The 72089-nt window shown below is 38.3% G+C and overlaps 1 protein-coding gene and 1 pseudogene across 1 annotated transcript; both read left to right on the top strand.

Moving 5' to 3' along the window:
• Positions 1-14505: 14505 nt before the first annotated feature.
• LOC149788568 (betaine--homocysteine S-methyltransferase 1-like) lies at positions 14506-41537 on the top strand. Its single transcript, XM_089975730.1, has 7 exons — positions 14506-14664; positions 18956-19146; positions 20411-20605; positions 21052-21163; positions 38839-39017; positions 39973-40054; positions 41001-41537. Exons 1-7 carry the CDS (start codon positions 14652-14654, stop codon positions 41276-41278), a joined length of 1050 nt encoding a protein of 349 aa, XP_089831856.1. The 5' UTR covers positions 14506-14651; the 3' UTR covers positions 41279-41537.
• A 5413-nt stretch (positions 41538-46950) lies between these two features.
• Positions 46951-55135, top strand: LOC149788567 (S-methylmethionine--homocysteine S-methyltransferase BHMT2-like; annotated as a pseudogene).
• Positions 55136-72089: the final 16954 nt, after the last annotated feature.

Genomic DNA, 72089 nt, shown 5'->3' with positions numbered 1-72089 from the left:
TCCCAAATGAAAATAACGAATTAATTGCTCTTCTACGGCGAACATGTTCAGTCCTACGTGTTATGAACAAAATCGTCTGACACATGTTCAACAGCCAAAACGAGCTTCCCAGCAATTGCGATTGTGCACCAATTGTGAACATCTCTTTCGAACCATTAACTATATTACACAAGTTTGTCCAGGAAGAAAAGATGCAATTTTGTAACCAAATCGTGGACTTTGAGCATTAATCTTACATCCAAATATACGACAATGAACTGGAGGAAGACCAGGACGAAAGAAAACAAACAAGTGGATTGTTTGTATTTTTTTTTATTTTGAATGTGCATAAGAGACTGGCATTCATGTCCACAATTACTACGTACCTCATTGGGCTTACGAGAGGTGCAATAACCCATCTTTTTCATTGTTCCATTTGTACTAGGAATCCTGGATGACTTGATAAACATTTTCGTGGACCGTGCACTAGTCCTTTTTTTTTTTGCTGAATGGATGTTAGACCATAATGACGTCACTTGGAGTCATCCAGCGTTACGGGGATTGCTATCGCTATGCTACAGTGATGCCTCACAATTTCTCGGGATACGAATAACGATTTTGTTTCTGAATTATTATTCAAAACAAGGCATCGAATGCTCCAAAGTGATCATGGACGGAACCATGAAAGTTGAACAAGTACAAATGAAAGATTCCATGAGTTGTTTAGCCATACCTTTGAGTCGAATGCCTTAAACATTTGGAATGACAGAAATAGCTAATGAGTATATTCCACACTTGTTCAATACCGAAGTGAATCGTTTATCCGACGTTCACCAATTCGACTCTGACAACATGCACACAGAACAATAAGAATCTCTATATGTTTGGTGCCAAGCTCACGGTTCCAACCCCTTAAAATTTCATGAAGAAATGTCAAAGTGTTGTCGATACGGCGTGGACAATTTTACGACGTTCCTGTGGAAAATTTCGACAATTATTTCTCGATCATTATTGAGGTTTCTATCTTTTGAAGGAAGCCAATACCATGATCGCTAAAGGGTGCGGATTAGTGCATCGAAAGAAACTGATACCCGAGAACAAACTAACAATCATATCCCATCAACCTTACATCTCCGTCAACCATAGATACCCCGCCAAAGCTCTGCGTTGGTTGCATTACTTGTGCGAAAGGGAAGACAAATGGATCCAACACGCTAGATAAAGGGAAGCAACAAATTGGAAGTTTTTCATGAGAAGGCTGGGAGTTAGAAGACCCGAACATCGTCTACGAATTTCATGGAAGCCCCGCCCCTAGTGTTTCCCTCAACGACACCTGAAACGCACCTTCTCAGAGTCACCCTTGAAGTATTGCGCTTGGTAACGATTAAGGTTAGAAAAACAAGGATTCCGAGTGGTAGAAATGTGAGAGCACGAGTACGATCGACGTCTCAAAATCGATCCCGAGTTTAGATACATTGCCTAAATTTACGCCGTTGTTAACATAAGCTTTTGAACCTTCGAGACAGTTTTTTTTGAAGATCAACTAATGCCACTCGCTTGCTGTACAACGAACACGAATCTCGTGGAGAAGAAATCAAATACATCGCTGTGTGTTCGTTACATCCATGGAGTGTAAATATTGTCGATTCCCTACTGGACACCCCAAATACTGACAGAAAACATCGACGTTGGAACACATTCATCAATACATTGGTCTCATTAAATGCAAAGTCTCACGTCCCACCGACTTGTATCATTCTGTCTTACCACACCATTGCCAAGGAAAACTGATGCTTCCTGTATACCTTACGGATGCCGAAACATGTAGGAAAGACCAAACTTGCAATCACCCCGAGGAAGAACGAGCTTTGAAAGGAACGTGGGCCTGCATCGAATATTTTCATGTTCTGGATATTGAATACCCGTTATTAAAAATTTACAAAATATGGCACTTTCAAAACACAGTACTGTACCAAAATGACGACTACTCCAAAAAGGTAATTTTCTAGGGATACGTTGACGAATTTTTCATATTGAAGCAAGAAACCATTTGCTATCTCTTCTTGTGTTAGCCTCCAGAAGGACAAGATAAAACGAAGGAAGATGCTCGTTTGTCGCCTTTAGTTGTTTGTGGAAATTAGCGTACGATCTTACTCAAGATCCGAGAAGCTACTTTCAGCTTTGGATGACAAGGGAAAATTGATAAAAACACGTGGACGCCGTTCGTGATGATTTAATCTTAGTCAATTACGAAGAAGCGACAGAGTTTGCACCGCAAGACACATTTGGAAATGGCATCATTGCCGCGTACGTTTCTGAAAATGTTCGCTTAAAATTGTGTATAGTCTTAGTCCTTTTAGGAGAGTGAACTCGTTCATGCCTGTGCAAACTACTTCCGGTATACCACAACTGCCTCATCGAAATGAACCCGCCAAATAATTCACGTTCCCAAACAATTAGCCAGAGCTGGATTTGTCTACTTGGGAGAAGGCGATAAAGTCAGATGTTTATATATAGTGAATCACTTCACTAATGCGATTGTAAAGACTCTTCCTACGTGAAATATGCCAGACGGTCTCCCTACTATCACTAGCTTCCTTTGGTAGGACTGAAGTAATATAATTTTTGACGGATACGATAAAAGAGAACATTCTTTATTTGCCTCTGGAGCTAAGAGAACGCATTGACAGAGAGACTATCGAGATACAAAAGAACAATTACGTTTTTTGCAACACTGCTTTTTAATCAGTGGTTCCCAAATTATATATGACGGTTGATTGTTTTGATGGTACTCAGATTGTTAGACATTGAACAACTATCCACAGATCAGAAGGTTTTCGATGCGACTACGTCTACATATATTGTGTTTCTGGTACACAGAATTCCAAAGGACACACCAACATTTGGATAGTATAGAAAACCATTAAGAGAGGTGTCACCTCAAGAGGAGATTTCCTTGGGTCTTCTGGTGTGTGAATTGGTAATTTGATCTGGCTCTGCGTCGTTTACCAATCAACACCGGATGGCAACATTGCATCATTTTCTTCCAGAAATAGGACGTTGGCGTAAATGACGTACATTCAGAATCTGCCTGATATGGACCTAAAAGCTTACCATGCTACGACCTTTTTATGTAGTGTCGCAACAAATTCCGTGGAAGGAAGTCAATGACTGTATTTAGACCCTGGATGATTACTAAACTTTTTATGCATTTGAATTTGGGACAACATGTAGTTTACATGTTAGTGACTACGTTTCCACGTTTCATTTACATGCATATTCATTGTGGACTGTTTATGAACTGTACCTTTAAAGATATCATGGTCACATCAACTTTAAATATGCAAGTTTACTAATTATGTTAAAAGTGCTACGATTTCTGATCGATATCTTTTTGTGAAGAAAATATTCGTGGCGCGTTATCGCCAATACATGCTTACGATGCAGTGTGTGTAACTTGTGACGTTACACGAACACTGGAATGATGTTCGTCGCTAGAAACGTTTTCGCTTCGATGCTTGGAAGCAAGAAGTGGTTAACTATGCCAATGATTTATGACATGGATCCAAGAAAATACGTTGACTGAAAATCAGTGACAGAAGAGAACCTGACATTCAAGCCCATGTTAGAAACACCGATAGAAGGACCCAACCTAGAGAAAGGCATATTTCAGGACAGTACTATCGTCAACATCGAAAGAAATGAAAGACCATTCTTAGAAGAAACATTATATACAGCGAATGATGTAGAGACTAAACATGAGAGCATGTTCCTATATTTCATGGGACACCCTTCCATAAAAAATGGTGTACACTGATTGGATAATTTGCAACGTTAGCCATTTTAATTTGTGTATTATTGATGTACGTAGTCTTTTTTCTTCTATCTGTTTACGTATCTCAATATATGTAAAGCTGTTTGAATACAAATTAAATACGTATCCATTGTATTACATATCCTGTGTTATCGATGTTATTATCAGAATTCTTAACACACTGTATATGGCTTCATCTTCCTTATTTTCCTTATCTTCCTCTGCTCTAAAAATGCTTGACTAAACGTTAGAGGGACCGTACCGTCGCCATCCCTTTAACATGTTGATTGCTGAACCGAGTGGGAACCGAGTGGTACAGAGAAATCCGAATTTGTCAAACGTGTCATCACATACAAAGCCTATTTGCTTGATCATCCATTACAACGTATCATGTGGTGTTATCGGTTTACACCTACTTCAAGAATGTCATGGAGAATATTATGAATTTATCGAAGGTATTCCTCACGAAGATAATGGGATGATGTCTGTGTGTGAGTGTGATTTGGATTTGTAACGTAGCTTTAACAATTTTTTCAGTCATATGGCTACGATGTCTGCAGTGTGACAGTTTATAGTGATGTCTAGCACTGGGGCATCATGCCGCAGATATGTAGCATGATGTCCCACCCAGTCACATAATCCTGACACCAGGACGACTAGTCCTAAAACTAACCTCTTAATTCTACCGCCAAGCGAGGCAACTGTTAGTACCCTTTTTATAAGTCTTTGGTATGACTCGACCAGGGATCGAACCCACGACCTTCCGCATCTGAGGCGGACGCTCTAACCACTATGCCACTTTGGGCTGTGATCATGTCTGACTTGAGTCAAACATATCTGGTAATCTTCGATGACACGTTAGGGGAAGACGAAGAATAAATGAAACTTAAGTTTACACGCAAAGGGCATCATCGTAATGCCAGTTTAATTTACATTACATAAAATCTGTTTCAAACAAAGTAAAGCACATAGTACAATCAACCTCAATAACCGTTACGTGGTCATATTTAAAAGCCCCAGAAGTAAATCTCAAGTGCAAATTTTAGCCAAACAATAAGGAACTCCATAGCTGAAGTTATGCGTACGACGCTGCCAAAAAAAAACACATCATGCCTATTTACTCGTCGATTTAAAACCAACCACTGACGGTTATTTGAGATTTCGTTCTCATCTGTTTCACCACTGGTGCCAACAAGGAGGGCCCGTCATTTATACGTCCCCATCGACATGAAAATATATATAAAAACACCTTACACATCCTTTCTGTTCAAGAATCGTCGGCATGGCTTCCTTTCAATCTCATCTTTTAGTCTAATTGGTTCGTGCCCTGTACGGCATCAGTCGCGGTATAAATGCTCAGGGTGGTGCCCAATTGTTATAAGCCAGCCTCAAAGAAGTCTTTCGATGATTTACTTTGACAGCCCGTCAGTTGCATCAAGGCATCATACACGTCGATTATAAATCAAACGATCTTTTGATAAACATAAAGTGACCATGTCACTACTGACAGTTCCGAGAATCGATCCTCAAACTTAAAATCAAACCATTTTGAAACCTGGTTGTTGCCGTTATCCATGGCAATGTCATCATTCTTTCCCTCTTAAAATGGGGTCCTAATGAGATATTTGCCACCTCGAAAGAAAAAATACATGCCTCAAAATACGTCTAAAGAAGAAGATGGGTGTTACCACACGGGCACTCAAAACAAGGAAAAATAAAGGAATGCCTCCTTGTTTAGCCGAACATTTGGATGTGTTATAAGTAATGACAAAATTCAATCAATATATGCTTAAACAAATTATTTAACATGCACATAAATATATCATCGATACTACGTGAGACTGTTGTTTCAATGTTTTGAAGGTAACGGTACCTTTATCCAAGCTACAGATAAAACTCTCAAAAAAATATCGGAACGTTCTTCGCCAAATGGTCAGAAAGAAAAGACTTGTCAGTCAATTGAAAAAATATGTTAGTTCGACGCAGGATTTTTATCCTTGCTGATAGGACCCTTGCGCAAAGTGGTCACTCCTTTGTTAGGATTGATTGTGGAACGACTTGAGAAGATATAAAGTACCCATTTTCTGGAAAGGCTTCATACATGTAATTTGTAATAAGGACGAAAGCTTAGTCCCTGCAAACGACGGATGGAATTCTATCGTTTTTACAAATACCGGACACCTCAGTAACCTTTGAGACCTAATCTCACCGATATGTAACATTTACAGCAAGAATTATAATTCTTGAAGAATCGTACCGATTTGTCAGAAACGAAAAAATCGCAACGATATGGCCGAGTCCTGCAACGTCATTAACCGTTTCACCAGAAAGCTTTAGACAAAATAGCTAAACCGACTTTTAGAGATTTGAATGCGCTTATGAAAAGCGAGTTTAAAGATGTGAAGTAAGACGCAGCTACAAGGATGCAAGAAAAAGAAGACACACGATGTTATCCTTATTTACAACATCGCTTACTTCCACACGAGAAGAAATAAAAGCACGGGTTAAAAAGATTATGTCAATAACTTTTTCGGCGGTAGAATAAAAGAAAGAAGTAAAGATAAAATTAACAAAGAGATTGAGAAAAAGTGACCCCATTACAACCACCATCGGTTCCTATTCATGTAACTTGGTGGACACATCAAGCTACCTTCTCCAAACCACACGAATCGAAGAGTAGCATCGGTGAACAGTGGGTGATTAATGAGGAACATTTACTGCAGTCCTGTTCACGCTGAGTGTAATCGATGAGTTCAAATATTCCATAGAGATGCTAAAACAAAACTTGAAAGTGCACGTTTACTCGAGTTGCGACGATGGTTAAAAGAACAAGCGAAGTACACGTTCAACAAGCCCAATAGATGAAACGTTTCGCAATAAAATAAAACCCTAGACCAGCTGATCAGGCTAGAAGGTAACATACAACTGACATTCAATGCAAAGAGCAACTAAGTCGCGGTTTTCCTTGATCGAGGGAAGGCCCACGATCTGATATTGACTAAGGGCCTAATTTTGAAACTAAACCAGTATGGTCTTAACAGGCAATATGCATGCATTCATCAAACTTTCTATCAGGTCAAAAATCCAGAACGAGGGTAGGAGATCATTTCTCAGATATACATTAACTGGAGAATGGAACCCGACATGGAAGTGTATTAAGTTCCACCTTGTTAAATAATATCGCAAACGACCTGAAACAATCGGTAGACCAGTCTCGAATAGACTTATCAAAATTCGCAGACAAAAGAGAAATCTCGAAAGCGGGAAACCCTTCCAGTTATACTGTGATGGGCGAGCTCCAAGCGGGTGTGAATAGGATTGGTCTATGGGCAGAGAAATGGGGCTTTGAGCTAGCTCCTGGAAAACCTGCAGGGGTGCTATTTTCACATAACAAAACTACACATAAAGAACACCCATCACTCTTCCTCAACAACAATAAAATTAAATTTAAAACAGTACCCAAAATCCTGGGAATGCTCTTTGATGAGCGCCTTACATGACATAAGCATATAGATGTGTTATTCAGAAAATGTAAAATAAAAAGATTTAAATCTTTAAGAAACCGATTGGGGAGTAGATCAGGACACACTTCTCATTCTATATCGAACTCTAGTTCGAACCAAAATAGACCTAAGATGACATGTGTATATGTAACAGAGCCTCTCTGGTGAAGAGTTATATCTTAGTAGGAAAACCATCACTTAAACGTGAACGAGGGGATCTCCTCCTTATATACGCGACAAAAATATCAATTCACGATATGTCGCAGATCTAGCTGCAAAGTACCGTTCAGAAACAAATTGGTTCCGAACATCGGGGTGGGGGGGGGGGGGGGAGGGGAGGAGGAAGAATCCATGAACTTGTCAAAAACGTAGGGATCAGGAATTTCCAGGCAGAGCAAAGTTCCCTGGAGCTGTCCCATAGACATGTAAAAAAAATTAAACTTAAATGCATTCAAATATGAAACCAAACACGAAGAACCTCTTTCAATAAGGGCAAAAATATTATCAGATACAGACGAAAAACACAGAAGATTTACCAAATTATATACCGATGGATCGAAGTCCTCTAACCCGGCTCGCACTGCTGCTGCGGTAGTGATTCTAGAGGATGTGACTACGCTGAGGGGCAAGATTCCTTGATAAGTGCTCTTTATGTACTGTAAAAATATAGACAATTAATAAAACCCTAAAACGGATTCATAACTCCAAATACAAAAACGCAGTTGTAATTAGCGACTCAACTAGCGTTTCGCGTTCCCTTGAAAACCTACTGAAACAAGCAAATCACTCTCTCAAAAACTTTGAATTAAAATAATTGTACTGAAGAGTTCGTGAGGGTTCCTTCCCACACAAACATTCCTGAAAAAGAAAGGGTCAACAAAACAGCTAAAAATAAAACCTAATGAGCCCAACATCCTGCAAATGGATTATAACGTTCATGAAATATACATTATAATTAGGACAATAATGACAAAAATGGCAAAGGAAATGGTTAACATCCCAAAAGGTCTTACACTGTACAATAAGCAAAATCAAGTAGGCAAAAACATCAAAGCCCCAAATTTGGTAAACTCCAAGTATGCTACAGTAATCACATGATTAAAAACTGGGATCTACAGATGAATTAAGCCCTTAAATTGGTCCTAAATTTAACAGTGTAGGAGGGATCCATGAATTCCAAAGAGAACTTAGCATAAAGAAATTACAGTCAGAAATAGTCAAATTCCCCGCCCTGTCCCATGGACCCGTAAAACCCCAAATCTAAAACTTTATGCTTTAGAATATTAATCCAAAAAGACCAACCACTAGATATAAGGGCTGAAATTGTTACATTGATAGACAGCAATTACCAGGGATGCACAGTTGTCTATACAGACGGTTCCAAACCCCGGAAACTGATAACTGCTCCATTTATAAAGAAGAGTTTTCGGCTATCAATCAAACCATTAAATAGATCCAAAAATGCAAAACAGTAATAATCAGCGATTCCCCCAGTGTGCTGCGCTCAGTCGAGTCTAGTAACTCGTCTAGTTACTCTTAAGACAGGCCCCAAGAATATGGATAGCTTCTATTTATGGTGATATGACACCTCAGTGGAATAGCCCTCTGCTATCAACATATCTCATCTCCTGCCTCTTTCTAATATTAGCAAATGTATACCTCCAGCTGTCAATGCCCTTACAAAACGCAATGTCCCTGCAATTAACTTAATAAACCGGGCAAATTTCAAGTGAATGCGATTGATTCAGCGTGCCACACCCATAATGTCGCGTATAAAAATATAAGTCTGCAATAACGACATACCACTGATGTCAAGTTTATTCATACCTTGAAGACGATATAAAATGAGAATCGCTCGCTCGCTGGCTACCTGGTAGATAAGATCGGCTATGAATGGTACATTAGTCGTGGGCGCAGGCAATTAATTTTTCTATATTTTATAATAATGGAGTCGATTTATTATAGTCCAAGTGAATACTGGAAAGGTACAGCAGCGATTAGCAAACTCACCGATTCCGCTGACGTCTCACGTGTTGTTGCCGCAGAGTGGTTGTCCCGACAGGCAAAATGGCAAATGTATCTGCCGCCGCCCAAAACGATTAAGCATGGACGGTTTGGTGTCTGCAAGCCCATCGAAGTTCACCAGGCACATATCTTGTTTTTACCACATGACACTATCACTGACACACCATGCAGATGGCATATTCTTACACACGAATACGCGTTGACTGTCATCGATGTTGCAAACAGATAAAAGGAAGTGGAACCGCTATCGACTAAAACAACAACTCGTTTTAAAAAATGAATTTATTCCGTGGCGGCCTGTGATGGTTGCCATTGTAGCAATTGCTACAGGTTGATCATGGCAAAAGAATTCTTGGCGCAGTAACATAGCTGATGCAACAACATAATGCTGAAATCATAGCGGACACATTGCGTTACAGCGTAATCAGACACTGGTTGAATTATTTGATCGAACACTTGCTGAGCGATGTTTTGGACATCAGTAAGCCCAGGAATTACTGAGCAAAGACAGATTCTACGAATGGGTCGCGAAACTGCTGAACCTGATAGCCGCATTAAACAACGAAATCACTCGCAAAATTGCTATGAAAATCGTTGATGTAATCGCGAAGAAACAGATCCGGTTAAGCGAATCCACAACATGACAGTAAGGTATTTATTAGAACTTCGTGAACTTGAAGGCGGTAACAAAATGAGCAACCGATCTCACTGGGAGCGTAGCCACACATAAAATTCCCAGCGTGGTAAGATCTACGGGTAGGTCCGCATTCTGCAGACTAGATTCGGCGCCTCCTTAGCGTGGATTTGTCCGTGAATAGTTACAAGTAATTCCTAAAAATTACTTCCTGGTTGGATTTGCGTTAATTAAGGGCACCAGTCCTCGAGATAATTTACTCTCAAGACATGACAGGACGATATTTTTGCGTGTGTGGCCGAGACAACTATCGATTCTATCCACAGTAAATTGTTGTACGTCGTTAGGAAAATGTTCCTACAGCATTATTGTGTTACGGCAGGCGCAGTGATTATTAAGTGGTAATTGTGCCAGTGCGATCTCAGGTGTCGGACTTGACCCTCCAGTTTCAATAGCCGCTTTAATCTGAGTTGGAAACCCAATATCGAATACCGGCTGAGTTGAAGTCGCTGATATCATTGTGGTCGGCGGTTAGCGATTATCTTCTCCAATCGTGATAGTTACATTCTTGTGATTCCGATAATAAATATCACTAATTGCAGCAAATTCACTATGTGATATTACACCATCGTTCAACTCCGTTGGCAGTATGCGTTTCCACCCAAGTTAGTTCTGTTTGTTCGTGTAATTTCTCACTCGCTCATGTTGACAGTCTTTTCGCTATTTTATTAATAATACAAGCAACACCGACATGAGCAACGACATCGATTCTTATCACTGGCGATATCACATCCATCCCTAATAACATACCGATTAACGTCATTGTTCAAACGACCAGTGAGGACACCTTAAATGCAACACTGTCGAAGACGATGATTCGTCTGTGTTTTATTTAATTTTTTTCTTTACCGTGTGCTCATCGATGATTTATTTGCAGCGTTGCCTTCCACACACATGCTTGATTATACTGGATGTACTGTGTTGGATTTATTGTCATGCTATACAATTGAGGCGTTGTGCTACGAATCCCAGACACCACCAATACGTTGTTGCGGTTAACTGTTTGTCTTCGGGATCCAATATCAATATTGAATCTTTATTTTGATTTAACACGACTGACACGGTTCCGGACAATCTGTCCTTCAGTCATAAATATCCTAAATTTTGCCGAGCTAAACACGGAGACCCTGCATACCCCAGTGAACGCAGCGGTATGTTTGATGGCGTTATCATGTTTGGTCCATGCTGCTGATCAAGACCTCACCGTGTATACCACGTTAGTGATTTGCGCTGTATAAATTAATGATTTGATTTTTTTTAGCAATGTCAGCTAGCTTTACGTTGACGACCATTGGTGCTCCAAAGAAATCAGTTCCAGTTTGTTGAAGTCTTCGAAGATTCGTAAACGCTTCTACATGAACATCATACTCATATCTCAGCGTGATTACTCTATCACTCACAATCGTTAATTCGGTACTTATCGTAGCGTCTCTGTTGTCCACGTATTATATTTAGTTTCAGTGTCAGCGCCCGATGCTGGGTCATTCAGAGGAACAATTCAGTTTCCACTCCTGTTTAGTTCACCAGTCATTGTATCGCCGGTTTTAGCAACACAACCATGACAGTGTCGATTTACACCGCTAACCATGAAAAAGAGCAGCCGTTGTTCTTCAGTGATTGATAGTGTCATGGTTAACATCCATAATGCAAGTTTCGATAGTTCCACTTTACCAGCAGCTGCAGAATTATCACGCAAGATTTCATAGTTGTCGGTGGCCATCGAACTAAGTCAGCTGTACGTTTGGCCCCAGATATATCCTTTCTAACATGTCTGCAGAATCCAAAGATGTATGACAGCGGTATCACACAGCTGAATCTGCAATCGGCGTTAACCTGCGATCGTCGTGATACAATTCTCAGGCTGAATTCTGTATTAACGGTGATGACTACGGGGGCTATCTCCGCGTCATTGTTGGGGTTTGTATTTACTTTTGGAAGTCCTATGAGTTGCTGTATAAGTTCAGAGTGGTCGGTAATAGCCTTTGAGAACATCACTGATGGACAACAGACCTTGAATAATCATCGGAATATATTGCAAAACAGAGTATCATCGTGGCAACATCGACGTAATTGATATACTTCGATTTGTCTATCTTCCATGTTCAATAAAGCACTTTTAAATAATAACCACAATACAATTATTAAAAATGCGCGTTTGTCATTTGCTGTATATACATTATGTTCATTTTTCACAAGCTTACCCTGAACGCCAATGATCGCCTGGGCATGTAGGAAATATATTGATGTATCTTTGACTTGTAGTTCGATTCGTCCACGTTAGTTTAGTTCTAGTGCTTTATAGGAATAATATTGATATTCACGCACAAACTCATCCTTTAGATCTGGAGCGTCCATGTCAAATGCGTGATCAGACACATGCATGAATATTTTATTATATTATTTGATTCTTTAAAACTACGTTGAGCCAGATCCCTACCAGCTTTTAGGTTTGCAGTTGTATAATTGTCATCTCGACAGCTTGTTGTTTTGTCAGTGGTGCTGAGTGACAGCACGCCAGCTAACTGTTTCAGTCGTTTATTTGCGGCTTGATTTATTATTTTACTGACACTTGCTGACATCACTTTGACATTAATTCATATTGTTCTAACTTTCTTTAATTTTTGGACCTAGTATAAAGCATGGGCTAAAACATTTTTTGCAATGTGTCATCTACAGTTTTCAAAATGGCCTTCTTTCAGAGTCTTTAAAATTTTCCAGAGGTTGTAGACAGGACAATCCAATATCACCATACCTCTTCTTACTACATACATAAATATTGTCTAAACTATTAAAGAAGAGTAAATAAAATATAATAGGTTTCATGCTAAGGGAAACAATATTTACTGTCAAAGATATCGTACTATTTAATTCTAGATGGCTCTTATGAATCTCTGGAATCCTCTTTTGAAGTAATAAACTTCTTTGCAAGGATTTCAGAACTGAAACTTAACATTGCCAAACGAGAGCGGTTGGGATTGGAAACAAGAAGTACGTTCTAGAAACGTTTCATCACAGATTAACATTACAGTGGCTGATAGAATTTACATCATTGAGCAATACGTTTTATGTGGGTTTGGATACAATGGTAAAACTTAATTTTGAAATTAAAACAGAAATGATTAAAAAGTGTTAAATATTTGATATACGATCGTTAACACCAGTTGGTAAAATAATAACTCTGACAACATTGATTATTCCAAAGCTTAACTTATCTGTTCATCTCGTTACCAAATCCTGCGCAAAATTTTATCCGGTAATTACATGAATTATTTTTCACTTTTATAATGCAGTCAAAAGTGGACAACGTTAGTTAAAAGCTTATGCATCAGACTTTTCTATAGGTGGCTTGGCAGTGGTATACATAGAGACATTTATATTAAAATTGAAAATAACATGAAGTTGTAGAGTTGTTCTATGTAGTAGAAATAATTTTCAATTTGTTTTAGTAAGAAATATGTAAGATTACGTACATGTTATTATTACGAGTCGAAAATCTAATGACATTAAATAGACCCCAAAATATATTTTGGCATGATGTTTTATTGTCTTGGAAACTGTTGATAAAGAAAAGTATGCCAAGGACTACAGAAGATCTTATGAAAACAAATTTATGGATAAATTCATGTATATGGGTTATCTAGTTACCCGTTTTCTATAAGATGTGGTTTGAATATGAATGTATAGACTAACAACTTGCTAATGTTTATTCAATAACAAGATACCCCAAATTATAATACTTTCAATTTACTCGCAGAATTGTACCCAAAAATGTAAAAATGTCCAGGAAACAATACTGCATTTGTTTTGGAATGTAATATGATAAACAGGCTGTGGAAGGATGTGTCCCACTGGATTCGGAACATAGTGTGCCATGTGCAAAGACTTTTATATTGAAAGATAAAAGTAAAGATGATTTTTTTTTCTAGCCAAATATTAAATCTATAGTTGTAAAATGAAAAGGGATGTGCCTGAATTAGAGGGGTTGCAAGTTTTTCTTAAAAACTACTACAATTTGGAAATACATATAGCAATTAAATAAGAAAAGAAAGAAACATTATGTTGATTCAGGAACAGTTTGTTTATTATTCCACCATTAAAAAAGCAAACTATGTTATAACTGAAATTTACATCTTATAGCATGTTATAAATAATATAGTGCATAATATGTTTGTAATATCACTTGAGCCTGATCGACTAATTTGATCTGAAAACTCTCTTTAAAAAATCTTCACAAAATTGTTATTTTAGAGGGGAAGGAGGGGGGACGGTGAATGAGTGAGGTTGACAACTGACAAAAATTCTTCTCTGTAGCAAAGTATGACGCCACTAAAGAGTATTGTGGCGGGCGCCTCTAACTATTACGCCGCCATTGCTGCAATGATTGCGGACAAAAGAACACTTGTTCAAGGTAACGTAAGGTTTCGAATAGATATATTTAGTTTAAATTCTTTTCTAGTGCGAAGCGTACAAGGCTTTATCTCGTGATAAGGTAAATTGGGTGACATTCATCAGTGAGGATCAGTGACGACATCGCACACATTTAACCCCTTCTTCCACATTACAGAGCGTGGATTGTCCCAGAGCAAACGACTGTATGTTACAATTTTGCTGGATATAATTCAGGGAGAAAAATAACATGGCAAGCAATGGTATGATGTTTGAATTACCTACTTACGATGGCTAGCATTTTTTCCCTATTTATTAGTATGTCTATCTAATTAGACTGTATGCTGCAGATGTTGATATTGAATCATGTAGATTATCATCGGTCAGTTGTTTCATTCAGTATATAAATGAGATCCGGACTAACAGAAGTGGCGATAGTTTGATATTTGTGGACATGGGGTTGGAAATGGGGTGTGGTGGGTCTGGGAGTTAGAGGTAGAAGAGGTAAGGAATAATATTGCAATAAATAGCTTGTTCTTAGTCGAAGTTGCTTTCTTATTTGTTTGTTTATTTATTTAGTAGTAGTAGTAGTAGTAGCAGTTTGCGTACGTTAAACGCCCTTCCCCATCCATCTTTCTAACGATCTTATTTTTGAAGCATTCAGTAACTCTCATCAGAATAAGGTACTATGTGTGGAAACTGGATTTATATTTTCTGTCATGGTGGCTAGTGTGGTGTCCTTATAAATAGTATGTCTAGCTAAATAGATTGTGTGAATATTATGTGAAAATTTCCAATATGTTAATGGTTTCCAACCTTTCTCGGCCACGACCCTAAAAGAAATTTGTTATGAGTAAAACAAACCCGTTTCCACATTTTTATTAGTTTTGGCTTCCTAAAAAAAAGTCATGGCAACCCTCCAGAACGTCTTCGCGACCCTAATTTGAGTCGCGACCAGGGGATTGGGAACCACTGACGTATACCTCATGAGTATAGATAGATTGATTGATGCTTACAGCCTGACACTATTTTAATTGAAATCTACACATTATGTCATATTATATCAGCGCAATATAATGAAGACAATCTCTGTGCCTGCGTGCGTGAGAGTGTATGTGTGTGTTTCTTTCTATAGCCTCACGTGTCTCGCCATAATAACGATTCCAAAGGTTAGCGATTTATCTTTTATTTTCTTATACTGTTTCATCTAACAATATTTTGAACAACGGATTTTACATTAAGCGCTGTTTGATTAACTATATGTGCGTGCATGCTTGTGTGTATTCTTAGCTTGAACTAAATGGTAAGTAACTATAAATATAAATAATTAGACAAAAATAAATGATGATGTGTTAAGTTTGGAAGTGTTCAGTATGAGGAACTGTTAAACGGGACAGATATTGAAACGACTTTCACTGTCACGCCACGTACTAAGGCAAAAACCATAATCAGGCAGGTGACCTATTTAATTCAGATTACACTACGCCATGAGCATCATAAGGTCAACGACAGCACTTGACGTCCCTCATTTTATCGAAGTTATATCGAATAATGTGTGTTAAATAGATTAGAGATTGCAGGATGGGCAGGTGCAAAACAAGAGCAGACAAAAAATACATATGTATATTGTTTCTCTTAGAAAATTTAGGTTCTGGTTTAATCATAATCATGTTGTAAAAACAATGTTTATGATATAATTTATATTTTGAATCATTTGTATATTTGACGACACCGGTGTAGTTGTTTTTATCACCATCATAGTCCTCACAGTCATCATCAATATGTTGGCTGATAAATGTGTTTTCTACTGATTAATTCTTACAATTTATGGCAAACCACCATCGTCGTAGTCTTTGTTGTTGCCATCATTATTCTATTGTCTTTCTTTCTTTCATTCTATCGGAATTATCTTCATCCCAAAACAGTATATCATAGAACTAGGGTTGAGTCGAAGTAACGTACATGAATAGTGTTATAGTTAGCCCAAGTTATTACAGAACTAGGGTTGAGTCGAAGTAAGGTACATGAATAGTGTTATAGTTACCCCAAGTTGTTTCTGACCTTCCATACCCATATTTAACGCATATCCAAATTGACGGAATACATATATTTAATGAAACACCCATATTCATCGCCATACCCGAAGTTAACATAAATAGCCATTGCTTTGCATATTTAATTTGCATTGTGTACTCGACCCTTTTCCGTGATTGAGGACAAAGATTTTGCCTACCTGACCATTGTCATGTAATATCTCATTCGTATTTGTCATGGTTATAGAGATGTATGAGCTGTACAAACGAGACTTAACAAACCCATGTTGAATTCTCAAAATAAACAAATAATTTATAGGTGGCATTAAGCAAAGAATACGATAAGCTCAAACAGCTTATATCAGTTGAAGAGTTCAAGAATTGCATCCATGGTGATGGCATGACCTGTCTTGATGAGCGAAAGGTTGAAACTTTGGAAGATGATGCTCGCACAACTGATAATTATTCCTTTAAACACTAACTTTCATTTGTCAATAAATCATCCTCTCAGCAGCTTTTGTTTTTGGTAAAACTAAATCATCATAGTCTCATACGAGTACCTCCAAATCTAAAACTGCACAACTTTTATAAACAACACTTCTAGTAAGACTAGTGAATGTATTTTATTCAGTAAGTAGACCGCATCGTGGTTAATGTTCCTCTACAATGTGCTAATAATGCATCAGACTTAGTTTCAGAGCCCTTGACTGTTGGAAGAGTGACCTCATTACCTATTTATGGTATTAATTTATTTATATGGCAATGACGAAGCTGGAAATTAGGTTGTGGTTAATTCACTTTTAACTGAAAAGCCTTGTTTGGATCAAAATTTTAATGTAATTGAGAGTGAAATCCCTGACTTGTATCCTGCTTGTACATTTAACAGAGCTATGGCAAAAAGAGCTCCTGAGAATGATGTTGATCAGGAACTTATTCCTCTGTCTAGAACAGGTATTGGCCAGGCTTTAGATGGGGTCACTTTCGCTCCTCTTATTGATCACAGTGATCCTCTTTGTGCTCCACATTCTCTTTGTTCTAAGTTCGTCAATCAAGGACAGATCCTGAAATCTCTTGTTTGTTATGAATTGTATTTCGTTAATTTCTTCTCCAAAGTATTTTTTTGCAATCTTAGAATGTTGTTGACATTGTACCCATTTTGATGCTTAATTTTAAGTAAAATCCATTCACATTCTATTAGTCTTTGTTCTCTTCAACCTTTCTACTATATGTGCTGTTATCCTTTGTGATAGTGTAGTCTGTGAAAATTGAAACGTATTCTACTGAGAATCGTCTCCGACGTCGGCCATTGAAAATGATATAAAACATCCAGAATTCTTTATGACTGACAAATGTCTTTTGACGTTTTAACGCGTAAATATTATATAAATCTACAAAGGGAAACGTTTATTTTTAACAATCAATTCCTGGATGCTTTAGATTGATGCCAAAGTTGCATCTAATTTAATCTAAACTAGTTGTGTACTAGTCTGAGTCATGAAGTGCAGTTATAAATCTTCCATACGTTCTTTCCTTTCATTTTAATTATCTTCAGTTGATCTAGCCAAGTTTACGAAATCTCAGAATTGTAACGTAGATTTATCCGCATACAATAGTGTTTGGTTATTCACATCAGATGCATAATTTATTCATTCTTTTGTACTGCAATGTGGTGTCAGATTTACTAGTAATGTTTTGCTGTTTGTTTTAATGTTGTCAAAAGTAAATGTAATCTGTAAATCTGCTTTTCCTGAAATATTGTAGGATATACTTGGTTGTTTGAAACCAACGAATCAACATTTTATCTTCCTGTCTGTAATTATATAACACGACTAGCTTCTATCACACTTTTATCTCATCAGAGTTGTAAGCATTTACATTATCTCTTTTTGCTTTCATCTGTAAATATTAAATATTTAAATCACGTCCAGGAAAACTGCTGAAATGTATTACCGTGATGCTGTAACATTATTTATGATGGTGTAAAATTCAAATTATTTTTATTCTCTCTGAACACTTTAACTGCTCACCACTAAATCTCGTAGTCTTTGCTAATTTTCTTAGTCTGCTTGCGTTAGCAATTTACAATGACTCATTAATTAAATTACCATCAACACACAAAGGGGCGAAGATTACTGTAAGCAATGATATTCATTTAATAATTTACTGATGCGCAAGAATGCCCTATGTCTGTGTCTGTAATTTATTTTACAAAGAGTGCCACATCTTTTCGGATTAATTACAAAATGAACAAGCGCGTGCCACCCGTAAGAGAGTAGCACTGTTAAAATCGAGATTTTGGCTGCCCTTAGCGTTCCACACAAAACTTTTTGACGTGACACCTTGGAGCACACGTGCCATAGGTGGACGACCCCTGCCCTATATTTATCTACGACATACTAATTTTTGATCAAAAGTTCAGTCATTGATAAACACAAAAGGGTAAATGGCTGGCTTATGTTGTACTCTTTACGGTATTCCACGGGCAGGACAGTTGATATACAATATATTTGTTTCCTTATAGCGTTCTTAGAGAGGTTAAAAAGAGGCGAAAACATTCTTGTCGCGGAGGGATACATCTTTGAATTCGAGAGAAGGGGATATCTTAAAGCGGGAACCTTTGTACCGGAAGTTGTTATCGATCAACCAGATTTAGTTCGACAACTTCATGAGGAGTTCGTACATGCCGGAAGCGATGTTGTACTTGCATTTACGGTAAGAGCTGTGTGTTTGGTGCTTCGAATTCTGAAATACAGTTCAATTATAATTGTTTCAGATTAATTTCAAGTGGTTACATCTTTATTGCATCGCTCCTTCACAACACAAGTATGGCATACATTAGCGTTAATGGAATGCCAATTTTAAACAAATCATTCAAAACGGATGCACCCTATAAACCTTAATAACATAAGTACAATTTGTACGAGTACGAATTATACGAGTACGAATTATATGAGTACGAATTATACGAGTTCGGATTTTATGAGCACGAATTATACGAGAACTACATTTTCAAGCATATTAACCAATTTAATTACTTTTACTGGTTGTTAATACTGTTATGTGCATTTATATATTAAGCATAACATAGCTAATATCTGTCTACGATTGCACATTATATTTTATTTCATTAGTAAACAACATGTTTACTTGGATTTGAGTTCAAGGACTTGGTTTTTCCCTTATAAAATTCGTTTGTCTACCTGATTTGTGAAAACATGTTGATTTGGCCTTTTTGACCCACGTCCAGGTCCACTTATTGTGGGTTATGTGTTTATATGAGGTTGTGATAATCAGACTTATTTGTTCCTGTTTTAACATCAGTCTGGTGAAATCATACTTAGTTGTGTTCAGATATAATTTGAGGGGATTTAATTATCATTCATTGTAATTAAGAAAGTCCTCGTTCACTAAAGATTAACAATATTTATGGATTAATGTGAATTCATTTTAATGCCATTCAAAATTAAACCATTGTGATACATCAAGACTGCTGGTACATCAAACCATCAAGGCTATCGATACATCAGCACATTCAATAATTCGTATTCATTCGGAACACTCTATACTTTTGGAATTATGTGATAGAACTTTGATGACTATTTGGGATTTATTTTATAATACTGCAAGTTCCTCTTAAATTTTCCTTCTCGTAACTTAGAGAATGAAATTATGTGCTGCTGGTTTCTCTTCTTTTTTATTTAGTTTCGTACAATAGATTAGTAACAATATAAGTAAACTATAAATCAGTATTACATGGATCTGCACATAAATAATACTTACATTGTTTGGCACGATGTTAGTATGCAGTAAGACTTTTATCCCTTTCTCGCGATCTAACAGTCGATCTATATACTTACCTACCCACCTATTTACCAGTTTATATGTGTGTCTAAGGGCGAGACCAGGTCTATACAAGGTCAATCAATGGCAATTCTCAATTCTCTGGCCATCGTAAAAGTTGGGATTTCTATTCCAGTATTATGCACATAGAGAGAAACTTAAACTGATTGGCAGAGAAGATGAATTGGAACAGATTAATTTAAAAGCGTTAGAAATTGCACGTGAGGTGGCTGACAGAACTGGTACGTTAATGGCTGGAAACATCTGCAACAGCACAATATATGAGAAAGGGAACCCTGAAAAAGAGCGGAATGTAGAGGAAATGTTTAAGGTATTCAGCACAACCTCTCTCTCTCTCTCTCTCAATTTGTCTCTGTATTGTGACTAATTTAACATTTCATTTCCAGTCAGGTATATATATATATATATATATATATATATATATATATATATATATATATATATATATATATATATATATATATATATATATATATATATATCGATGCAAACGTGCAATCAGCAGCATCTTACTATATCAGTAAATAAATGACATTCAAGTAATGTATTACCCTCAGTAAATTCCATCAAGTAAAAATGTAATCTTTCTAGACAAGGGTTGCATCATGTGATTCTTTTTCTTGTTTTCCCAACACAACTGACCATGAACAGTTGCATTCGGTAAAGTCTACAAATGTTTATATTTTCGGTGAAAGCCATACAAGTTTAGTTAATGATGTACATACAGTACATAACACAAATACTATTTCTATTCAGGAGCAAATTGAATGGGCAGTTAGGGGTGGAGCGGACTTCATTGTAGGCGAAACCTTTGGAGATTACGGGGAAGCGAAGCTAGCGCTTGACTGTATCAAAAAATATGGAAATGGTAGAACTTTCAGTTTTATGCATTGTTTTGTTGTTTCAAATATCGGTTACTTGGAGTTATAAAAATTTTTTTTGAAATTATTTTTTTTTTCCTTTTCATTAGTATGCATATGATATGTAGGATTTTTATGAGCAGCAGAGAGACTGAGCCCACCAACTATTTCGTTTCAACAGAACCCTTATCGAAAACATTTTTGATAGAAGGTCTTATTTCACAAAATAAACCCTCTATTCAGAAAACTATGATAAATAACTCTTCTCTGATGACTAGATGAGTTATTTCATGAAAAATAACTCACTATAAAAAATATTTCTTGACTGGGGTTTGGTCGACGAAACACTTGGTGGCTCAGTCTCTCTGCTGCTAGCGATGTAAATATTTTAGAATTTCTGCTGTGAATTAAAAATTTAAGTTAACAATAATGGCCAACATTGGAGAAGCAAATTCTGCTAGACTGGCTCGAGAGCGACTAGAAGCAATAAAAAAATTTCTTCCTGTTCGTGATAGTGTCAGAGAAAAATTACAAGCACGGCAGCAAGCACAAGTTGAATTTGCAACAGGTGCAGAAGAAATATTTAAACCCGTTACAACAGCTACTGAAAAAGCTGCGGCGGTCACTGAAAAAGCTTTACTGGGGGATGAAGGTATTCTTCCAACACTAAAACAAACCGCCACGCAGTCTGAAAAGATTGCTAGAAGAACTAAGCAAACAAAAAAGATTTTACGAGATCTTCCAATGGAAATTTCTACGGAATTATATCCTATTGTCAAAGAAGAAGAACCAGAAGAAGAAGAAGAAGAAGAAGCAACACCAACTCTGGTTAAGGTTAAGGTTGATATAGTTGATAAATTTCAATATGGTGCTTTTGATGGTCTAAAAAAAACGATTCCATCGGAACGGTTAGGTGAAGTGGCTGCGGTGACTTATGATATCAGGAATAAATTTTTAAAACCCGAGAATGTCGATAAAATGAGTCGCGAGGATTGGTATAAGGGTATATTTCGTGGATTTTATAATGCTAATCAGGCTAGAAAAAATGACGGAAGATGGATAAGAATGAACAATGATATCGGTGCGTATTTTGCAGGAGCTCTTCAGCAACAAGAAAAAATATCACAAGATATTCTCGTGGATCTTGGGTTTATTAAACCTCCTAAAAGTTCAGCTCCGATAACAACACAACCAACCAGCGTGAAAAAAGTAACCGGGAAAGGTCTTGGTGGTCACATTACTTGTCCTGATAATATCATCAATGATGTATCACGGCTAGAAGTTCTCATCGGAGGAAAACGTGCCGGAAATAACTCACCAGAAATAATTAATGAAGTGGCTGATATCTGTCAGCGATTATTTCGCGGCGGCATCATGGATACTCACATCTATCGAGAACTTATTGATGAACTCACGGACAGCGATTAGAGAAATAACAATTAAATAAAATGATTATACACAACTCTCATCGCAGACCAATCATGGTCAGAGTAGTAAATTCACGAGTGCCAGTATACAGAATGACTTATGGAGACGGATTCGGCGATGTTGTTCAAGGTTTATTTACGAGAATGGCACCTAAAGCAATACCGATCGCAAAACAATTATCGATGAAAGGCATTGATGTCATTAAAGATAAAGCTATTGGCGCTGCTGGTAGCGCTGCCGGTAAAGCATTCACGGCAGTCAAGGATAGACTAGCACGATTGATACGCAGAAAACCTCCGCCGGTAAAATTACCAGCCACCGTAGATATGCCAGCAAATGTCAGCAAAGTAATAAATAAAGCCGCAAATCAAAAGCTAGCCGCGCTAGTCAACGAAATTCCTGAACAAATAAACACAAGTTTGGTCGCGGGAAGTGGTCTTCGTTTTAGACGATAACTTTTACAATAAAATGTTCAAACGTCAATCCGACACATCATTCGACATAGACGAACCGGTTCTCAAAAATGAATCAGTGCGTGATTATCAGTATTACTCTTATGACGCACGAGAACCAAACAAACGAGGACGAATTGAACTTCAGGTTCAGGATACCAGTAGATATTTCCTGCCTGCTGAAGCGTTTATTGAAGTAGAAGGTGAAATTAAAAAAACCGATAACACAGACTACGCGGCTGCATTTAAAGTCGGTTTTGTCAATAACGGAATTATGGCCTTGTTTGATAGTGTTACCTACATGATTGATGGAAAAAATATTGAATCAGTTCAGAAGGATGTCGATGTTGCTACAACAATAATTGGTCTGGCAAGATATTCTGATGATTATACAAGATCAGCTGGTCCATCAATGATGTTTGCCAAGGACACTTCTAATCATCCTAACGATGATCAGTACAATATTAGACGACCAAGAAACTTTGCCGTCAACGCTGACGCTGATGTGAATCCGGTGGTTCATGGTGCTAATGCAAATTTTAATTTGGGTTTCGCCGCGCGTAAATTAATGTTGAGCGGAGATAGTAGAAAATTTTCTTGTGCGATTCCGCTGTCTCATATCTTTGGATTTTGCCGGGAGGTCAGAAAGGTAATTTTTGGAGCAAAACATACAGTCGTGCTTGTTAGAAAAGCCGACGACAATGATGCGCTATGGCGAGAAGCTGGTGGCGGTGCTGGTGACGCTGGTAAGGTATTAATAACAAAACTATCACTGTGGATGCCGGTAATGACTCCTGCACTTACTGCTGAACAGCGACAGCTTTCTTTTATGGATCAAGGTGGTAAAACGCTGCTATCGTGGCTTACAACAACCACAGATAGTATTCAAAGTACCATCAATGGTTTATTTACCTGGCATATAGCATCACAGCAGGGAGTTGCAGCGCCGCGACATATTTTCATTGCTCTTCAGAGTGTTGCACGATTAAACGATCAAACACATTCGCATATGATATTTGATCAACTTGGTATCACTGACGTTTCTCTGAGAATAAACGGACATCAGGAACCATCCGAGAACATAATGCTAAATTTTGGTAATAATCATGTTGCACGTGCATATCAACGATTGACGAAATATCTAGCGCGCGATCTAAATATCGATACTGGTTTGCAAATATCGCAATTGGATTTTACATCTCATTATCCAATCTATTACTTCTCGCTGGAGCATCTTGATCTAACAAGGCAGTCTGTCGTTGATATTCACTTTCGGGCTACCGTAAATAGAAACGTAGCAGCTATAGCTAATTACAGAGCCGTCGCGGTCATACTTTCCGATAAAGCAATGCTACTTGAAGGTGTTGGCGGCCGAATGAGAGTCATCGATGCACCAGTGGAAAACTTGTAAACAATTAGATCAATATCGTATTAAATAAAATGTCATACAATTATGTTGATGTTACTCTGACTCCTGGTCAGGCGAAGAAATTACAATCGAAAAACGCTAGCACATGTGGGGTATCAATAACACTAAAACACGATCAGCTAGCGGGTGGTCCAAACAAACTATCACTGACTAAAACTCAGCTAAACCATTTCAATAAAGCGAAAAAATCAGCGACTGGAGTTCGACTTGAACTTTCTCCGGCCGCGGTCAAAGATATGGTCAAAAAAACCGGCGGAATACTTCCATTTCTTCCAATAATTTCCGCAGCACTAGCATCAGCAGCAGCCGCAGCAGCAAAGGCAGCCGCGTTAGGAGCTGTTGGAACCGCAGCTGGAATGGCACTAAAGAAAGCCACCGGGAAAGGATACAAAAAAAGGGATCCGGTCTAAGACTTCCAGGAACTCCGGCGTCATGGTACCCAAAAAAGTTTTAAGTGTTTTCACACCGATGTTGAAGCTTCCAGCTTCCAATTTTGATTTGCTTGATGCTGTTAAACAATTACGTATAAAGAATTTCAGAGGTGTATTTATGCGAGATGAATTACCAGCACGACCGAATAATCCAGAAACCGGTATTATTAATCTCGACAACAAGGAAGGTCCTGGAACTCACTGGGTTGCTTACGCGATCGATCCACGTGGAATTATCTATTTTGACTCGTACGGGCTAGCACCGCCAGTTGAGTTTCTCAGGTACGTCCAAAGATTTTCCAACATTCCAGTTTGGCAGTCAACGTTACCAACACAAACACTGATTGATCCTCCCATTTGTGGTCAGGAAGTTTTAAACGTTCTTTCCGCGATAACAAAACACCCAAAAACTCCTCCGCACAAAGTCGTGCATGAATACACCACAGATGTGATTTCCAAATTTAAACAACCCCATAACTAATAATGGTTGATATTTACGGAAGATCAAGCAGAACCAAGGAAGAAAAAAAAGATATCGATTTATCAAAGTATGCGACCAAAGATGAAATTGGTGATCTTTTGAATCTATCCGGAGTAGACCCAGATGAGGTTGTAATTTTTCAAGACCGACACGGCAAATTAAGAACCAGTAACATTAAGTGGAATGACATAATTCGCAGAGTTCTTGGAGCTGTCACGGACAACATCGTTGTATTCACTGACAGCGGCAGAATCAGAGATTCGTCGAAATCAATTGCAGCTCTCCGAGATGATATGCAAAAACTTACACTAGCCCGTGTAACGAAGACCGGTGATACAATGACAGGTGAACTCAGTATGAACGGTAACAAAATAACCGTTTTAAGAGATCCAACATCCCCGGAAGATGCCGCAAACAAACAATATGTAGACACCGTTGACGGTAAACTAACCACGTTGCGGGAAGATTATGATGATCACATAAAAGCGTTTACAAATCTCCGTAGAAACTTTAGAAAAGCTGATGAGTCCATTGATAAGTTCTTTGGGGTTCCTCCAGTCATCGACATAAAACTTTCTGAAATCAAGACCGACATTGACACGATCAAACAAACACAGCAGGATATCGTATCGGGAATTCCTGAGATCGTTAACAAAACCAGTCTGATTAAAGTCCCCACTGGAGTTACCCCCGGACATTTTACCAACATCGTATATACGGTATCATCGGGATTCGCAACATGGTCCCGACAAAATAATACTATCAAATATACAGCAACAGCCACTGGCGTGTACAGGTTGTCTGTGTTTTCCGCCGCTAAGTTTGAAATATTTACAACATATCCCTGGAGACATTCCACTGACAAATATTCCGGGGTTGTGATTATCATATTAAACAGCGGAACCGAAGAAATATTTATACTGGAAGCCGCAGACAGGAAATTAACCGCAACATCTTACTGGTGGTGTTTGGAATTCGTCGCAGAAACGCCTCAATTGGTTACCGCGTAAATAATAATAAAAATGAAATCAGCATCAACGACAACACTAATGACAGAGTCATTAGGCGCTCAGCAATATAGATACGATCAGGTACACGAATGGCAATCAACGCTAAAAACCACTATTGACAAATGCGCAACAAAAGTAAAAAAAATACAAACGGCGTGTAACTGTATTAGACACAATAGTGTATTCGGTATCCGCGGTAGTTGCATCTACTGGGGTGCTATTATCAGCGCTGACACCAGTGACAACTTCAATCGCGATTACAATCACAATTTCAGCATCAACGACGATTGCAGGAGTTGCTAATATAATTGCAAAAAAAATATCCTCGTGCGCGATAAAAAATTACACGAATATGAAAAGTTAAACAACGCGGCCACGAGCGCCTACTCGAAATTGTCCTCGCTGATATCATCCAGCCTTGACGATACAGCTATATCCGATTCCGAATTTACGCTGATGTCTAACATATACAACGATTACGAGCGCAAAGAATCTTAATTTGAAAACGATGAAGATAAATAATGACAGAGATACTTCAAGAAATAGCCACGAATACAGCTCCGGTAAAAACATCAATGATAACAATATCTTCGACGCAGCCAGAATTCAATATTGATTTTCCAACTGCAATTCCAGTAAAAGAAATCGCGCTGGCACAATTACGAGTATATCACAGTTGGCCCAACATCAGGTCGACATCATTTCACGGACAATCGCCGAATAACTCATTTGTTTTTTTCGTATCAGAATAGCGCTGACGGTACTCCAGATTGGAATACTATCACACTTCCCACTGGGAGTTATCAGATAGAAGAAGTCAACAAAGAAATACAGCGTCAAATGAAGCGTATCACCACCAAGGAAGCAAAAATCAATATATCAGCACACGAGCCAACGTTGTCCACGATCATCGAAATCTCAACACCGGGTTACGCCGTAGATATCTATAACAGTTCAATCCGAACAGTATTAGGATGGCCTGAAAATCCACCGCAGACAGCACCGATACTACCAGCACCCGAAAAGTCTTATTATATCACTGACGCGCAGTCATATCACGGAATTACACCGTTATAAAAAGAACAACTGGATGTTCTAAAAAGTGTAGGGGCGGTTGGTATCTGGATTTCCTCCTCTAAAGATGGCAGCGATATTGAGTGGAATAGTTTAAACCCAAGACGGGGGGCGGGGGAAGGTTTGACAATTATTGTTCGTCCAAGCGAAATCACTGAATTTTTTAAAATTATTAATGTGTCGCACCGAGCACAACTGGCGCATCTACGGCAACGCTTCCAAGAACATCTTTCAGATGTAACAGGTTCACGTGAAGAAATTATTAAACGAATTGAGATATTAAATCAGATTGCCGCAGATATGGAATATTATAACCAGCGAATGATTCAGGTAGTAATTGACAGTAAACCCAGCGATAAACGAATATTTCTAAATAAGTACTCGCTGACAGAAGCTGAACTACCGAATTTTAAATTACCAGGATATGTTTCCCCGGTCATCTTACGAAAATACGTCACTGATATCGTCGATGATTACTTCGATGACATACTTGCACAATGGAAAAAAACACTACCAGAACCCGCTATCCTCAGACACGATAATTCCACAGCGAGCGATGGCCGGCATATTTCTCCGGCATCATAAATATCACTGATGTCGTCGCGGTCAATCTTGTATGTGACTCAATTGATGGCAGTTACAACAAAGACACGACAACATCGAATCAAAAGCCCAGCAAGGGTTTATACTATACTCATTTACTCCTAGAGAACCACCTGGGTTTTTGATTGTGCAAGAGCCAATCAATCCAGTATTTCTGCGGTGTTTGAGTCCGACGCTGACAAGGATGAATTTTAGAGTCACTGACCAACAGGGTAGACTTTTGGACCTACGTGGCGAGACGTTTAGTATTAATCTGCTGGTGAAATCTTAAGACTTTCAATTAATAATATCATATCATAATAATGTCCAAAAAATCTTCGAATTACCAGAAGTATGATAATGATGATGAAAATCTCTCTGACAGTTCTGACGCTAGCGTAGAAACACAAGGTGTTTCCGACGACAGTGAGTTTGTTGTCAGTGATGAAGATCTCTCTGACAGTGATTTTATTGACAGTGACAACGACGACGATGATAGCACTGTGGGAAACGCTAGAGACATCACCATCAGCGACAGCACTGTTGTAATAAATTATATTAAATGATTAAAAAAATATAGCATGTATCAACACGTGAAATGTTCCATCGTTGACAAGCGTGCGCTTGAAGAATTCATCCGAAAAATATTTACCGGAAATCATTTACCGGGTTATGTTAAAATAATCATCGATAAGTACGGCAATGATGATTTTTTACTGACAGATTTTCAGCTGAAGCAATTCAGCGAAAACAATATCACGATGATTAATTGTGACGCAGACCAAATCCTTAATTATGTTCACTCGTGCATTTCACGGGATCATCTCGATAAAATACTGCAGTGAAAATCCTTTAGGATTTTTAAAAATATCTTTGATATTTCCATCCTTTAGGATTTTTAAAAATGTCTTTGAAAATATTTTACTTTGTATATATTTTTTTACCACTGACAATTTCGCTGATTTTCATAGGGTATTTGCTAGTAAAAACCAGAGAAATTGTCCATTTCGCTGATTTTGATAGGGTATTTGCTAGTAAAAACCAGAGAAACAGTCCAAAGTCACAGATTCATAGGGGTATTTGCTAGTAAAAATCAGAGAAATCGTCCATTTTCCTTGATTTGATAGGGTATTTGCTAGTAAAAATCATTGACATCAGACAGTTGCAAAAAAAATAAATACTATAATAATTATTTTTCCTGCGGGATTTTATTTTTTCTTATAGTAGTTTTCTGCAACAGACCAAAGTCACGGATTTGATAACTAATTGGCTAGTAAAAACCAGAGAAATGGTCCAAAGTCGTAGATTTTATAGGGTATTTGCTAGTAAAAATTAACAAAACAGACCAAAGTAACAGATTCATAGGGGTAATTGCTAGTAAAAATCAGAGAAATTGTCCATTTTCCTCGATTTGATAGGGTATTTTGCTATGAAAACCAACGAAATCGGACAGTTGCATAATTTACACAATAAAAAAAATATTACTTTTTTTTTACTTTCGATTTCATTTCTAGGTACCCGATTTCACTTCCTTGACGAAGTCAAGGAAGTAATGCAATCAAGGTGAGGTATTTACTTCTGAAAATCCTAAAGAATTTTCTGACTGACTTCGTCATTCGTGACAAAGTCATCCTTGATTTCATCATTGACAGCGTCAGCGGACATACAATGCTTTAATTTTCTGACCCGATTATTAATTATCTTCTTTGTTTTATACTCAGCTGCCAGTGCCAGCCTGATCTTTTCGATTGCACGAGACAGTGGAACAAATTCATTTATTTGTGCCTCCGCTACGCTGGCCAGTGATTTATACAAATTATTTTGGATCATCTTTATGAATCGATATTGAGCAGGAAGAATATAACGCCCTGCGCATTTAGCTTCGTATAATGATTCAAAATCTGACAGAATAGTTTCAACATTTAGTAATATTTTAAATCCTTGTTTTTCTAATTTTTTAATAGCATCAATCACATTATTGATATTTTCTCGATTCATATTTATGTATATTTTTATATCTTTAAAATAAAAAAACATCACATCTCCTTGAGCTTCTAGCTTATCATATGATAGGCTACCAAACTCAGGAGGGAGCGGAAACACTACCCCCATATGAGCTCCTAAACTATCAAATAACAGTCTAGAAAGCCCAGAGGGTGTGTTTGCGAAACGACGAGACATTCCACATTTGTGAACCTCCTAGCTTACCATTTGATATGCTAGCAAGGCTCATATGGGGATAACACATAACACATAACTTATCCTAGTACTTAATTCTAACTTATCCTAGGGACGGCACAAACATATAGTATTTACAATATTTACAGTAGAAGCTATTTACAGCAGCAGTCGAAGCATATTTACAGCAGTAGAAGCTATTTACAGCAGTTGTATTTTACAATTGTATATATAACTTATCCTAGGACGGTACAAACATATAACTTAATTCTAACTTATCTTAAGACGGCACAAACATAACTTAATTCTAACTTATCCTAGGACTGTACAAACATATAACTTATCCTAGGACGGTACAAACATATAGACAACACAGACAGATGCGGGGTTATAATTCTACATCCAACGAAGTTGCACCCCTAACCCCCAAAATCAATCCCGTTGGGGGCAAAAGATCACCCCTGACGGGTGATAACGGAGAAAGTTGTGCAACTTCGTTGGGGTTCGACCCCCCAACTATTATAAGAACCCTATAAATCGGGCCCGTCGACAGTATGTCCGTAACGAGGATTCGAACATGACATTTGATAGCGCCGGGACGAAAGGCAAACGCGTTACCATTGTGCCACTTTCCAATCTGATAATACAGGGTTTAAAAAATATCATATACTGATCTACCTGTGAAATTTATACAGGTAGTTATTTACTTCCTTGTGCAGAAAATCGTCTGCTCGCACCTGTAAAGTATTATAGCGCGCTGTTGACAAAGTCAAGGTAACAACGGGAAAATAATTGTATCATTGACTTTCACACAGTCGCTGTAGAGTTATCTCCGTTGGAAAATTCTCTCGATTACAGTAAATTACCTAACAATAACGAAATATAATTTTCTGATTATTATACTTTTTGCCAGAGCTGATTTGGTAATATTTTCTGCAACTTTTTGTACTGAGGGCGCACAAATACCAAAATGCTTGCCAGCTGCATATGTCGATTGAAATATTATTTCTTCATTTGTATTTAAATTCATGGAAACAACCTTCCTGGCTCTTTTATTGTTACGGCCAGTATTACCAGCCTTGCAATTTTCACTCTGCGTCACAGCTCTCAGATTGGATAAATTATTATTAAGTTTATTATTATCAATATGATCAATTACAAGACCTTTTTTGATCTCTCCGTGAAAACACTCGAACACGGCCCTGTGAATATAATAGTTTTTACCCCCAGCCCTAAACATTAAATAACCAGCATTACTAACAGTACCAACTGGTTTTTTCAACCTACAGTGTCTCACTATTCCCTCACGTGATGCTTCTAAATATTTAATGATAGGATGCCGAACAAATTCTTGATTCATTTATACTATAATATATTTGTCTAATTTATAATTTGTTTGAAAACCTAGTTATATAATCACTTTCGGATTTTAGCGCGTCTCCGTTATTTTTTTTTTGTCATATCGCTTGAGTTCACGGTATCGTTTCCACCCGCACCCCGCACATAATTGTGTTTTACCTCTGACACCAATGCCACATCGCAGGCAGGGAATAGGTCATGTGCTTCCTCGTTTGATGCTCTGTATATGTTCACCGCAGAATTCCTTTCTGCAGGACTTACCACAGACTGTTACAGATCCAACCTTTAACCACTTGCAGTTCTTCATTGTATATACAATATATTTTATTTAAATATTTGTCTTAAATATAATATGACAGTGTTTTCGAAATTATCCGCAGTTGGCGCCGGGAGATTCGATCTTGACAGGTTAAACCCGGATCCACGACGACGGCATCTAACTGATCTGTTTGATATTATCAACGAGGGTAAAAAGGAATTCCACGACGACGGCGCATCTCATGTATGGTCGACATTTAAAATTATCCGCGACGTTGACGATGTCAATATCATTGACGAACTCTTCTTCGGTGATGAGGTCATCATCTATGCTACAATGACTGATGCCCGAGCAAAACCAATTATTGATTATATTGATTTTCATCAACGTAAAAAGAAATATTTTTTCAGAATAAAATTTATCGTGAAGGTAGATTCCGATGAGTGGATGATCCGTGACAAACTTGACCCTGTTCTTGCTAACGGAAAGACCGCTCTGTTAAGTAAAGATTCCAAACCAGGAATGCTGACCGGGATTGATATACCATATTACGCTCGATCGTATCCTGTAACCGCAGTCATTTATGGAATATATCCGGTAAAAAAAAAAAAAAATTGATAAACTCACCCCGATGAAAACTTCGACGGTGTTGAATTGTGTAGCCGAGCGAGTAATGGAACATTTTAAAAACGCAAAACGAGGAAACGGTTTAACCGATTTGCGACGTGAAAAAATAACATCATGGGGTGAATCGGTTAAGAATACCGGGGCAACAATAAATGATGTTGCTGCGCTATCAAGTAAATTAAAATGTTCAATAACAGTAAAAACACTAACCGGTGATCCTGACTTTTTATAACACTAATCGGTGATCCTGACTTTTTATAATGCTTCGAACTGTATATGTTATACAGTTCGAAGCATTATAAAAAGTCAGGATCACCGATTGAAATTATTGATCATAATTCGCACGCGTGGACTGATGCGGTTACAATATTTCCACGAGATCGTGTTGTCAAGTTTTATCGCGGAAACATATACGAGGTTATTTACGCGCTGAGTAAAACCGATCCTGTGTCTGTGTGGTTATTTAGGAGCTCTGAAGATGGCGACTATGATCAATTTGTGAGACCCAACGGAGAATTATACAGCACGGAATCGTTGCACCAGGAAATGAAAAAACTCGCAAAAACGTATATGAGAAATGCTAGCGATGAGCAGTTATTGGTCAATTATTTTACAGTTCCAAGTGTTGCCGCTCACACCGCCAGAGAATGAAATTCGTGGAGACCAACCCGAAGTCAGTTTCTTTCGGATATACAATTGAGTTGTGTCGAGTATGGTCATGGCGGGTTGTGGAATACCCGATATGACTACCGGGATATGATTTCCGTAGATATGATTGCTTGCTACCCAGGAAGCTTTCTCGGGAACGGCGAGTGCCGCGAATACTTTAAGCGATTCGGACATCCCACGAACTCGATGACACGAGTCGCCGTAAACAGCGTTTTACCCGATTTTGATTGGACAGGATTTGCTCGTGTGACTTCGTTTGAATTCGCCGCGGGACTTCATCCGATTTGTTATGTTTGGTTTGGCAGACACTTCGTCGAGAAGCGCTGGGTACCAATAGTGTTATTGCGATATATGCTTGACAGCGGCATGCTGGTATCGTTGACCGTCAGCGAAACAATTATATTTTATCGACCGCAGACATCAGTTTGGTTACCAACACCAGAACGTGTAACTCTCGATGAAGTTATCGAAGAATGGACACGAGCACGTCCAGAAACTCCTCTTGATGCTATCCGCGAAAAGCTCCTGAAATTCTCAAGATTAAACTCAAAAACAGTGAAAGCACAGTGAAAGATCTTGGACGAAGAATAATCGGTAAATTTACTCAGGGTACAGCATTTGATCATAAAATGCATCACTCGCGGTTGATTATCGATGAAGCTGAATTGGATTTTATAATCGCCGACGCGGTTGCCAGAGACATATTTTGTAACAGGGAGGATGTGTTCTTGTCCGACGGGAAAAAGTTGGGCACAATTGTAAGTTATATCGACGGAGAATCGCCTCAATACACACATTTGAGATCTTCAATGCTGGCTTATGTTTCTATAAATTTGTTATCGATGGTAAATCGATTTCCTGACCCATACCATACTGGTATGGCAGTCAGAGTTGCCACGGACTCATTTTATATCAATAAAAAATATTCAGAATCACTGACCGATATAATGAAATTCTGCGGCGGAGATGAATGGAGTTCGTGGAGAATAAAAGCGGAGATGTTACACGAGTATTGTGAATCCGCTGATGTTGCAATAGAGGATAATTATTATAAATCCGAGATGCCAGAAATATCTTCCGCACCATCTGTGGATGATCCAATCACCAGACATAAAACCGTTTATTTGAACGGGCCGGGAGGGTCTGGTAAAACAACTCGAGCGATTGAATTATTTCGAAATTCAGATATGATTGTGCTAACACCTACACACAGACTTGCCAGGGAGATGAAACAGCGAGGAGTCAATTCTTGTACTTATCACAGCTTTTTCAAATACAGCGGCGGTGTATGGACGTCAGATCGAATGGGCACAAAATATGTCAATGACATAATAATTTAGGATGAGATATGTACGTTACCGCTGGAAACGTTAAAAACATTTCTTGATTGGTTGTTAACGAAAAATACTGCAGTGATTATGTGCGGCGATCACGGTCAACCACCTCCGTTTGTCGGCGCATCTCCTCATGATTGGCTGAGGAATTTTGTTGACTATTACCAGGAAGTAATTGATGATTACCGAGCACTTGATGCAACGTTGAAAGAATTTAAAACACTAATCAGGCTACAACCGAATAAAATTCAATGTGAAATCATGCGCGAGATGATTCCTGAAACTTCGATGAGTGACTTTTTACGCGTGTGGAAACCAGACGATTTGATAGTGGCAAGTAGAAAGATAGTCAGAGACACACTTCAACAGCAGCTATTTCGGTTGCAACAAAAAAAGTTTCCAATGTTGCCAACGCCGTTATGTTATAGACCAGCTGATACGCGGTTACAGAATATAGATGTTGATATTCCAGGAAAGACAGAGAAACAGAATTTAGTACTGAATGATATTGTGCTAGTTGACATCGATGCTGTCGAGGATGCACTAGCGATGAATAAATCCCCGTGGTCGCTAGGATACGCTATGACAATTCATTCATCTCAAGGACTGACTATTTCAGATACAACTGTCTGGATCATTGATGATCGAATCGAATGGTCAAACTTAGTTTACTTGGCTGTGTCCAGAGTCAGAAGAATATCTCAACTGCGAAGAATTGTCTTGGATGAATCAAACGCTGATAAAAACAATGAAAACAACAGCGATGATGATGTAATAAGAAAAAAACTCGCCGGTTACAAACAGAGTGACAAAAAAAATAATCGCGATTTTGATCTTGACGCTGATTTTATCAGTGTGCTGAAACAACAGCAGAATAATCACTGTGCGAGTTGTAATTGTATAATGCTATGGCAGTATTCGAATAAAACTTCAAAACAATTTACCGTAGACAGAAAAGATAACAATCGCGGTCATACACGTGATAATGTCATGTTGACCTGTCTTGAGTGTAATCGACGTCGGGGTGCCAGCGCTAGTTAAGTCACTTCAGTGATTTTGGCGGCAATTGTGTGTCCTCGGGAATTACCTGAAGTTGCTCACGTGTGAATCCGCGTTGAGGAGCAGTTGAATCTAATCTATAGATTGCTGGTCTGCCAGTGGATCTTGTCACGGTGGATATCTTATGTGTGGTAAAACTCCAAATGGGATCAGTCGCTCTTCGTTTACCAGATTCAAGTTCACCTGGTTCATATAAATATCTTACAGTAACATTACCCAGTATCGGCTGTGCTAAAGAATCACGTCGTACGGGTATATTTTTTTTCGTGATCGCGATGGTAGGTTTCATGTTGGTGGTTCGGGTAATTTCATTATTTAGCGCAGTTATCACGTTTGATAATCTTGCAACCCATTCGCGCGATCTCGCATCTTGAATAAATTCTTTCGCGTATTGATATCCAAATAATCTTTCGGCGAGTGTTCGATTGAATCGCTCAACAATTGCCTGATCACGATGAATTTCAGTGTGTCCTCGTCGTATGGCGACGTTATGTTGTTTCATCAACGATGATACTGCACCTTGAAATTCTTTGCCAGGATCAACTTGTAATAAATTTGGCCATCGCAGAGGTCCTCGCCGATAAATTCTTTCAAACGCAGAAGCAACCTCAGATGCTGTTTTAGTTGTTAACGGTTCCGCATCTTTGTATCTACTGGCAACATCAACTATGGTTAACGCGTACTTGTATGTGCGTCTTCGGATAGTATCATGTGGCAGAAATAATATATCAGCTTGATGAACCTCATTTGGCACACTAACATCGAAATGCGCGAAGTGAATTTGTTTAGGGCGCGGTAGATAAATTTGCCATATTGCCTGTCGGGATAACCAATTTTTGGCAGTAACTTTTGTAACTTTTGCTGCACTGGCAAGTTTACTAATTGCTGCGTTACCTCTCCAGTATCCGCTTGGGGAATAATAAATCGACTCCATTGGAAATGCTTGCATTTCTATTAATTACCCAGCGCCTAATACAAGTTTAGATTTCATTGCGGATTTTACTAACCAGGATGCTAACCTCTCCTTGAAAGATTTATCAGGGATGGCATTTAACGCGTGAATTAATTTCACGTCCGCGAGATGGCGCTGTTGCAGATCCTTACTTCGGTAAGCTACATCATGAGCATGACACGCCTTATCAATAGCGTTTATCGGATACTCACCGGGTTTTGGTTGATCCTGAGCATCAAGTCTGATATCAAGTCGGGTTCCTGGACCACAGTAATTATATCCTGGAAGATGTTTTTCTCCTGGGTATTTAGCCCACGGTGTTCCTGGTAATTTTCCTAACTTGGCTGCGATGTCACCGCCTCGTTTTTTTTTATAAATCTAATTTTTTTATACCGCATCGTTCACACTTGCCCGTGAGCGCTTGTCGATTATTTTTTGTTGTAATTGTTGTTGTATCCCCAGTTGGGGTATGTGCTCGGCATTTCACACAATATAAATTCATATTTATTTTATGATATATCTAATGGAGATTACTGACGTTTCCGCGACAAAGCGACGAGAGCCAATCAAACATAACTCAGTGCTACCAAATTCAATCCGAATGATTATTATAGGTCCATCTGGGTCGGGTAAGACGCAGTTGTTACTTAATTTAATAACGAAGTGGATGAAGTGGAATAAATTATATCTGATAGCCCCGTCTGTGGACGATCAGCGATGTTATCAAGTGCTAAAAGATTTTAACGAAAGTGCAAAATCGATAAACGACAAAGATGTTATTGATTTTATAACTGATATCAATGAAGCACCGAGTATCGATGATATCGATGGGAGTATTGATAATTTAGTCGTGTATGACGACATCATGTTGGACAAACAAACAAATCCTGCCAGGATATTTTCCCGCGGCAGGCACAAAAACGTTGATGTGATTTATGTAACTCAACGGTAAACACAAATTCCGAAAGTCATCAGAGATAACTGTAACGTTCTCGCGGTGTTCAACGGAGTTGACGTACACACGTTACAAAATATTCATCGAACTTGGTGCGGCGGTGATATGGACTTTAATAAATTCAGAAATTTCTTTAGTCATGCTCAACGAAAACCACACGGGTTTGTGACGATAAATTTACATGATCCTCGGACACGATACCGAGTTGGGTTGGATACAATTTTTAACTAGAAATCCTAAAATATTTACATAGCTAGCAGCAGAGAGACTGAGCCACCAAGTGTTTCGTCGACCAAACCCCAGTCAAGAAATATTTTTTATAGTGAGTTATTTTTCATGAAATAACTCATCTAGTCATCAGAGAAGAGTTATTTATCATAGTTTTCTGAATAGAGGGTTTATTTTGTGAAATAAGACCTTCTATCAAAAATGTTTTCGATAAGGGTTCTGTTGAAACGAAATAGTTGGTGGGCTCAGTCTCTCTGCTGCTTTATGTTATAGGTTTTTGAAGAAACGTTTGAGGAAAAACTGGATGCTTAATTTTTTAAATAGATTTTTATATCGTTGATAACAGTATGTTAACAATCTGTCATTATTTAAAAATCGCTAAACAACCATTTGGAAGTTTTCTAGTGATTCTCATGTGGTTCTACCTCAGTCAATTTATAATTTGCTCGTTTTCGCTCCTACGTTACATTAAGGATGCAGTCGTTTGCAAGATTTTTTATAAGTAATTGTTTTAAAATACAGAAAATTACTAAGTTTGTAAAGTTTTGATAATTAGAGTATAACTTGAGAACACATGTTTATCTGGATCAATGCGTGGCGCAAGTTGATAATACTTGCATTGCTTATCTAGAAGCTGGTTCGATATATGATGTCATAGTGAACACTGTTTTAAACGATCATCCTTTATGTATTGTATATGCCTGTATTCTTGACGGCACAGCTATTAGTACAGGTAAACAGGACAAAATAATCCCGAGAAAAAGAATCTTACTCGGCGAGCATAAACCCTTGCACATTCTGGTTCCGGTGGTCCAACACAGGACCACAGAGATACATTATATACATGTTACTCTGACTATCCCAGTCTCCATCACTTTTGGGAGAGGTCGGTACTTGCTCGTCATTGATTGGTGGTTTTTGCTTAAGATACCTAGGATCAGTCCCAATACATCACAATCGCAACATCTCGAACTTTGTCGTAAGTTTTCAGTTGACGGAAAGGCGCTAGATTTCGCGACTGGAAGAACCACCATACCGCCCACAGACCATGTCTCTAAAAGTACAGAAGTTGTTAACACATCTTCAAAATTAATTAAAACATAATGGATCTGATTTTTTTTCTCCAATTTTACAACAGATAAAACTGCAAAACTGATTAATAATATTTTATTTCAGGTCTTCCAGCTGTGATTACTATTTCTGCGCCATTGATTGACGTCACATTTGATGGCGTTCCCATTGTTAAAGCTTGCCAGGATCTAGAGGCGGCTGGTGCTGCAGTTGTCGGCTTGAACTGCGGTCGCGGACCGGCCACAATGTTGCCGACCTTAAGGGAAATACGGAAAGTGTGCAAGGTAAGGGTATGATATATATCCTGACCAAAATTCCGTTAAACTTTTATTTTCCTTCACGTCGCATTCAATAGGATGCAATACAACGTATATTATATAACTTCCTTTATATATGTTTTAAGATCGGCAGTGTGACACCCACATCCTGGTCGTGATTTTCTTGATGGAGCTCTAAAATAAAATAATTTCTGCTTTTAAATGAATACAATCAAACTGGTATTTTACGAATAACGCTTAGATTTGCATGGTTGGCAGGAGAGTATATAAGAAGCGAAATGATCTGGAAAGAGTTCGTTTTACTTACAGCTTAAAATGTTGTGTGTGTGTGTTTCTCTGTGTGTGTTTCTCTGTGTGTGTGTTTCTCTGTGTGTGTGTTTGTGTGTGTGTGGATATATAGATAACTCGATCGATAGATTGTGTGTGTGTGTGTGTGTGAGAGAGAGAGAGAGAGAGAGAGAGAGAGAGAGAGAGAGAGAGAGAGAGAGATTTGGGGTTTTAGCTTAGTTTTAACAATGTTTCAGTCATATTGCTACGATGTCTGCAATGTGGCAGTTTATAATGATGTCTAGCACTGGGGCGTCATGCCGCACTCATGTATCATGATGCCCCACCTAGTCATATTATCCATACACCCAATTCCGGCCAGTCTTAACACTAACCTCTTAATGCTGTGCGCCAAGCAGCGCAGCTGTTAGTACCATTATCGTAAGTCTTTATCATGACTCGGCCGGGGTTCCAACCCGCGACCTCTCGCATCCGAGGCGGACGCTCTAACCACTAGGCCACCGGAACGAGAGAGAGAGAGAGGGAGAGGGAGAAACAGAGACACAGAAAGAGAGAGAGAGAGACAGACAGACAGACAGAGAGAAAAAAATGGTATTCCATAATATTACCTATATCTGAAATTAATGATATTTCACATCAATATGTTCATCTGTGTAACTTCTCTTCCAAACAGGGTCCGATTGCCGCACTTCCGGTACCGTATCGAACCTCAGAGACGGAACCAACTTTCTTTTCCTTAACCATTCCAGGCACCGGTAAGACTATTAAGTGAAACACAAGGAGGAAAATCGGAACCGTTAAGCCGTTCAGCGGTTTTACCTTTTTAGTAGACAGAATGTTTCAATCCAAGAATAATTATATCTTATGTTTTTCTTTGACGCTTTCAAATAATCTGTTTTACTAAACGCGTTTCAGTGTACCATTTAAATTGTATAGATGTAAATGTGTTCTTCTCTGTTGGTTTCGTTTAACTTTATAATAACTTGATATGTATATCATAACTAATACCAGTAGTTGATTATTTAGGGGGGAAAATCCTATATTGTATAACATGGAGTAGACTGCAAACGAATTATATCTATCTTTTGCATGAATTCCCAAACAACTTCTTGTTGTAAAATTGATAGGAATCCGATAAGTATTTTATACTATGTTCGATTTTTTTTGATAATCTTTCATACGTTTTGTGATAAACCAAAGTTTATTGAAAGGAACTATCCAATGTTATGCTCGATTACATGCACACAACGTTCAAGTAAATACGCCACTTAAAGTTCAGGGGCCTCCTCGTAATAATTATTCTTGCGTTTACTGCTTGAATGCTTGTTTTGCATGCAAAAGTAAAGTCTGTTTCTTTTAAATATATAGTCCTTGGCAATGTGTACAACATTGACCTTACACGTCTGAAATATGTTTGTTTATTAGACCCACATTTAGACAAGCGGGCGGTTCCGTATATCCGTCCTTCAGTGTGTTTGATTATACTTAATGAGACCAGACATACAGCGTGACTTTATCTTGGGATGGCATTGTTTCACTCAAAAACACGTAGAATGTTTTGACATAAATTCAGTTGTTTATTTTCTTTTCTTCTTTTCTTACAGCTGTTGTTAAAAACAGTGACTCGTGCAAAAACTGTGGGATTTCTTTACTTATTTATTTAACTTGTTATGTATTTATTTTATCATTTTAATTTTTCAGACAGGAAGGCTTTCCCTGTTGACTTGCCTGCCTGTCTATGCAGCCGCTGGGAAATCCAGCAATTCGCTGAAGAATGCAAGAACATCGGTATTCAGTATGTTGGCCTGTGTTGCGGTAACGCCTCGCACTATCTCAGGATTGTTGCCGAGGTGTACGGGAAGAACCCACCAGCTAGCAAGTTTTCCCCAGAAATGGATAAACATTTCATATTTGGAAAGAAAAAAGAAACTAATACTTATTATACGGAGCATGTCAAAGCACAAATAACTAATTGCTAGGCTATTAATTATCAAATGCAGCTGTAAGAATTTATATTACATTTATATTGCTACATGTTATGAAACCCAAGAGCAAACAGTTGATTGCTGAACACCAACCATACAACTGTATTGCCAGCTTTGGTAACCATATCAATGTAACATAATACGAAAATGGATTATATGTGATACTTGACGCTCGGACCATTAGTAAATGGGACTTATCACAAATATTGTAAAGATCATTATGAAAGAATATAATAGAAGAGAGAAAGCACAAGTTATGTTTGTTCTGTTTTATATCTTTCATGTTTAAAGTTCTAATTTCTCATACTTTTAATCCCTACCAACACACACACACACACTTAAACAAAATGATCGACAATGAACACGTATACTGACTATCTTTCTGTTTCCTTTTTATCCTTCTATGTTATACTAATTTAAGCCTCTAAGTTGTTTGCTAGATAGCACCGAGTAAGTTTTAGAACTGAATAAGTAAAGTTCGAATCCCAAGTTAACCTTAAATTACAAGCTTTTTTAAGTAGATCTGCATACAAATTGATATAAATATTTCTTAAAAACGATAAACTCATTCCATATTTAAATAATTTAAGTTCATTCGCAAACTTCTGAGACCCTTCTATGAACTAATGATTAATGCCCGTCGTGCAGGACGTATCAAATAACTGGCTATCGCGCGATCCCTGCATCAATTACAAATACTTTTGTTTCTAACATTTTTTGTTTGTTTTTGTTGTTGTTGTTGTTTTTGTAAAGAAAAACGATAATTGTAAGCCTGAAAGAGAATACACAGTGAAAATCCTTTAATCGAATGAAATATTAATTATTACAAAATAATCTTAAAGTTCTCGTTCATAATAGAAACATTCGTCCTCTAGAGTCAAACCCGACATCGGTATGATATGTTAATCAGTTATATAAATCTACTATCTGATGCCTGTAATCAAACTTTATTTTATTTATATATGTAGCTGTATCGTGCATTGTCTTATCAATGCGAACTTATATTTATATATAAAATACTGCAAAGCAACCATTTGAAATGCAGCAACTGTCATCAGAACATTCTGTTTAAAATAATGGTAATTTTGGACACACGGGATACTATCCATCTGTTTTCATTACTCGCGATATATTAGCCTATTCCGCGCAAGCTTTGAAAAGATCTCATGTTTATGCATCCGACTGTGGAAAACGAATACATTACTTTGGACATTTTCAGTCAGCATTTATGCCGAAAAGTAGGTCAGGTTTATAAATGGTTTTACTAAATTCGATGAAATAGTGCCACTAAATGGCAATAGAGATAGTAAGCAAACTAATTCACTTTTTTATTCCAAATTAGTGAGAGTAAAACATTTTATATAGAAAAAATAAATTATTAAGTTGAAGAGAAACAACAAGATGCATTATTGTTCTAATGTAAACATTTCTATATTTCAAATCATGTATTTGTTTGTATTATTCTAAAAGAGAAATATTCAATAGGTTTTTCTGAGTTACAGTTCAAGAAGGTCATGGGGTGGGTCTTCGTGTTGACCTTTAGAAATCACATTTTGATATGCATCTAGAACAGAAATGTGGAATATTTTTGTACACTTTATGAATATTACTTACCTAAATTAAAAGACAATCGATCTTTCTTGATACAGATTGTAATTTCGGCCAAAACCAACACGTGAGCCAATATTTACAGAAATGACTTTTCGTTGTACAATATAGTTCGACGCGCTGAATAGGCCGACACGTTGGGTATATATGGGCATGGCTTTCATAACTTTTTAAAAAAATGATTTAATAAGTAAAACTGCGTGTGATTTGAAGAAAAAAGATAGAAGCTGTGAAATGGTTTGTATTCATCTACTTCGACAATCACCTGGTCCCAGTTTCACTAAACATCTAAAAATTTATTCTTCAAATTGAGATTTTTTAAACCAAATATCCCACCTCTCTCGTCATTGCTAGATCTCAGTGATGAATTTAAGCAGGCATCCATTATTAAAATTTAGTCATAATAGCCTATTCTGTATCGTTAGCCTGATTGTGTTTGTGGCTAAAAATAGCTTTGATTAAAATAGCGGTTTTCTCCTTAAACTTGAAACTGCATTTTCTAACAACGTGAACGATGATTAAAAGCTTAATGGAGATATAATTAAAATCACTGCATATACTTTATCAATTAGCTGGGAAAGAATAAATCATTAGCATAAATACCAATAATACTTAAATGTACGGTTAATAGCATAGATACCAGTATTACTAAATGTGCGGTTAATAGCAATACTATCAATATTACTAACTGCGTGATTAATAGCAATACTTTCAGTATTACTAACTGTGCGGTTAATAGCAATACTATCAGTATTACTGTGTGATTAATATCATAATATTACTGAATTTGGGTTGATATCATAAATATGCATTAAATGAATATAATTTTCTATAGTGTACGATAAATAGGTTACATTTTATACATGTCAGTTTCTACATTCAGACCTTTCATAACATCCCACATAATCGACTCATTTGTATTGGTTGTCAGAAAACACGGCTGTAGCTTCTAAAAAAAGACACTAATTTCACTTCTCGTATAATGGGAACTGCTTCGCCTGCTCATTTGGTGTTTTGTTTATGAGTTTGTTCGTCTGCTTCTCGCTGTTTTTTAAACTGACTTTTGTGTGTGACAAATTCGCCATTGACTAGAAGAAAAAAAAGCTAATCTCACCGAAGTTATATATATTTGAATGGAACGCTACAGGCTGAAAAGTAAATTTTTTTTTATTTGCACTACTCATTTGGTCAAACCTTTGAGCAGCCGGCCTTTTATATAATAAATTATACCTACCTTATATGATCAACATATGCCGACCCTGGCCGAGATATCAGCTATATGATCGACATATGCCACTCCTGGAAAAGATATCAGCTATATGATCAAGATATGCCAACCCTCGACGAGATATCAGTTATGTGGTCGATATATGCCACCCCTTTCCAAGATATCAGCCATATGATCGACATATGCCACCCCTTTCCAAGATATCAGATATATGATCGACATATGCCACCCCTAGCCGAGATATCAGCTATATGATTGACATATGCCACCCATGGCGGAGATATCAGCCATATGATTGACATATACCACCCCTAGCCGAGATATCAGCTATATGATCAAGATATGCCAAACCTGGCCGAGATATCAGTCATGTGATCGATATATGCCACCCCTTTCCAAGATATCAGCTATATGATCGGCATATGCCACCCTTGGCCGAGATATCAGTTATATGATTGTCATTTGCATTCGACGTCGTGCCCCGAAAGCTGTTTAGATGAATTCACACATCACTCGCAATTGCTTTTTACAAGGACATACAAAGGTCAGAAGTAATCCGAATATATTGCTTACATTTAGAAATTATATTATATTATATTATATTATATTATATATATATATATATATATATATATATATATATATATATATATATATATATATATATATATATATATATATATATATATATATATATATATGTGTGTGTGTGTGTGTGTGTGTGTGTGTGTGTGTGTAACAGTCACGTGAAATTTTTTAGATTCCATACAATAGCTGCTTTTCTTACTATTATCAAATACACAACGTTTTGATTACTATCTACCATATCAACTTGTGATTGCTATCCAACACGCCTTTTCCTGATTATTAACCAACACCTAGCTTTTTATTACTATCAAACACCCACATTTTATATACCAACTATAACGTCCTTTTGCAGGACTGTCCAATATGCAGTTCAGAGGCTGAAAACCCAACACTGATTAACCGATATAAAGGGTATGCTTTTTTAAATACAGGCTATATTAATATACATACAAACACGCAAGCAAGGCAAGGGTAACTAGTGTATGTAGGCCCATTATGGAAGTGCTCTACAATTTCATATTTTGCTTAGGGCTATATTTTAAAAGTAAATGAATTTCCAATGATTGCCTCACTGGTTATTCTAGCTTTTTTAAAAAGATTTTGCATATGGGAGTGCTCTGCAAATATTTTGAACTGCCGAGAAAGTGATAGGTGTAAGGTGAAGTTATTTACATTAGCAACATGCACAATGGAGAGAATATTGACATACATCTATGTTACTTTCATGTACTATGGCTAATACTTCTGACGATAGTGTATTAGTAGAAACTGGTCACGATCTAAGCACACAGCTAACCGAAATGGTTGATTGCATGTGCTCGAAAAATCATCCTGAATTAGTCTAAAGTGCAATATCTTTAACAGTTTTTAAAATAGGAAAAACAAATGTTGCCAGACTTGACAATACCAGCTTCTGAAAGTGAAATAAATAAATTACCAAATATATAAAATGTAACAAATATTATAGCCTGTTTTTTTATAATTTACCTCTGAAGCCCAGCAGGTGAAAATAACTAGCAATCTTATAGGCGAAAACCTGAAGTAAGGCCAAGTTGTATACTCTATAACCCATATTACACCCATCAATCATGTACGCAAATAAAAAGAATTAAAAGTTCTTTAACAACACCTAAGATACACAATGTAATTCTTAAATAGTACGTATAATCAGTGAGAAAAACCGGGGAAATTCTCATTCTTTAAACATCTTACCGTATGCAAAATGCAAAACTGTAGAGCGCCACCATATCTTAAACATTATTTAAAGAACCTTTTAATTTTTAATTCCCTGTATATGTGTATAATAGGATGGAGTCGTTTGGGTTATAGAATACAGCTTGGCAATTCTCCGTAAATGTATGTATGTATGTATGTATGTATGTATGTATGTATGTATGTATGTATGTATGTATGTATGTCAGCTTCCAAAAATATACTGTTGCGGAAGTGTTTGAATACAAAACATATGGCAAGTAACGTGACGACAGTGCACTGAAATTGCCCTTCTGAAAGCAGTTAACGACATTCTCTCTGCTTATAGTCCACACCTTCTTACACCTGTGTACATCATTAGACGTAGTAGACCATGCTATATTACTTCACTGTTTACAGCATGTATTTGGTATTCACGATGCACCCTTACTATGGTTCAAGTCCTTTCAAGTCCACAACACATAAATTGTATCAGTAAATGGAAAGCTTTCAAGCCCAGTTGATATATGTTTTGGTGTTTCACAATGTTCTGTTCTCGGTCCCGTTTTCATCATTCTATACTCAGCCATTTTCAGGTCTCATATAGCTACATCCAGTGTCCCACCAACGACACTCAAATATACCAATCAAGCTGCACAATCTGAAGTTGAGGTTACTATTCAAGGCCTTGAGTGTTGCATTTCTGATGTGAAATCATGGATGACATGTAACAAGCTTCGTTGAATGATAAAGCCATCCCGAGCCAGAACTCCATCACTATGCTGAAAATTCCTTTCCCTGGTATTTCTGCCATGCCTTAATTTAATTTTTGACCGGGTCTTAGGTAATGGATCGACACAGTCTACCATGATTCTAATAAATTGTTCGTCAAAAGCAGGAATATGCTGCAAATGTGCCTTATGTATCTTTGACTGAGTTTTCCTACCATTAGACGAAAGTGACAAGATGTACAGTATTTAAAATCATGATTTTTAATTTTCGGCCAAAGAAAATGATTCCTGATCATATGATAAGTCTTATTGATCACTAAATGACCAGCAAAAGGAATTTCATGGGCTATACCAAGAATTTCCTGTCTGTACTACTTAGGAACAATAATTTGATAGCTCACTGACCACTTGTCACAAGCGAGAACCTCAAGTGATTTCCGTTTCGTCATAAGAATCCCGTTTTAAACAAAATAACAAACAGGTATTTATGTGGCTTCAGTTTCGCTAATAGCCCTCTGAAACAAACAGGAGAACTCATGATCTAGGTCCTGTTCGATAGTGAGTCATTGTTGTTTTTAACCCTGATTATAATAAAGAGACTGGGTAGTAAAAAGAGGATCATTGTGATCGATACATACTGTTTGATCAATACGAGGAGCAAAAGTGACCTCATCAAAAGCCTGACCAATAATTGCTTTAGCTATATGAATACTTTCCTGATCAACATCATTCTCAAGAGCGTTGTTTGCCATAGTTCTATTAACTGCTGAGTATAAATCAGTGATTTCATTTAGTTTTGTTTTCAATAAATCCCAATTCTTTCTCTCTTTATCTGAGGAAAAAAATGATACATTCTGATATTTAAATAGAGCAAAATGAAAACGGGTTTAAAATGAAACAATCTGAACATTCTCTGTACGAAGATAATGAGGATACAATACAAACACAAGAAAATATATAAGTGTTACACATGCTGGTGACATCGATAATTAAGGTCTAAGACAATTGGGTGCGGGACAAAAAAAATGTAGATCATAAAGATATTAGATTGAAGGGGGTGATGTGGATTTTTAACGTAGCTTTAACAATTTTTCAGTCATATCGCTACGATGTATGCATTGTGGCATGGCCACCCAGTCACATTACCCTGACACCAGGCCTACCAGTCGCAACAATAACCTCTTAAAGCTGAGCGCCTACCGAGGCAGCTGGAAGTACCATTTTTATAAGTCTTTGGTATGACTCGGCCGGGGTTTAAACCTGCTACCTCCCGCACCCAATGCGGTGGCTCTAACTACTAGGCCAAGGAGCGGTCATTAAATTAAAGGAATTATTAAAAAATTATGGTTACAACGCAGGCTCTACATATCTAAGCAAATAAGGAGGAGATGTACTTATAAATATTAATGGTGAACTAAACTTCAAATGGATAGGAAGATAATGTGATACAGTTGAGATGAGGATGATGTCACTTTACTTACTTAGGCGTTAGAATGTTGCTATGAAGTATCGATGATTAAAGATGTAAATAAAGTAACAATTAGAATGAAATTTTTTTGGTCAATATTAATTTTTAGTATGTTTCTAAATTGGATTTGCTGGATATTTTGTGATTACTGTATATATTGCGAGCGTCCTAATAGAGGACTATCATTATCAGCGTCTTTCGTTTCTATAAGAATTATAATCACTTTGATTTCTCTTTTTTGTCTCTCTGTTACAAATAATTATCAGCCGTTTAAATACTATTTTACCTCGGTATTAATGGTATGTCATAAGCCCAGTTTATATGAGTCAGTGACATTTCTAAAATTGTTGTTGTAACGGCAACACTGATTTTCATAACTATGTCACTCCATCAAAACATGCGTTTACTATCAGCAGCATAATCTAAATTTCACTTTTGAATCTGTTATTGAGTTCCGGAATCTTATCTTGTCGTGACTTTGATACTGTTAGTGTTCCAGATAACTATGAACAGTGATTGCTACTGTGGAAATATATTTGTATAGATTATGTTTTGTACCTAAAATACAGAATACACGAGACGTTATACTTTCGGATTTAACATCACAATTCATTTGTTCATCAAATCAGATCTTACAGAAATAAGTTTGTCAATCCAAATGGTGTATATGTAATATTTGTATATTTAAATGTCCACTACTAGCAATCAATACAACGAAATTGTAATATTTAAGGTTCTGTTCGGTTTTCAGCTTTCTTAGAATCAACTGCAAATTTATGAATGACATCTCCTTGATGTTATTTATTACCCTACTAGGACATACTGACATAGGACTTGTCTTAGCTTTAATGAAACGCCAACCACTTAGGCTTCATTTCTAGTTAAATAACTTTGCAATTTTTATTATATCTATCTATTTTGAAACTCCTGGTACATGATTTTTCATTTTTATAATTCTTATTCACGGCTGTAATGCGTACGAAAGATTTTTAGTTAGGTTTGACCTAACAAATTTGTCCTCTCAAGTTATCGAAACACAACATCAAATACATTTGTAGACTGACATTAACACAAGAACATATGAAATAAAAATCCGAAATTGGAATGATTCAATTGCTCAGTTATCATCATATATACAAGCATGCGGCGCTAACACACATTTTCTCCTACTTACTACCTGACATTTAATAAATTTCCCACATCGTAAAAGAACCCACCTGACCGACCCATCCAAAGGCAAATAACCCCAAACTTGTAGACAGATTGTTTTATTAGAAACTTCACGAACATCTATTTATAGATACGATGCTATCCACAAGTACTATTTATTATTAACTTAAAATAAAAACTATACCCGTGTACAAAAATTAGCTCTCTAAAATCCGGTTTACATGTGATCACTACAATTGACAGTCATGAATAAAAATTATGCACAGTATAAATACAGTCAAGTACCAAAGTTACGCAAAATATAGATATATATAAATCTAATTTATTGTCCCAATTATTTATATCTGTGTAAGGAAATGGACTATCCAGGTCGTAGCAATGTTGTTTAACATACTTGTCTTTGTCTTGCTGAGTATAGTATACGACGTCAGTCATTTTAAAAGGTACAAAAATATCCAGGATACTTTTTGATAATTTGTCTGTAGATATTATCAACAAGCCATATGTATTTGACAACACGATTCATATGAAGCAATAACGATATCATTTTCTAGAACGTCACATGTTTACTTAATGGAATTTACTGAGGCTGAATATAAAATAATTAATTCCTAAACTGATTCACTAAGTGCGGTTTTTAATTGAGCTTTACTTTCCATACATTCTTCCTTTTCTTTCTAATTATCTTGAATTGGTCTTGCCAAATTTACGTGATCTGCGTACAAATTCGTTTGTTTATCCGCCTCGAATACATAATGTATTCCTTCCTTGTACGGCACTGTTTAACAATCTTACTCGTAAAGCAATTGCTGTTTGTGTTAAAGTTATTACAGTTAAATATAATATGTAAATCTGTTTTTTCTTAAATATGACAAGATTTATTGTGTTGTTTGAAATCAATTTTGTTTTATCCTCTTGTCTGATATTTTGAAATACAGCTCGCTTTTATTACACTTTAATCAAACCCAAAGTTCTAAACATTGATACATTATCTGCTTTAGCTTTCATGTTAAACTTGTGAAATATTGAAATCACCTCCAGAAGAGCTTCTGATTTTATTACAGCACAACTGGTGCCATTATTTACGACAGAACGGCTAAAGGCTCATCTTCTCCACTATTAATATAAGTCTGCTTGCGCGAGAAAGTTAGAGCATATAGATATAAGGAATTCAAAAGTTAATCATTTTGGCAAAAAATCATGAATTAAATATTTGTTTCAAATAATAAAATGGCGACGAAGTTTGTAAGAATGGTGTTCATTTATTAATTTACTGATGCACATGTATGCCCTCTATCTAAGTCATACTCATTTTTATCAAAAGGTCAATGTCACTGTAAGCCAAAAAAAAAAAATGATTTGGCGAGCTCATGTTGTAGTTCTACATGGACAGGACAGATGATAAACAACGCATTTGTCTACTTCTAGCGTTCTTAGAGAGGTTAAGGAGAGGCGAGAACCTCGTTATCGGAGAGGGATACATGTTCGAATTTGAGAGAAGATATCTTAAAGCGGGAACCTTTGTACCGGAAGTTGTTATCGATCAACCATATTTAGTTCAACAACTTCATGAGGAGTTCGTACATGCCGGAAGCGATGTTGTACTTACATTTACGGTAATAACTGTATGTGTGGTACATCGGAGTCTAGGGAAAATAACAAAACATTAAATTATAATTATTTCATATTCGTTTTAAGTGGTTGTATCTTTACTTTATCTCTCCTCTAAAACACAAGTTTGGCATACACTTGCGTTAAAGGATTGTCAATTTAAAAAAAGCCAAAATCAATGCACTATATAGCAGGAGTAAACCATAATAATAATACGAGTATTACCAAAGAATTGTTTGAAACATAAGTACATTCTCAACTGAGGGTTAAACCCAATTAATTATGTTTACGGGTTGTTAATACAAGTAAAATATAAGTCATTGCTGTATGAATCTACACATAAATAATACTTGTAGTGTTTGGATAGATGTTGGTATGCAGTAAGACTGTTATCCCTCTCTTGTTATGTATCAATAGATCTACCTAACTACCTACATATGTATCGATGTGTTTAAGGATGAGATCAGGTCTGTAAAGGTCAATCAATGGCAATTCCAAATTCTATGGCTATCGTAAAAGTTGGGATTTCTATTCCAGTATTATGCACATAGACAGCAACTTAAACTGATTGGCAGAGAAGATGAATTGGAACAGATTAATTTAAAAGCGTTAGAAAATGCACGTGAGGTGGCTGACAGAACTGGTACATTAATGGCTGGAAACATCTGCAACAGCACAGTATATGAAAGAGGGAACCCTTAAAAAGAGCGGAATGTAGAGGAAATCTTTAAGGTGTTCATTATAATCTCTCTCTCTCTCTCTCTCTCTCTCTCTCACTCTCTCTCTCTCTCTCTGTGCTTGTGTATGGTGTCTATATTTACAGTACATTTCCATATATGTATCGCAGCAAATGTACAATCAGCATCATCGTACTATATCATAACATGGACAACATTCATGTAATATGTAACCCTCAGTAAATTCCATCAAGTAAAGAGATGATCTGTCTATAAAAATGATATTGTTATTGCTTGATATGAGCATCAACAGTTGCATTCGGTAATGTCTACAAATATTTATATTTTCGGTGAAAGCCATACAAGTTTAGTTAATGATGTACATACAGTACATAACACAAATACTATTTTTTATTCAGGAGCAAACTGAATGGGCAGTTAGGGGTGGACCGGACTTCATTGTAGATGAAACCTTTGGAGATTACGGGGAAGCGAAGCTATTGCTTGACTCTATGGAAATGGTAGATTTTCTTCATTGTGCATTTTCTTTGCAAACATCAGTTGCTTGTAGTTCTTGTTTATTTTGCTTTTAATTTGTATGCATCTGAAAGTTATGATTTTTGTATTATAGCGTTCATGAACATTTGAGGAAAAAATGGACGCTTAAATTTGTTAATAAATTTGTAAATAGCTGATAACAGTATAGGAACAATCTTTAGCACTCGTTTAAAAATTGCCAAGCAGCATTTTGAAAGCTTTCCATTAATTTTTATATCAATCATCTTTGCGCATTTTATCAATTGCTATTAGCGATCCTAGGTTTAATTCAGAATGCAGACGTTTGCAAGACTTTTAATAAGTACTTTCCAGAAACAAATTACGAAATTTGTAAAATTTTGATAAAGTTTGAATAATTTGCGTGTTAATATATAACAAATTTTCATCTGGATCAATGCTGGCGAAAGGTGTCCGACACAGCATATAATGCAGTGCGGTGATTTAAAAGTTCATCTCATATGTTGTACACATTGTGTATTCATGACGGCGCAGATACTGATGAGAGGTATATTAGAAAGAAAAGCTCTGAGAAAAAGACTGTTGCTGAGCGAGCACAAACGCATGTCGGTTCCGGTGATCCAAATCAGGACTGCAGAAAAGCAATGTAAACATTTTATTGTAATTATCGCAATCTCCATCAGTTTTGGGAGAATATGTTATTTGCTCATCATTGGGGAGTTGGGTTCTGGGAGGGGGGTCTTTTTTTGAAGACGCTGGGATTTAATCCCAAAACACGCAATCGCTATATCTCGAGCTTTTTGGGCAAGTTTTCATTTGATGGAAAGACCACAGATTTCGAGATTGCACTATTCTGAAGACCAATATACAGGGTACGAACCATGCCTATAAGAAAACACAAGGTGCTGGCGTGTCTTGAAAACGAATAAAATTTAATGCATTGAATTTGTTTCCAATTTTACAACAGAAAATTTGGAACGCTGATTAATAACATTTTATTCAAGGTCTTCCAGCTGTAACTACCCTTTCCCCGCCCTTGATTGACCTCACATACAATGGAGCTTAATTTGTTAAAGTTTGCCAGGATTTAGAGACGGCTGGTGCTTCAGTTGACTGCGGTCGCGGACCGGCCACAATGTTACCGACCTTAAGGGAAATATGGAAAGCGTGCAAGGTAATGGTATAACACATATGCTGTACGAGATTCTGTTAAACGTTCATTTTTCTTCAACTTACATTTCACAGAATGCAATCGAACCTATATTTCATAACTTTATTTTACGTATGGTTTAAAATCGGCAGGATAGCACACACATCCTGGTCGTTATTTTATCGTTTGAGATATATATATATATATATATATATATATATATATATATATATATATATATATATATATATATATATATATATATATATATATATATATATATATATATATATATATATATAAATCTCTGCATTTAAGTGAATGTAATTGAACTAGTATTTAATAATCAACTTTTATACAAAATTGTACAATACTAAATGATTTTCATGGATGGCAAGAAAGTATCTGTAAAGTGAATCGTTCTGGAAAGAGCTGTTTTCTCTTTCAGAGAGAGAGAGAGAGAGAGAGAGAGACAGATAGACAGACAGACTGGTACTCAACAATATCAATATGACGTATATCTGAAATCAATGCTATTTCACATCTGTATTTGTGCTTTTTCTTTTCCAAACAAGGTTCGATTGCAGCACTTCCGTTGCCCAGTCGAACTTCAGAGAAGGAACAAACATCCTTTTCCTTAACCATTCCAGGAACCGGTAAGACTTACAAGTAGGAAAATTGGAACCGTTCAGCCAGTTTATACTCTCTAGCAGACATCCTGTTTCAGTGAAGACCGTTTCCGTAAGATCCCGGCATAATTAGATCTGTGAAGTTGTCAATGAATTTGTTATACTAAACGCTGTTGAGTGCAAGATTTTAAAATGTACAGGTTTAAGTTTGATCTTCTAAGTTGTTTTCTATTCATGATAAGTTGATATGTATATTCCAGCTGATACGTATAGACTGGTATTTGAGTATTCATGGAAAAAATACTACGTTGTAAGACAGAGGAAAGGACAGCAAACTAATTCTCTGTCTTGTGTAGGAATTTCGTCAAAACTGCTTATTGTCGTGAAACTGATTCTAGATCCGAGACATTTTAGTAGTATGTTAAATTTAGTATTGGGTTTACCGCTTAAATGTCTTATAACTGACCGCACGCGATAAATGAAATGAGTTTCATAATCAGTCATTTGTATTACAGTTTTGTGATAAATCAAAGAAACGAACACAACGTTCAAGGAAATACGCCGTTTAAAGTTCACGTGCCTCTCCTTCAGAAACATTCTTGCGTCCAGTATTTGAATGGTCTTAATGGTAAAGTCTGTTTCTGAAGTACATAGAGCTTGGCAATGCGTAGAACATTCATGATACTCTTCGGAAATCTAGTTTGTTTTATTATTAAACCCACATTTAAACAAGCGGGAGCTTCCATATGTCCGTCCTTGAGTATGTCCATCCAACCATCATGTCCAGACTCTATCTCATTATTGAGATCATACATACAGTGTAAATCTTAGAATGACAGTGTGTCACTAGCCAAAATATAGGATGTTGTGACATACATTCCATTTATTGTTATTTTCTTCTTCTTCTTCTTCCAGCTGTTATAAAACACTGACTCGTGTAACAGCTGTGTTTTATTTACTTTTTTATTTTTTTAATTGTTGAAGTTGTTTATTTATTTTTATTTCAGAAAGGAAAGTTTTCCCTGTTGACTTGCCGGCGGTCTATGTAGCCGTTGGGAAATTCAACAATTCGCGGAAGAATGCAAGAATATTGGTATTCAGTATGTTGGCCTGTGTTGCGGTAACGCCTCGCATTATCTCAGGACTGTTGCCGAGGTATACGGGAAGAACCCACCAGCTAGCAAGTTTTCCACAGAAATGGACAAACATTTCATATTTGGAAAGAAAATGGAAACTAATACTTATGATACGGAACATGTCATAGCCCAAATAGCTAATTACTAGGCTATTAATTATCAAATGCATCAGTAAGAATTGATATTACTACGTATTTTGAATCCCAGGCGCAAACAGTTGATAGCTGAACATCAACGTTATGATTGTGTTGAAATAGGAAGCTGTATGTACCACGTGACCAAACAGTTCGGAGCAAAATCAAATAGGTGTTTTTGAAACAAAGTGCCAGTTTTGTTAACCATATTGATGTAACAAAATAAGAAATAAAAAATTATATTTAATACTTACCACTCAGATCATTCGCAAATGGAACTGATGACACAAATGTATCTGTCATAATTAAATAGATGAAAAGAGCACAATTGCTGTTAGTTCTTTTGTATGCCTTTCATCTTTAAAATGGTAAAATTTAAGACTTTTTATCCACGCCCACATGACCCCTACACACAAAAGTAAATATAATGATCTACAATGAACGCGCATACTGAGTATTTGTCCTTTTCTTTCCTTCTTATCAATGGTATTCAGATTTCATTCTTTTATATGTATACGAGCTATAACGGAACAAGTTTTAAAACGTTAAATTTGTATACAGCTGAAGGCTTTAAGTACGGAACTGTACTGGAATATACTTTTAAGTGGCCGAATCCTACGTTAACCTGAAATAACTTAGCTTTGGTTGTAGATCTGCATGAATATTGATATAAATATAGCTTTTAAAAAACTTAAATTCAATTCAAAATTTAAACAATGTAATGATTTCCGGGACTTCAGCCATGACACTATTGACGTAACCCGTCAGGCTCGACGGACCAGATAGCTGGTTTTCGAATGGTCCCCTCACCGTTACAAATAGGTTTGTTTTTACCAAATTATTTTATTTTATTTTTTGAAAAGACGATAATTTTAATTCTGAAAATGATAACATAGTTTATATTGTTAATCGAAATGAAATATAAATTATTCAAATACAGTGTAAAAGTTTACTTTCGTTGGAGAAACATTCTTTCTTTACAGTCGGGAACGACAAACTATGACCATGATCATGAAATTTTACTGATTTAGATCAATCTATTACTGTATGCCTGCACTCCAATTTAATTTATATCCTTATTCGTATCATACATCGTTATTTAGATGCGTACGTCTTTGGAGATATTCACGATATATATATATATATATATATATATATATATATATATATATATATATATATATATATATATATATAATTGGAATAAATGTGTTTTCATAACCATTTTACATATTTTACTCTCAAGAGAAATACAAATGATTTACAGATAAAGGAAACAAACAGTATGACAGAAAATGTAAAGAAACAGTATGATTGTTCATATTCACCATCTTCGACAATTACCTGGTCCCGGTTTCACTAAATATCTCAAATATTCTTCCTCGAGTTTAAATTAAAATATTCCCCTAAAAAACACCGCACCGCAATAGATTTGCAATAATGAGTTTCAGCCGGCATGAAGGGTTAAAACTCATTCATAAGAGCCTAAACTACTGGAAATGTACTGTTCGCCTGATTGCTCTTGCTGCACTGTCCAATCATAATGTAATAAATTTGGAGTATGCGCATTTGTGTATAGCTTACCATTCAAGGATTTATTAGATTTGTGCGATTACTTATTTGATTACGGGAAATCTGTGCTGGGGAGATAGTCATCAGCCCGAACAATTAACTAATTAGTGTGAACAAATGTCACGGAGTGCAGTGTTAGTGAGATTCCATGATGACATTGTTTACTTTTAGTGAATTCAGGTGAGAGCCGCATGAGTGTCCCTGTCGCCCAGTAGTCCCTATTAAAATATAATTGTGTGAATCGATCGCGTGACTCCAGGTGCAGTATTTATGATTGGGGACTGGCAAATTATACGATCGAATAAACGAGAAAGGACTGTTCCGTCGTCGGCAGATTCCGTTTATTGTTGCTATGGTGGTAAATATGGTGGTGAGTTACAGGCGAAATGTTGCTTAAAATCATGATTTGACTGCCCTAAGGTGGCACAGTAAAAATAGTTCCCTGTATTAGGTGGTTGAGTTGAAAATTTTTCCGACGTGAAATAATGGCGTTACGTTAAGGAAATTTAATGAGAAACCATGCAGTTGTGAGGTGGATTTGGATTTTTATTTTTTTAGCGTAGCTTTAACAATTTTTCAGTCATATCGCTACGATGTCTACAGTGTGGCAGTTTATAGTGATGTAACGGCCCCCGTCCCTGTTCAGCGTCGGTTTGTGCGCACCGATGTAGATCGATTCATTAACTCCCCGCTCAAACCAAACTTGTTCTCGATCTAGGATTTTTACTGAGTGCCAAGTTACAGTATGACCAGGGCTTACATTGTGGATGTGCCTTGATACTTCAGACGAAGTATCGGGGACGGAGGCCGTTACAACCTGCCTCATATCTGGGACAATCTGTTAACATCGCTCACCATTCCAGCGAGTGATGTTAACAGTCAGTAGAGTTTAAATTAGTCTGCTGATGAAGTCCTTAGCGTGCGGACGAAAGTTCCAGGTTAGCTTTCTAGATATTGCTTGTGTGTGTGATTGAAAAGTTAAAAATCATTGTCAAATATGAATAATAAAAGTACAAAGTTAACCTTTCAACATAGTCAATTCAGTCATATTGTCTCTCTTCCAATCAGAGGGCAGCCACTATTATTATATCTGCTGCAGAGAGTATACTTATAGAAGTAGAGGGCTTCAATTAGGCTCGGTGCTATTTCCTATCGTCTCCACAGGAAATTTCGCCGGCGGCAGTACAACCGTAACATACTTTTTCAAATTTACCAGTATATGATGATTTCAGAAAGAAAATGAAGTGTTAGAGAGGTTTATTACAAAGTCAGAAAGAAGAGAACAAGTACTTGCCTAACAACAAAGGGAAAAATAAAAGCTAGAAGAGAATATGATAATTTGGGATTTAATTCACAATACCGTAAGTTTCTCATGAATTTTCACTTTGTATTTTAGAGATATAAATAACTAATTTACTTTATTAAATTGTTGGTCTCACTACTTTCTGTTACATATTTTAAGACCTGGATCGCTGAGATATCGATCCTTTTAAGGAAGCTACTAAAATGACCAAAGAGTATGGATTAGTTTCTCGAAAACGTTCATGTCCGAGATCAAACGGGTAATCATTATACCCCAACCCTAATTCTTAATATTCAGCCAATGCTTTATGCAGGCTCCATTTAGTGTCTGAAACAGAACACGCGTAGATACAACATGGTAGAAACAGTGGAGGAAAAAAAAATAGTAATCTTTCAGTTGATGCTGGAATTTAGAAACCTCGCATACAGTCGAAGATTCTCATGGATGTTTATTGACGAAAGTCCAACGTGTCTTTCTCAACGAGACCTGAAAAGTCCTTTCTCAAACGTCATCATAAAAGAGGTGTAAGACCAAGCATAACCAGGACGCTAAAAATTAGAAAGTCATGGACACCATGCGATATAAATATGCGTGCGTGCGTGCGCGTGTGTGTGTGTGTTAGTTTTGTGAGCTGCTAAATAACACAAATGTTAATGTAGAAATTAGAATAAGTAAATGTATATAACTGATTTACAAATCAGTATGTTCTTATGTCAATAGTTGTGTCCATTACCGTTTCAATTGTAAACTTGCTGGTATTATTTCCTAAGACAAGGATTGTTGTATTTTCAAAACGACTTTTTTTAAAGTTCTAAACTTTGTGTGCTTTAAAAGTATAAGAAATTATTGGTTATATTTCCTGACACACGTATGAGTATTCAATATCTATAAACAAATTTCTTCAATAAGAAAATCAAATCAAATCAACATTTTTTACTTTTAATACCCTGTCAAAGTTTTGTACTTCACATATATATGGTTTTTTCTCCATTCATCGAATAGCCCCAGTTAATAAGCAATGCACGTATTACCTGATAGAATACCATTATAATAAAAAAAATCCACTTGACTGAAATTTGTTAGCAAACACACCTTTTATCTGTGCGTGTGAAGATATTTGGTTACAATACTAATGGAGAAAAATATTTAGATTAGCAGAGCTTTGTAATCTATTAGACAAGGCGATGAAAACAGGACCTGAAGGGGCCTGCTTAGTTTGAGTCGACTTTATCTTTGACATAAGACTGTGCAGTATAGATAAAATGAGTAATAAATTGGCACTCAAGCAAAACGAAGTTGTCTCTTTTATAACTGAAGTGTATTTCAATACAGGATTATGATAACATGCAAGACTTTCTGAACCACAACACAGGATTTTAAACATGTGCTTATACCAATTAAAATATATGGCGGATGTCGTAGGGTTTAAAGCCATTTCTCAGCACAAGATAAGCTATATAAATGTTATAAATGTTGCAGGAAGAACGCGGGAAAACCCCGGAAAGAACCACCGACCCACGAGAAGCTACTGGCAAGCTTTCTTACATACCCACATTGGCCAAATCCGAGACTCGAACCCACGCAGACAGAGGTGAGATGGCAGTGGTCCGTAACGGTGAGTGCTTTAGACCACTCGGCCGCTCGCGGCCCCAAAAATGTACGGAATTACTGGAATGATACAAGACTCGCAAAAGACTGAAATTATTCAACATATTTCATGAATTTCATCTGAAATAATCTCAAATGCAAAATTGTGTAATAAATGAAGAAAATATAAATTTTACTACATAAAAGGCCGTAAATATAGTATAAAGAACTGACTTAAATTACATTCGGATGTCTTTTAATGCATTCCCTTAATATGTCATCATGACGTCATTAGTTGTCACTGTGTGTTTTTAAACGTGTGTGATATTGAAAAATATTAAATGGATATATAAATCTAACGAGGAACTACTATGGCTCCGTGGTCAGCGTCCAAGGCTCGAGACCGAAAGTGTGCGGGTTAGATTCCTACCAACAGATCAGCCCGGGTGGGCCACCGTGGTATATTCTTGGACAAGGTACTTTACTCTAATCCCCTCGACACTAAATAATCTGTATACGTTCCTGTGCCGTAAAACATCAACCAAGTCAATAAATATCGAACTAACAAGGTAGCAATGCGATACGTGTATATATTTAAGGCAGATAACACGCATAAAGACTTCGTACGTGTTCCTTTCAATGGCAAAACGTTCGTTTAATATGCAAAAATGTGACGTACAGATATATGTTAATAATGACGAAACAGATCACATGTTCAAAATCACACCAAGTGACGTGCTCTGGTTGCCTTATTGATTTATAATAGTAGTGAAAGGGGTGAGATTAGCGTCAATGGGAATTAGCATTACAAACACCCCCTGGGCGAGATTAGCGTCAACGGAAATTTAACATTAACCACCCTGGGCGAGATTAGCGTCAATGGAAATTTAACATGGGCAAAAAACCCTGGGTAAGATTAGCGTCAATGGAATTTAACATTGGAGAAAGGAAAAAAAAGGAAATATTGAGATTAGCGTCAAAGGCATTCGAACAATGGAAAAAAAATATCGATTCTAGGGACAAAGGCAATTGAACATGGGGAATAGAGTTTGGGTCTGTCTAGGGACAAGGGGAATTGAACATGGGAATAGAGTTTGGGTTTGTCTAGGGACAAAGGGGAATTGAACATGTTAGAAAAAAAAACTACTTTAGGGACAAGGTGAATTGAACATGGGATTTTGTTTTTTTTAAAAAAAATTTTATAAAGGGGTAGGCAATCGAAAGGCTATCTCTTTTCGAGAAATGTGGGTGGCCCTGAAAAGGGCCTTTGGGTTTATGTTAATATTAATATTAACATAGACGGCATCTGTCACATCTTCTTCTTCTTCTTAAACTCCTTCTAACTGCAGGTCCATACACATGTACCCTCTTGAGGCATCCTTGTCTTTCTATGTAAACTCTTCTCATCCATAGACTAGTATCTGTCCTATCAACAACAGTCCACTTGGACCGGACATACATGAGCATGTCCGTCCTAAACATCATGGAAGACACAAGGCTGGATGATTCAACTGTGGTCCACATCGTGAGGCGACGAGAACAGGTGAATCAATGCAGTGAACTGCGCTTATTTATAGGTAGAGGAAGGATTGAAACGGATTGAGTCCATTCACCAATCCGAACACGCGTTACAAAATTCAGTCAGTCCGCATCCAATCCGAAGAGAGCAGTCTGTGACGTCATGTGGTCTATATAGATTCGCTAGCGCCTGTGTGCTGTCAATCTATGCGACAGTGATTCAACATGACGGAAACTCAGAAAACGATCCATTGGGGTGCACCAGCAGTGGACACCACCCAAGGGAACCCGGACTTACTTTCCGAAGAGGTACATTGGGATTTTGTGGATTTTCTTACCTCGCAAGAATTTGTTCCGGAACCTTCGTCTCATTCTTCATTACCGCAAGTGGAGAATTTTAGACAGAGACAGAAAGAAGAATTGGAGAAATTTATGCAACGACAAAAGGAAGCGGAACAAGCTTTTCTCCTACAGCAACAGCAACAGCAACAAGAAGAGGTAAGAAAAAAAACAACAACAAGAAGAAGTAGCAGCAAAGAAACAAGAGGGTGAAAATCAAACGGCTACGGTACTGTTGGACATTTTAGCGGAGTTAAGAAGTCTGAAACAAATGTATCAGACTTCTTTATCACGACCGAAGAGAATACGACCTTCCCGAGCTAAACACGCCAACCCTGTGACTAAGCATATCGTACCACCCTTAGTGATTTCAACCCAATCATCAGAAGTAGGCCTTGGCCGTGGCAAAGGCTTAAGGCAGTTAAAGTTGATTGCTTAAACTCACCCCCTACACCAAAATAAAAAGGCCCTTTTCAGGGCCACCCACTTCTCTCGAAAAGAGATAGCCTTTCAATTTGCCAATAACTCAAAAATCAACAACAACAAAAAAAAACATTTTACCCTTAAAGTACATGTCTGTGTATGAGTGCGTGAGTGTAGCTTCTTATTTTAAAATCAAAACTCAAAGACACTTACCTTATATAATTAATGTATTCTTTTCTCCATAGTTACAATCCAATTCACAATTCACAACAGAACACTTTATAAATTGCATTCACTTCTTCTGTTTCTTTCTTTTTTACTCTCTCTCTTTTTTTTTTCAATTTCTTCACCGTCACAGTCTTTACCTCCTCTTCCTCCTCACTTTCTTCCCTTCTTTTCTTCTCCTGTTTGTTTTTCTTCACCTGGCTGCTTTCTTCCTCTGTAGAATCTCTCTCTTCTTCTGAAGAATCCGTCTTTTCTTCCGACTCCTCTTGTTTCTTTTTTGGGCAATCTTGAGACCAATGTCCTTTTTCTTGACAATAATAACAGGTATCTTGACTTTTGTCTTTTCTAGCCCCTTTTTTTCTTTTTTGACGGTCTGGACACTCTGAAGACCAATGCCCTTTCTTCTGACAGATATAGCAAGTATCTTGACTTTTATCTCGAAAGGAAGGAGAGTAGTCCGTCGGCTGGTCTGAAGAGAATTTTCTAATGACCCTTCGCAAAGCTCTGATGAAACGTTCCATCTGGGTAGTCTCTTCCATCGTTGTGCTCGGTTTGAGAGTGAAATGAATAGTGAAAGGCCAAGACACACACCCTTTTTATATACGCTGGTTTGTCATGACTATAAATTAGTCTATGGTGTTTAAACTTGAGTCATTTGACGTTTTGCACTCAAGATGAAACGATCCTTTTCATTCGAGAAGAAAGAAGAAGAAAGTAAGAGGCAGAAACGTGATCTATCGCCTCGTACCAGAGCTGAAGTCTTGGCACAAATTCATGCCAGTGATTTTGAAGAGGACATGAGTGAACCAGAATCCGAACCCTCTAAACAAAGTTCACCACCCTTAGTTAACCCTGAAAAGTACTATTCCATTCGAGAGACGGAAAAGCGCTCCTCTAGAAAATTTAGAACCACGGCTTACACCTACACAGTGAAGTTTAAAGATTTCAAGCACGACGTACCATTGGAGAAAGCAGAAGGGTTTATCACCGAGATGTGGGATTCTTTGCTCACCGCACTCAAACGACAATGTCAACCCAAAGAAGACGATCGCTTGACACTATCCATAGATCAAGACAGCTTGAAATCCCCTGTTTGGATCGAGTTTAGCAGACCCGCAGAACTAACCCTTTCCAAAGTCATGGACAAGATTCAACACGTACAACAATCTAATGACCAGTTTGACATCACCGATGGTAAAGCCACACTGAAAATGGCCCACGTCTCTCCTCCTCAAGGGACCGGACAACGCAATAAGGTGTTATTGGTGAACGACCTTCGCAGCACCAAAAAGAGTCTCGTCCAAATTAACAACCCTCAAGACCAGATGTGCTTAGCCCGAGCCATCGTGGTAGGGCGAACCTATGCCAACAAGAACGACACGGCAGAATGGAAAAGAATCTGGAAAACTATTCAACAATCGGACCGAGCCAAACAACGAAACGAAGCAGAACTCCTGTTGAAACAAGCTGGCCTGTCCAAAGACACACCCTGTGGTATTCCTGAAATGCAAAAATTGAAAGATGTCCTAGCTCCACGCTACACCTTGAAAGTGCACCCTCAAGAAGTGCGTGGGCCTCTGTTGTTTCGAGGGAAAGACTTTAAGGACGGAAAATACATTCATGTCTATTATCACGATGACCATTTCGATACCATTACCACTATCACTGGATTCCTGGGATACAGTTATTACTGTGAGAAATGTGACTATGGCTATAACAATCGAGAGCAACACAAACATTGCGGATGGAAATGCCCAGGATGTTTGGCCTCTCCACCCTGTCTGAGCGAAGGACAAGAAAGAGTACATTGTCCTGCTTGTCTGCGCACGTTTGTCAGCCCTGCCTGTTACCAACAACATCTGAAGACGCAAGGTTCACAGCAGAAATGTGCTTGTCAACTGCTGAGACTGTGCCCTACGTGTCGACAAGGCCTACGTATCAATAATGCCAAGGCACACGTTTGTTCAGGAAAGAAAAAATGTCACATTTGTCACCACATCGTGGACTTGAAACACGAATGCTACGTGCAAAAATACCAACCCCCACCAGAGAAAGAGGACGGTCACAAGAAGAAAGGCATTTTCATCTTTTTCGATTTCGAATGCATGCAAGAGACTGGCATTCACATTCCTAATTTCTGCGTGGCTCATCGAGCGTGCGAGAAGTGCATTCAAGAACCTATCTTCAGTCATTGCCCTCACTGCAGCAAGACTCCCGGAGGGCGTGAAAAAATCTTTCGAGGACCGAACACGTTAGCCGATTTTGCCCAATGGGTCTTAGATCCCATCGACAAGACGTGGAGCCAAGAGGACATCGAACGTTACGGAGATTGTCATCGTCATGCCACAGTGATGGCTCACAATTTCTCCGGATACGATGGACAGTTTCTTCTCAGATACTATACGGAACAAGGCACCGAACGTCCTAAAGTGACTTTGAACGGAGCCAAAATCATTTTCATGCAAGTGGGACAAGTGCAGTTTAAAGATTCGATGAGCTATTTGGCCATGCCTTTGAGTCGAATGCCTAAAATGTTTGGAATGACAGAAATGGCTAAAGGGTACTTTCCACACTTTTTCAATACGGAAGCCAATCAACACGCCGTTCTACCCCATTTGCCTGAGGCTCACTATTACGACCCCGACAACATGCGTACCGAGCAACGAGAAGCTTTCTACGCTTGGTACCAGACTCACGCCTCCGACCCTTTCGACTTTCAGGAAGAAATGCTAAAGTATTGTCGTTCCGACGTGGACATTTTACGGCGTTGCTGTGGAAAATTTCGAGAACTGTTCATGGAACACGGAGGGGTCGATCCTTTGAAAGAAGCTTGTACCATTGCCAAAGCGTGTTCCTTAGTGTATCGACAACGATTCATGCCTGAAAACACCGTGGCTGTCATCAGTCCTCAAACGACCCACTATGTCAAACGTCAATACTCGGTCAAAGCCCTACGTTGGTTACATTACTTGTGCGACAAGGAAGACAAATGGATTCAGCATGCCCGCAACGGAGGAGGCGGAAAGACCATCGGAACGTATTCGGTCGATGGCTGGGACTTAGAAAACCCCAAGATCGTGTACGAGTTTAACGGTTGCTTATTTCACGGATGTCCCGTCTGTTACCCTGATCGTAGCACTAAAAATAAGTTTTCACATCGAACCATGGAAGACTTGTACCAGGACACTTGTCAGCGGCGCCTAAAGTTAGAACAGCAAGGATACCAAGTGGTGGAAATGTGGGAACACGAGTACGATCACCGTATGAAAACCGATCCCGAGTTTAAACGTGCCGTGGAAAGTTACAAGCTGATGGACCCCCTAAACCCGAGGGATAGTTTGTACGGAGGAAGGACCAATGCCACCTGTTTGCTGTACTAAGCCGACGAAGAGAAAGGAGAAGAAATCAAATACTTGGACGTGTGTTCGTTGTATCCTTACGTGTGCAAATATTGTCCCTTTCCTACAGGGCACCCACAATTGTTAACGGAACACATCGACCTGAAAAACATTCGACAATACGAAGGTCTGATCAAGTGTAAAGTTTTGCCTCCCACGAACCTATACCATCCCGTCTTACCTCACCATTGTCAAGGCAAACTGATGTTTCCATTGTGTCGTACTTGTGCCGAAACGTGCAACCAAGACCAACCTTGTCAGCGCACCCAGGAAGAACGGGCCTTGACGGGAACCTGGGTCAGCGTAGAATTGTTCAAAGCTCTGGACATGGGATACCAACTGTTAGAAGTGTACGAAATTTGCCACTTTCCCAAGACACAACAATACCACAAGGGTGACCCCAGTCAGAAAGGCATTTTCGCTGACTACGTGGATGCCTTTTTGAAACTGAAGCAAGAAGCCAGCGGCTATCCTTCCTGGTGTCACACTTCCGAAGACGAAAGGACATTCATAGAGAAATACTATGAACAAGAAGGCATCTCTTTAGACCACATCGAGAAAAACGAAGGCAGGCGGTCGTTTGCCAAAGTGATGTTAAATTGCTTGTGGGGTAAAATGGCACAACGACCGTGTTTACCCAAGACGGAATATTTGACAGAACCTTCCCGCTACTTTCAGATGATTCACGACAAAACCAAATACATGAAACACGTGGACGTCGTTCGCGAGGATCTGATCTTGGTCAATTACGAAGAAGATCTGGACTTTGTACAAGACGACCCCATTGGAAATGTCATCATTGCGGCTTACGTGACAGCTCACGCTCGCTTAAAATTGTACGAAGCTTTAGAACTGTTAGGGGAACGTGTCCTGTACTTTGACACGGACAGTTGCATTTACATCCATCACCCGAGTCAACAGCACCCTGACATCGAAGGAGACCGTTTAGGAGCCTGGACAGACGAACATCCCGACGACAAGATTCTAAGTTTCGTTAGTGGTGGTCCCAAAAATTACGGCTACGAATACCGGGACCCACAAGGAGAATTGCACACGACGTGTAAAGTGAAAGGATTGACTCTGAATTATCGTACCAGTCGTGTGGTGAACTTTGGGGTATTGAAAGAAGCCTTGCAATCGGGAGAGGATGCAACCTTTAAAGTGACCACCTATCAACCGAACAAAATTGTACGTTTACCCACTCACCACATCGTCAGTCGACCCTTGGAAAAAGTCTATCAAATCGTGTACCAGAAGCGAGTGCGACTTCCCAATCATTTCACCTTACCGTATGGACACGTCGGTATTGGTCTGTATATAAAAAGGAACCCTAGGCAAGATCGATAGTTCATTGTGACTACCAAGACCGAGCGAACAAGATGAATACTTTCAGAGAGACACAAAACAAGTTTAGACAGCCACAATTCAAGTGTGGGGCTTCTGAAGTGGAATGCGATTGTGAGCCTTGCGACTTTTCAACCTGTGTTAGTGACGGTGCCAGAAGAACCCGTCACCCAGGACGGGACTGTCGTGGACAGGCCTGAAAGACCCTTTCGGGAGGACACTTGTGTGACCTTACCCCCTACTATAGAACTGGTTAGAACATTACCCAAAACATGTTGTACAGACACTTGTGTTTATTCCACGTTGATGGTTATCATGTGCCTTTTATCCTTATACTTAAGCCTTTGACTTTTATGTATTTTTGTCTTTCGTATTCATGTTTGAAACATTCAATAAACGTGTTCTGAAAAAAAGTATATAAACTCTTGTCTTGTTTGTTTTCGTGTCACAAGTGACATTTATCACACTATGGCTACCTCTGCTGTCTCTGCTCCCTCTTCCTCTACTGTCAAAGTCATCGACGAACACTTAGATCGTGCCAGTTGGGAGGCTTTGTATCTTCGCCATCCTTTTAACATGCTCATTGCTGGACCTAGCGGTTCAGGCAAAACCGAATTTGTCAAACGTTTGATCGAACATAAACATCATTTGATCGATCGACCACCTCAGCGGATCGTGTGGTGTTACAAAGAGTGGCAATCGGCGTACAGACTCTTGCGAGAAAGTCAAGGCGATTCCATCGTGTTTGTGGAAGGCATTCCTAAAGAAGACGACGGCATCGTCTCTGACTCCCGTCAAACCCATTTGGTCATTTTCGACGACATGTTAGGAGAAGACGAAGAAGAAATTAAACTGTGGTTTACGCGCAAAGGGCATCACCGTAATGCCAGTGTCGTTTACATCACCCAAAACTTGTTTCAACAAAGTAAAGCCCATCGCACCATCAGTCTCAATGCGCATTACGTGGTCTTGTTTAAAAGCCCTCGAGATAAATCGCAAGTGCAAGTCTTAGCCAAACAGTTAGGAACGCCTTGGCTGACTCAGGCGTACGACGATGCCACTCAAACACCACAGGCCTATTTACTCGTCGATTTGAAACCTACGACCCCCGAGGATTTGCGATTTCGTACCCACTTGTTTCACCACTGGTGCCAAGACGGAGGGCCTGTCCTGTACACGTCTCCGTCCTCGACTTCATTTCACTCCACATAAAAAAACCTATAAAAACCTCAGTCTCTTTTTCGTCTGTCTCACTCAGAGTGCAAACATGACGTCCCTTCAGTCGCATCTTCCCGTCAAATTGATTCGTGCCTTGTATGGCATCAGTCGAGAAAAAAATCCACAAATACGAGCTCGTGTCTTAGAAGCTAGTCTCAGAGAAGTCTTACGATGGTTCACGGTGACGGCACGTCAAATACTCCAAGGAATCATTCAGATTCCTCATCAAACCAAACGCTTTTTCGATCGAAACAAAGTCGCTTTGGTCCAACTGGCCGATCCCCGCATCGACACTGAAACCAAAAAACAAATCATTTTGAAACCTGGAGGGAGTGGTACTCTAGGAGGGGTCATCATTCGCTCACTCTTAAGATGGGATCCTAATGCCCCCAAAGTTATCCCCAAGAAAAACGTCCAACGAAGCCCCAAGAAGAAAAAGAAAAAGACCAGGTCCCCAAGAAGAACTTCTCCAGTGGCGGGACCCTCCTCTTACCAGACACCACCCCGGGAAAAGAAAAGAAGCCCCCAGAAAAAGAAAAGTCCACAGAAGAAAACTAGTCGCAAGAGAGGCACTTCGGCCAGGACGCAACCTTACACCCGCAAACCACGACCTGCCACGGCGGTGACCGCATCTCCGGCAGCCTCACGTTCATCCACTTCTCCGTTGATGACACCAAGAACTGAAGAGTACTTGGAGACGTTGATCACACCAAGAACTTCTCCGTTGATGACCCCAAAAAGAACTTCCCCAGTGGCAGGACCCTCCAATTTAGTGGCAGTGGCTGCTGCTCACAAAGTACCTTCTCCCAAAATCAAAGTCCATGAAAGATCGGGTATGTTACAAAGTTTACTGGATTTGTCCAAGCAAGAACTGGCTCGATTTAGTCCGTTGCGTACCCCTCCACGACGTGTCATGCCTGTCCTCAAACTGATACGCCGTAAAGACAATCAGTGGAGACGCGTTCCAGTATAAAAAAGACCTGTGACCAAGTCGGGGGTATCAGTGTTTTTTTGGTGCTCCTGAAGACTCAAAGATGTCACCCTCCAGAAAACCCCAAGGAAAAAAAGAAAAGGACTACCACCACGTTTAGTCAAACATGGGGACATGTTATCTGTCCTGTCCAAAGCTTCTTCACCTCTACGAAAAAAACTCATTCAATCGGCCTGCAAAGAGGTCATCGATACCGAGTGCGAATGTTGTTTGAACGTTTTGAAAGGCACGATCCCTTTGTCCAAACACCAGAAACAATGCTTAAGCAAACATCGTCACGTTCTTCGCCAAATGGTTCGAAAGAAAATTCCCATTCGTCAAAAGAAGAAGATGTTAGTCCAACGTGGAGGCATTTTCCCTCTCTTGTTAGGCCCCATACTGAAAGGAGTCTTGGGAACCATGTTGGGAGGACTGGTGGGAGCAAGATAAAAAGACACTCGGAAGTCCCAAGATCTCAGAATCGACCCCTGACAACCCTATGGAAGGACGAAAACTAGCTTTAGTGCCTTACAAACGATGGATGGAATACCATCGGTGGCAAGAACAACGCACCCCGCATTTACCTCCCAATCCCCATTTGAGCGAGATGTCCCAGTTACAACACGAATTGCAGTCCTTGATGGATCGCCAAGATTTGTCCGAAACAGAAAAATCGCAAAAGTACGGTCAACTCTTGCAACGACTGCAACTCTTTCACCAGAAAGCTTTAGACGAAACAGCTCTACCCACTCTGAAAGATTTTAAGACCTTGATGAAAAGTCCAGCACCATCACCAGTACCAGTACCAGTACCAGTGACCAAGACAGAAAAAGGAGAAGAAGAAGAAGAAGAAGAAGAAGGGTTTCAAACTCCACCAGAAAAAGTACGCAAGTTAACAACACCACCTACCTCCAGAATTGGATGGATTAAAAAGATGATGGCCACCCCTTCTTCATCACAAGAGAAAAAGAAAGTGAAGACAGAAGTGAAGACAGAAGTGAAACAAGAACCGATATCCCCCGCTCAGATATCCTCCTCTTCAACACCTATTGCTGGTCGCACACGCAAAGCATTGCAATCCAAGAAAGTACCCCAAGAGAAAAAGAGTAGCATCTTCCAAGAGTGGGTGCCTTATTAACACACCAACCAACACAAAAAATGAAAAAAGTCTTAGCCAGCATTTACTACGATCCCTCGCATCCTGCAGGTTACGCAGGAGTTCAAAAATTGTATCGTGCTGCCAAAACGCGACTGAAAAGTCTCCGTTTATCTCAAGTGCAACGATGGTTACAAGAACAAGCTACCTACACTTTACACAAACCCATTCGACGCAAGTTTGCCAGAAGTCGCACCCGAGTGGAAGGCATCGATCATCAATGGCAAGCCGATTTAGCCGATGTCTCTCATTTGGCCAGCTACAATCGTGGCTACAAATATTTGTTTTGTGTCATCGACGTCTTTTCCAAATTTGCCTGGGTCGTGCCCTTGACTTCCAAATCGAGCAGCGAGTTAGTGCGAGCCCTGCAACGGGTGTTGAAACAAAGCGGTCGTCACCCTCTTCGATGGCAAACGGACAAAGGCACCGAATTTCTGAACCAAGCTTTCCAAAAAGAATTAAAGAAACGTGACATTCATTTTTTTACCACCGAGAATCCCGAAACCAAAGCCAGCATCGTGGAACGTTTTCAATGCACTTTGAAAGAACGCATGTGGAAATATTTTACGCATCACCACACTCTGAAGTACATCGACATCTTACCGCACCTGGTGCAAGCGTACAACCAATCTTACCATCGAAGCATCGGACGTGCCCCGCAAGACGTGACTCCCGACAACGAAGTGCTGGTGTTCGAGCGCCTGTTCGGTACGTCCCCGACGAGGGCTGTCCCCAAGAAAAGTGGAGAGTTGACCGTAGGAGATTGGGTGCGCATTGGCAAAACCAAACGCACTTTCGACAAAGGTTACTTACCTAACTGGACGACCGAATTGTTTCGCGTCACTGGACGAGTGCATGGCCGTCATCCTGCCGTCTATAAATTGGAAGACATGAACGGAGAAGTGCTCAAAGGAACGTTTTATTTGCCCGAGTTACAACGTGTGACCAAAAAAGAAGACGACGTGTACGACATCTAAAGCATTCTAGAAAGCAGAACCCGTAAAGTGGGCAAACGACGTGTCAAAGAAGTCAAAGTACGTTAGAAAGGATATCCGCCCAGTTTTGATTCTTGGATCGACGCTTCGCAAGTCATCGACTATAAAAAGAAGTGACCATCATGCCCTTTCACACAGACGCAGCTACGTCGACCACTCCTCCTTCACCTAGTTCTTCTGTGCAAGATTTACAAAAACAACCCTTGTGGGTGTGATGTGGAGAACGTGTGCCTAAAACGCAAATCGTCTTTTTCTGCCAAATCTTCGTGGTGTATTGTGTCATCGGGGCAGCCATTGCCAATTTGAGTTTGCAACAAGGAGACAAACAATTGTGGACCATTTTATTGAGCAGTTGCATCGGTTACCTGCTTCCCAATCCCTCCCTGAAATTCTCCTCGAACGGGAACCACGGGAACCTTGTACCCAGTGCCAGTGCCAGTCACCACTCCAACAACAACCACAACCAGAACCCCATTTTGGGCGGAGACACGCCTCTGACATCCACTAACCCCTCGGACAGCCACAGAACTCTGGAATTATGAGTCACGAAAACCAATTTTACTTAACCTTACCCAGTGACAGTTCCATGGAGGTGTTTCCCCACAACACGTTGTGCTGTTACACGGCTAAATTACCTCAAGCCATCCAGTTAGATCACGAAGCCCATTGGGAAGTGGCTTTAGTAGAAATGATTCACCCTACACAAATCCAAAACATCACCGAAAAGCAAAACACTTTTGAGGTCGAAATCATGAACCAACAATTACAAGAAGCCATGAATGACATCGGGTTTTCAGGGGACACAAGACCATCCAACAATTCACCCTTCAATATCTACACCTTGAAAATTCCGGCAGGGTTTTATTTTAGTGGCCAACATTTGATGGACACCAATACTTCCAGGTTCGAGTTCGCCTTTG

Source organism: Sinohyriopsis cumingii, chromosome 11 (genome assembly GCF_028554795.1).
Source record: "Sinohyriopsis cumingii isolate HCF-2022 chromosome 11, ASM2855479v2, whole genome shotgun sequence".
Taxonomy (NCBI): Eukaryota; Metazoa; Mollusca; class Bivalvia; order Unionida; family Unionidae; genus Sinohyriopsis; species Sinohyriopsis cumingii.
The sequence above is the reverse complement of the archived record's forward strand: the minus strand, read 5'-3'. Positions and strand labels throughout refer to the sequence as shown.

What these genes read in the sequence shown, in the direction of transcription:
- LOC149788568 (XM_089975730.1), top strand. An exon ending in ATGTTGTACTTGCATTTACG is followed by an intron (nt 19,147 to 20,410) that starts GTAAGAGCTGTG and finishes TTTCTATTCCAG; the next exon opens with TATTATGCACATAGAGAGAA. An exon ending in TATCAAAAAATATGGAAATG is followed by an intron (nt 21,164 to 38,838) that starts GTAGAACTTTCA and finishes ATTTTATTTCAG; the next exon opens with GTCTTCCAGCTGTGATTACT.